This window comes from Sparus aurata, chromosome 20, assembly GCF_900880675.1.
Source record: "Sparus aurata chromosome 20, fSpaAur1.1, whole genome shotgun sequence".
NCBI lineage: Eukaryota > Metazoa > Chordata > Actinopteri > Spariformes > Sparidae > Sparus > Sparus aurata.
This window is the reverse complement of record NC_044206.1, coordinates 24,442,611-24,514,427: the sequence shown is the minus strand read 5'-3', so window position 1 is coordinate 24,514,427 and position 71,817 is coordinate 24,442,611. Positions and strand designations below refer to the sequence as shown.

Genomic DNA, 71,817 nt, shown 5'->3' with positions numbered 1-71,817 from the left:
CTAAATAAGTAAGAACATGTAGTCTGATGCTTCCTTTACCTCCTGTCCCGCCAAAATGAATAAGTGAAGGAAAACATCTGATAAAATAATGGATTAGTCCAGTCAGTCATCGTGTGCAAAGGTCTAAATTGAGAATATACATATGGGGAACATTTTTGAAAGGTTGGGATTGCAGATTGGAAACCGCAGAAACAGAAAACGTATTCCGTTTTCAGCTCTGCAATGGAGTAAATCTACAAAAAAGGAGCCCAAAAATCACTCATCAGCTCTTCGTGGAAGAAGAATGTTTATAACCCAAAGGTTGAAAGATTGGAGATTGGAGAAAAACCTGAACAGATTTCCCCCAAAACAACTGAAAAAGGAAAAAGAGACATTAAGGTTTCTCTCTGTCTTTAAAAGAACATTTACCGCAGCTGCAGTTTTTATACGCGGGACATTAAAGTGCTTCTTCGGGTCTTTAAAATGCTCTCTGGGATGTTATTCTGAAACAGTAGAATGCACATGACACCGCCATTCTTCATAACTTATCTTTTTAAATAGTACTGGAAGGCTAGAACTGAGGATGACAGGACTGCCTGCAGGCCGTACTTCATCTTTTGTCATGCACCACAATAATGGCGTCTTGATGGTCCTTGGGGGGGTTGGAAACTACTCCTCATCAAACACTGAAGGGGCCCCGAAAGACATAAAATGAGCCATTTCCTTGAATGACTTAAGGTGTGAGGTTTGCACCTTTTTGATATCTGAGCACCCGCTGACATGCTTTATGCAGAGGTTGAATGTCTGCGAGTGTGGAGGCACATCAAAAGCATTCCCCTTCAAGCCGTCGCACTGTGGCGATTGTCTTATTGCCCCGCATGTGGTCACCAGGAAGGGCTAATCCATCTGAATGAGCTGATCTCTCCATGTAGGGCGGTACAAAAAATCTTCCTCCCTCCGTGTCTCCGGCCCCGGCTTAGAGACAGGAAGCTAGCTCGGTAGCCTGATGTTGCCATAGTGAAATACAAAACTGTGTTCAGCGGGGAGGAACATATGAGTTGATGAGTTGTCTCGAGTGGTCAGTCACACATTCAGAAGCCTCTTTGTGCAATCGGCCACCTCACAAAGCAAGAAGCAATAAAAGGGAGTTTAGCTAATTATAGATCATTCTGCTTTAATCTAACCACCATGAGTCAGCTCAGAGGGACTTCCATGGCATTTGTTTGCTCTGCGCAATAATCTTATAATTTGGCATCCAGTTGCTGTTTGAATAGCTTTCGTAACAGAGAGCCCATGCCATGCGTCACATACGAGGGTGTGAACTCCAACGCAAATTGCTTTTAGAAGCAAACTTGCAAATAAGCTTTTCAGAGCCCCCATTGTTAATGCATTTGCTGTTTGTCTGGCCTTCTTTTGTGCCGTCCTGTTTTTTTGTTGTGGAGACACCGCATCCCCCCCCCCCCCCATTAGCAACAGCAGAAGTACTGCAGGAAAACCTGAATGAAGTTGTTGAATATAGACGATTAAACCTTGGCAGTGGATGGAGTTCAGCTCTCTTCGGGGATGATCTCTCTTTTGAAAGAGGAGCGAACAAAAAAACCCACAGCAGCAGCAGCCTTTTATCATCCATCAAACCCCCCCTCTGTTCGCTCCAGCGCTACAGTTGCCTTTCCAATTGAATGGGTTCTTGTCAGAGATGCAAATGTTTTCATGGGTGACGTTGGCTTTGGAATATTGTTTAGTGAAGCCTCCATTCATCCACGGTGGCGATGCGCGCACAGACCCTGGAGCGTGGGCTCCGGCTCCGGTTTGAAAACACTGAGAATGATGGGATCGCTGTCTGGCTGAAACAATCGAGACCCTTGTTAATGTCAGCGACACATGGAGCGAGTGGACTGGAGGTAGCGCACAAGTGGGTGTTTTGAAACCGCTTCTCCAACCCGGTTGTGATTTAAAGATCATGTTTCAAGGCTGGAGTCGCTGGTGATGTACAGATAGTTTGGTCCTAACGTGCTAAAAATGAGCTTTATCATCAGCATATTGAGTCAAAGATAATCAGTGCGAGTACAAGATCAACGTGACCCGCGCTCGATCGAGAGGCCACCCGGCTCTCCTCATGAAAGAGCCTTTTTAATCTGGGACTTTTTCAATCACCAGAGCCGACTGAAAAGTTGCCCATTGATGTGTTTTCAGTGACGGAACAAAATATTCCGTCGAGGGTGCTCGAACGACTCCTCCAAGGCCGAAGAGATAAAGTCTAAAAAATTGAGAGGAAAAGCACAAAGAGCCAGTGGTGGAAGCATTTTATCTGCCGGCGATTGGAGGGTTGGAACAGAGTGCAGCAGGATGACTTTGTGAGCTTCGCTGTAAGTCGATCCGTGCTGAAGAAATGCTGTTCCACTTCACTCTTTTTTTCTTTTTTTCCCCCCCTCCCTTCATTCTTTTATTCCTGCCAGCTTGAACTGCTCGCGCCCCCAGTATCCTGTGTCTTGCTGGTTATGTAACAGTCAGAGGCCTAAATGGGAACTAAAGCGCAGCGGTGACAGCGGACCCTGCAGCCACTTGAAGAAAAAAAAAAACTGAATGCGACAGCAGCCGATTAGAGGTTTTTAGAAAGAGCATCAAAGTGTATCAGAAGAACTGTGCCGACGCATTTTTGAATGGGAATTTCTTTTTTTGCCGCGGTCAGCTTCACCAGGGGTTTATCATCACTGGGTGTTTTAAAGTAAGGTGAAGGTGAACTTTGTACCCGAAAGCTTTTCGTCATCGTTACATAACCTCCTCACAGACTTTGCGAGTGAAGAACCTCTCGAGTGAGGATTCAATTTGAGGCTCTGGCAGGAAAAAAAGTTTCCGTACTCGATGCAGATCAGGACCGAGTGAGTTATGAGATAGTGGGCGATGAGGAATGAATAGACACGGCTCTTTAGAGAAGTGTTTTAAAGTGCTATTTCACATTTCCATCTGAATAGAATGGTGTCTGTTAAATTAATTGCATGTTTCCACATTGCCCGCCAAGGTGCATAGCTTGGCTTAGTTTACATAAGTGCTGATGGGTCTTTAACGATCTCCATTCTTCTTCTCTGCAGGCTGAGATGAAACCAGAGCTGGAGGACCAGAATGGCCGCACACTTTAAACACCTGGAATTACACTTTCTTTGACAGCATTTCCAAAGAACTCTGGAAGAAACGCTCCTGAACTCCTACAGAACCTCGTTAAATTCCTTTTCTGTGGATTATAAATAAGAGACTGCCAACATGCCTATTCTCAAGCAGCTGGTGAACAACTCCAACCAGTCGAAGCGGCGGTCTCGGGCCGACCTGACCGCGGAGATGATCAGCGCTCCGTTGGGGGACTTCCGCCACACCATGCACGTCGGCAGGGGAGGAGACGCGTTTGGGGACACTTCTTTTCTCAGCACCCGATCAGGGGAACCTCCCAGGGAGCCGGAGACCAAGCAGGGCTCCCCGGGCCCCAAACCAGGGCTGCTGTCCCGCACCTTCAGAAGCAGCAAGCGCTCTCAGTCAGTAAACCGGGGGGACAAGTACGAGTACAACATGATGGCGCCTTCCGGGGGCTCATCCAACTACGTGAAAAACGCCATATCCCTGCCTTACCTTAACGATGAGGACACCAACAGAGGACACAAGCTGCCAAAGAGCGTCTCCTCAAGTCCGATGAAAAGGCTGGCAGAGATCGAAAGCAGGCCGGTAAACGGAGCAGCAGCAGCAGCGATGGCGACGCTGGACGCGGAGTTTGACGAGCGCAATTTCGGTGAACTTACAGATTTGCCTCCGTCTATGCCAAAGGGGGGCGGAATGAAGCACGCCGAGTCGATGATGTCCTTCCACATCGACTTGGGGCCCTCCATGCTCGGGGATATCTTGAGCGTGATGGAAAAGAAAGGCTGGGAGGAGGACGACCTCGGCTACGAAGAGGGCAAGGGCAGCGAGGGACACGCGTCGCCCTCCCTCATCCCCCACATAGACGACGAGGCGGAGGAGCAGGCCCCCGCGAGGCCACCTCGCAGCATGTACCAGCAGAAGGCCGCGGTGGACCCGTACACCCCGGAGCTACACGCCAGGAACAACCACCACAACATGGATAGCTGCTCTGTGTCCAGCTCCGGCTCAGCCATGGAGGAGAAGCCTCAGTACCACCTCCACGACGGCGACACGGACAGCGCCAAGTACAGTTCGCCACGAGGGGAGGACGACAGAGATTTCACCTTTATGGATGACGACGATGACGACGAGATTCGAGTGTAAACCGGAGTCATTGCTCTGAACAGTCTCGAGGAACACTAACGGAGAGGACCGAGGCGTTGGGACGGCTATCGCGAGCTGGGAATGGCGAAGGAGGGAGCTCGCAGCAGGGCCACATCTGATTTAAGCTTCTCGTAGATCACTCTAATCTCTGTACACTTTGTTCAACATCATAAATAAAAACCAATTAAGCCTTATTCACTGTGCTGTAGCGAGGAGATGTGAGCTGAGTACAAACAGCTCACAAAGCGGGACTCTAGGAAGGTTTGGGTTCTTAAACGTTGCACAATTTCTTTTTTTTTTTTGCAACGTCAAACTCTGATCTCGTTATCATCGGGAAATTCTCAAATTTGAAATACTAGTTCCCATGTCACGACCTCGTCCTGCTCAGAGGTGCGTTAGCAAAAGAAGGAAGAGCAACCAAGCCGTTTGTAATGAGCACTGCACTCGTTTTTCTTTTTCTTTTTATTTTGTGGAAGAATTAAAGTGTGACCATGAGGTTGGAGAACGGTAGCTCAGCTGTCAATCACATGAATATCACATTTGGAGTGCGACGGGGGAGGATGTGTGAGGTCACGGACGTGGAGTGGATGTGCACTACAGATTCCGAACAAGGAAGAGGGAAGAAAACAGAAAAAAAAAAACAGAAGTGAAATTCAGATTTCTTTGTAATCTCTGAGTAATCTTCTGCCAACGACAATGTTTTTTGGCATCGACACTAAATAGAGAACGTAGTTATTACTTGTGTTCACGTTTGACTTCGAGGGGTGATTTATGCTTACTTTTATTTCATGTACATAGAGTATCTGGAGGGTCTGGCGCCTGGTTTGGTAGCTCATTACATTAGCATCATTTTTGCTGCAGTCTCTCTTTGGCGAGGTCTGGATTCTTGAAATTGGCAGACAGCTGTGGTATTTATTCAGTCATTTTCATAAGGGATGGATCTTTCTTAATGTGCACTGTTTGGTCTTAAAAGTTTTGGTTTTTGAAAAGACTTCTGCACGGTACTACAGAGCGAGCGAGCGAGCTACGTTGCGTAGAAGTTTTTTTGCCACACGGCACTTAATTATCGGACTCGCGTTGACGTCGAGTCGTCTAAGTCACATCGCTCCTGCTATCGCCGTCGTGGTGAGGCTGTATCGGTTGACAATGAGCTATGTTTTGAGAAAATGTGAAGAGGCCTTTTGTACGTGTTCTGTGTCTTTTTTTTTTTTTTTAAAAACAAGGGAGAAGTGGTGATGATGGCTAATTATGTGTCCTTGCTGTGTCGTCACGTCATTCCACATCATCGCTGAGGTTTGCAGGATAAGCAGGTCAGCAGAGAGACTTTTAAGTTTGAAAAGGGAGCCGCTGCAGTGAAAAAAAAAAAAAAATGATTATATGAAATTAATAGCTGTGGCGCTTTCCCCAACACACGCCTCGTCTCTCCTGACACGTGTTCCAGCTCGTCTCTGAGGGAAGAGAAAGGCTGTACGAACATGTACAAAGTGTTATCAGAGCGCAGCTACTTAATAAGACGGGCATCGGGGATGTCTCGGGGCGGCGAGAGCGGCGGATAGTTTCCTGAACCGGCCCCGCAAGTGATAACACTCACCTCTTCCTCACAACCCCCAAATCACACAGTAGGAACAGATGTTTAAATCAAGCAATCATCTGGCCCTTTCCCAGTCTACTCATTAAGTGTGCTGGATTTACTGGCCCCCAACCAGCTGGAACTGCTCCAGGAGCAGCAGGGTCAGGGTCAGACAGGTGCGGCTCGATCTCTTTGGGTTTTTTTTGCGTGTTTTGTCGGCTTGGCTCGGTAGGCGACTCCTCCAGGTTCCCTTTCAGTTATGAATAAAGCAGAAAGAGCGCTCCTCTCTCTCTCTGGTATCCGTGATTAATGTCCGATTGTTTTTTTTTTTTAATTTTTTGTTCGTGTTAGAAAACTAATTGCCACGTTTGACGGACAGGAGATCTAGAGTTTCCTGTTGTGGCGTTGATGCAGGGGTGTGTACATAGAATCAGGATGCTGTGCCATTCTGCCTTGGGGTTATTTTAATGTTTTTGGAACCATGTGAACGGGCTGCGAGAAGCTCCGGATCTGGAGGGAAACTGCCAAGTACGTTCTAACCATATTATGGGGTAATATTAGCAGGATGTTGTTTATTTTCTACCTAATGTATAGATGATGCAGTATGATTTGAGTCAGACTTCTATCATATTTTGATGTTAACGGGCCAAATTTGACTTTCTTTTTTTTTTTTTACTTTGATTGATGGGTTGTGAAATCTCTGGTTTGTGGATTGTTGTTGGGGGGGAAGCTGCAATCTCTCACATTCATCACCGCAAAATAGACACACAAAAAAAAAAAAAAAAAAAAAGAACAAAAACACTCCTTCCTGCTGTTGTTTTTCATCAAGTAATGTAAATATAATTTGTGCCATCGATGATTAAAGTAAACAATCTGTGTTATCAGCAGCGTGACGACGTGTTCATGGCGTGAGAACCAGGAGAATGTCGGGGGGGGGGGGAGGGGCTTAAACACGAAGCTGCACATCTGTGGCCACGTTTGTATTTTGCTAATACACATTTAAAAGAAACCTTCCACCAATCTGGCAACCCCAGACTGTTTAGAGGGTAATTAGAGAATGATGGAAAAGTATACTAAATTACGCTTTCTGGTAATTGTCTTAACTTCTCTGGCGTTTTGTTGTGTTTTCTCTGCGGGAAACTCCAAAGTAGGCCAGAATAAAAAAAAAAACCTTTATAAAAGGAATTTGCAAAATACTCTCCGCCTCAGGTCTGCTTCAAAGTGTTTTCTCCCTGACAGAAGAGATGTTGCGGGTGGCAAAAAAACGACAAGGACTGCGAAAAAGAAAAAGAATAAGCGACTGGCTCAAAGTTCAGCTGTAGAATGTTTTCTCTCTCTCACTTTTTTTTCTATTCAGTGGCTGTAGTGTTAATGCCAAGTATGTACTGTTTTCCTTTTCCTATTCCTCATCCTGGTTTTACAGTATATTAATATATTTACCTTCCTCACTTTCCCTTTCTTTGAAATAACAGCTATATTTTTCAATAAAAAGAGAAAGCTGGTAATCTTTAACGACGCCTCGGCTGCTTCTTTTGTTTTTAATCTCTTGATGAATCCGTCGCCGCGGGAGGCTGGCGGATTTTTCAGGCTTCTTCCAATGAGTTCACTTCCAAAATAGGCAGAAAACGCCTCACTGAAATCTGACCTTCAAGTAGACCCAAGAATTTCTACCGAGGGAGCCGCTGAAAGAGATCCGGACCCCATCCACAGTTGAACAAACACCCACTTTGGAGCGGATTATTGGAGATATGAAAGATAAAACCTCGTCGAGCAGATTCCACATCACGGGCAAGATGAGTCTTGTTAGCTAATTAGCACCCTGCGGCCTGACGCTGATCTTAAAAACACTTACCTCGTGATTTCGTGACATGCATAGCTTTAACCGTACATTCAGGAGGAGAACAGTCCATTAGCTGTTCAGATGGAATACATCACAGCTTTTTTCATCTTTCTTGGGGTTTTTTTTTTTTCAAGCCTAAATCCAGTTCCTCCAGCTCGAGGCCATCTGGATGTGTGATGACAAACAGCATTATCGCCATTATTCCCACACTTGACGCCCGCGAGAGAGTCGTCCGCTGGTACCGAGCCAACGCTGCGACCCAAACGTGTCTCATGCCAGCTGTGTGTGTGTGTGTGTGTGTGTGTGTGTGTGTGTGTGTGTGTGTGTGTGTTTTGGACGGTGCTACGACGACAGCATGCCATCAGAAAACGGATACTTAAGTTAATCCTCCGTTTCCATGTTTGTTTGGATCATCTGATCATTATTCAGCTCATCTTATTGAATTCACGCCCGAGGAAACGTTATACCTACAAAGCTCTACATAATATGATGTCGAGTTCTGAGATAAAAACATAAAACAAAAGCAGGATGGGCGGTTAAAGGTCGACTCCGCCAATGTCGCACACTTAAATGTGTCTTTACGTTTGGCGGAGGACGACTGCGTTTGTTAAAAATAAAAAAGTAGTTTAAAACCTTTTGTGGCTCCAGAGAAAGCTGCATGTAATCTGGTAAGTGTCACTCAGTGGCTGAGATGCATTGTGGGTAATGTAGGCAGCAGATGCTGTTGTCTTGTAATCCACAAAGCTTCGTAGCATTCTCCTGAACACCTGAAGTAGATGGAGGCGTAACTGAACTTTTCCTCGAGTACTGAACCATTCTGAGGTAACTGCGCTTTGATTTTTCAAATCATTTCCGACTGGTTTTCCTTCACTGTCTTTATTCGACAGCTTTACATATTAAGATGTGACATTCACACATCAGGTCAGATCGTCTGATAAAACCTGATGCACAGCCGGCTGCAGATTAAATCTCCGACAGCTTTCTGACACCAACTCGAGCCGCTCTCCTCCACAATGAAAAGCACATTCTTCTAGTGAGACTTCTGTGCTTGTGGAAACAGAACTCTTTTTTAATATTATTATTATTCATATGATGAGTGGTAGAAGATTTGAATACTTCTTGAATACTCCCAACTCTCTCTGCCAAAGCACAACCGGTCCAGCTGACCTTGGGGCTCCATGAAAACTGGCAGAAGGTCTCGCAGAGTTATTAAAGCTGGAGTATTAAAATGAATGGATTTCTACTTCTGCTTTTTTTTTTTTTGCAAATGACTCCAAAGCTTTTTTTTTTTTTCTTGCACAACCCAGAAAGATGACCTCAACTGCTTGAGAAAACAAAAAGAAGTTGTGGAAAACTCTTATTCATGAGTGTGCTGCCATCGCCATCTAGTGGCGCTTTTATGTAAATGTTGTTGACCCGACATGATGAAACACTGTCCACAGATTTGTCATCCTCATATGAAATCATTTATAAACAGTGGCATGCACAGACTTTCTGAAGGGCAGGGGCGAAAAGAGGGGCACTTTAGCACGCATTTTGTCTCCCAAGAGGGCACATTAGTGCGTGTTTTGGCTCCCAAGAGGGCACTTTAGCCCATGTTTTGGCTCCCAAGAGGGCAGTTTATCATGTTTAAACCAGCCAAGGGGGCAGTTTAGTGTGTTTTGCCAACCAAGAGGGCACTTTGGCACGCTTTGACTCCCAAGAAGGCACTTTAGCGCACGTTTTGGCTACCAGGAGGGCACTTTAGCGTGCATTTTTGAACAATTGGGCCACGAGGGGGAGCGACTGCCCCCTGTCCCCTGCCTCACCCGTACACATCACTGTTAATAAACCTATAAATAATATGCTCTGATTCAAATCAGGAGCTTACCCTGTCAATTAAAGGATAAGTTCGTCATTTTTTGTTATTATTTACTCTCTTTACCATCATGTCAACAGAAGGTGAGGTGAGGCTTAGTGGTCCACAAAACATTTTTGGAGCTTCTCCCAAACACCTGAAGTAGATGAGGTCTAGTTTTTTTAAAAAAAGGAAAGTAAAGTCATAAAATGGCTCCATACAGCTCATCTGGTGTAATCCAGGTCTCAAGAAGCCCCTGAGGTCCAGCACTGATTTGAAAAGACGCTAACAGAAGCCTCTTTAAAGCTGAAACTCACCGTAGCTGCTGAGCTAAACGCTTTAGCGCCCGTCTCATCTGAAGTTGGTGCAGCAGCTCAAACACAGGTCGAGGGAGGCAATAACATCTTTTTAAGTTCATCAGTTTGGGATCTTTTGGACCTCAGCAGCTCTGAATCACACCAGAAATGGAAGGATTTCATGTTTGTTGTTGTAACACTGTAAAACTCGTCACCAGCTTCTCCAGTTGTTCAAGAAACGTTTTGTGGACGACAAAACATCACCTGACTCTCCATCAACGTCAGCAGGTGAATTTTCATTTTTGGGTGAACTTATCCTTTAACCTCACACAACAGGGGCTTTTATGTTTATGTGCCATAACTATCATCTAATATTACATTGTGACAACAAGCGCCTGGTCAGTTTTCGCTCCCCTGACGTCCACACTGCAACACTTACCATATTTATGAAAGGATTCAGGCGCACCTTTCTTTCAGACTCTACCTTCATCACCTGCATCATCATCATCATCGTTCTGTGCTGCTGTCAGGGGAAAAAGGGATATTCTGCAAATACAGGAAGCTGGAGCTGATCCCTCCGACAGCTCTGCAGGACAAATATTCATGGGTTTTCAGTCCTCGTTCTTCTGTAATGTAAAAATGAAACAGGGAACATTAAAACAACCTTTCCTCTGAATGTTGTGTGCCACCTTAGATTGTTACATACATATAACTTCAATGTATGTGAATTTGGTCAGACTGCTCCAATTATATTTGTTCCTTTTCATAATCCAGTGTTTCCTTCTTTATGTATGCCGGAATCCTCCATAACTGAAGCCACCAAATGTTTCTCTAATCACCAATAACACTCATATCCTACATCCTTACGGGCTGTCATTAACACAATACGGCAGAAGGCACACACAAAAGGTATTTTGCACGCACGGCTAAGAGGATTTTCTCAAATTGTGCTTCTGGTGATGTGTCCTCTTTTGTTTCAGCGTGGAGGAAGAAGACAAACAGCAGATCAGAGCGGTGACTCACCACGTGGGGACGGCCTGCCAGATGAATTATTCCTGCAGGAAAATTAATGTCTGTGAATATTTACACCCGCTGTTAGATTGTTCTCCGTCTGCTGTACATTATAATGTCTGCTGGGCCGGCGAGATCATACGGCTGCATTTATAAAGTCTCTCAAATCCGCCTTAAAATCCTGTTTTACAGCTCTTATTCTGAAGCTTATGTTATGAATAACAGTGTTGTGAATATTATCTGTAAATCTTATAAATTTGGAGTTCGTTAATGTTAAATGGTTTGTTTTGATTAACACGACAGTGAATACACAATACAAGCATTTTATTTTCATTTGGCTTATATATTTAAATCTTAAAGATGATTGTTTGACATTGGAACTACATTTATTATTCAGTTTTGAAAGTGAGAATCAACATTATCATCAGCTTTTCATACCTCATGATGTAAACATTTGTTTATACTGTATGTTACACATACTTTCATTGTGGTTTGGTATGTTAGTTTAGTTCTATTTGTTGTATTGCTTCATTCTTTCAAATCTCTGCTGACTGTTATTTCCCCCACGTGGATAAATAAAGATCTATATCTGTGAAATATTAGAAAACCAAGTCGTTTAGACGTGTATACCCAAAATATAATGTATCTATTGAAATTTGTATTTAAATGGCTATTTATTAATTATTTGATGTCTGTGCATTTAAACCTTCTCTCATTTCAAAAACAAAGAAAGCAGATTTTGACATTGTTCACTTCTGACCAGCAGATGGAGCCAGTGGTTTCTGTCAGACCGACTTCTCTTTGTTTACAATAAGTAAGACTCTGATGGCACGAAAGAAGAATAACTTGTAACACGTTTCAGTCTGACGTCTCCACACAGTGTTGACTTTCCAGGCTGTTTCCCATCAACCTGGATTACTGTGATGAAGCAGATTACAGTGTGAGTCACAACATCTCTGTGTCAGCTGTAACACCCTTGTTATATTCATTAACTTTACCTGACCTGGAAAGTCAAAGGAGAAGCAAATTCCATATTTTATCAGCTATTTACAGTGTAATGATTGTTGTCCGAGTGAGAATTAGAAATCTTTTTACTGCTGAGAGAAACATGATTTCTCTCAGGTTCACTCATGAAAGATAAGTGGTAATACTGTTGGTTTAACACTGTTAAAAAAAAAAAAGTTTCTCTCCTGAAAAAAAGTTTTAACTTTGTTTCACAGAAGTAAAAAAAAAAAAAAAAAAAAGTTTTCGCTTTCACAAGTGGAAAAACATAATTTCTCTTGGTTTCGCACATGGAAAAGAAGTTATAACACATTAAAAAGAATAATACGTTTTTCTCCTGAAAAAAAGGTTTTTTTTGTTTCACATGTCCAAAACATATTATCCCTTGGTTTCACTGTTGAAAAAAAGGTTTTATCGCGGTTTCACACATAACAAACTTTTTCTGCTGAACAAAGATTTTTTTTTCTGGAAAAAAAAAAATTTTCTCCTTAAAATAAAGTTGTTTTGGGTTGGGGGTTTCACATGTGGAAATACAAACGTTCTGTTGGTCTTGTTCATGGAAAATAAGTTTTCACTCATAAAAAAAAAAAAAAAGTTTTTCTGCCGAAAAAAAGTTTTTTTGTTTTCACACATGGAAAAACTTACCTTCACTTGGTTTCAATTCGATTTCACACAGGACAAAGAAAACAAGTTTTGAAAAAGAGTTTTCAGCTCGGTTCCACATACAAATTCTTTTCACCTGAAAAAAAATCAAAAATATTTTTTATGGAAAACCATAATTTCTCTTGGTGTCACACATAGAAAATAAGTTTTAACTCAGTTTCACACACGGAACCTGAATAAAAGGAGAAAAAAACATTTTTTTTCTGTGAATTTTTTTAAAAATAAACCTGAAAAAAGAATGACCTGAAAACAGTTTTTCTCCTAAAAAGAAAATTAATGAAAAAACCTTGAACACGTGGACAAACATACTTTCTTTTTGTTTCACTGTTGAAGAAGAGGTTTCAACTCGGTTTCTCAAGTTTCTCTCCTAAAAATAAGTTTTTCTGCTGAAAAAAAAGTTTCTTCCTGCTGAGAAAAGGGTTTTTTGTGTCACACATGGAAAAACATACTTTGTCTTGGTTTCACTCGTGGAAGAGAAAAAAAAGTTTTCTCCTGAAAAAAAGTTTTTACTTGGTTTCAGAGAAGGTAAAAAAATATTTTTTTTATTGGTTTCACTCGTGTAAAAACATTATTTCTCTTTGTCTCACTGTTGAAAAATACATTTTTTTATATTCAAAACTGATGAGGCATCAAACAAAAATACTTTTAAATGCCTTTTTCATGAAAAGATGAATGATAAAGTCTTCATGTTTACATCAGACCTTTTTGACTGTTGGCAAACACAGATTTTAACCTCTGGCTCCGCTGGCCAGTCATTTTGTCGGATTACAGTGTCCGTCTTTCTGGAGCGCTAACAGCGAGTCCTTTAATGTAACATCACTTAAATGCACCTTTGAACAAACAGTGAAAATCTCTCTCTGGCTGATCAGCAATCATTTCTCCCTTTGTTTAGTCTGAGCAGGCGTGTCATTCCTTTTAATCCACCATTTCATCCCTGACAGAGTCGGACTCACAGGCTCGCAGTAAAGCAGGATTGTGTACATTGTGTAACTCATGTGCACACGAGGCAGTAAAGAAGAAAAAAATACACAGAATAAACAAGCTGGAATTACTGGACTTGGACCTGGTCGGTTATTTTTGGCCCATGTTGTGTATCCGTGATACGATAATGAGCATTTTTTTCAGATTATTCTATATGTGCTCATGATGGCGCGCTGGCATGCGGAGGGGTGTGATTGCAGCGCGGGCTGAGAAAAACAAACCGAGGTTCAAGTATAGACCATCAGCGAGGGGGCTGAAGCCGACCCGCGCGCCTCAAACACTTAAATATTTAGTTTAGTCGAGCTGAGCCGGACGATTAATCTTCTCAAATGAGAGGGTGGTCAAACAAAGCGAGCCGGGCGCTTAAAGAAGCCGACTGCTTAATGTGAGCGAGTGAAGGTACAGTCAGTGATGTTCCGCTGAGGAGAGCGCAGCGACAGAAAATGAGTATTTGATACAGAAACAGTTCTGTTTATAACCTCTGCTGACATATTCTCATTTTGAAAGCTGTTTGAAATTCCCCACCGAGGTCTGGACCCTCATAAATTATAATTAATGAGTCTGGCAGGTGTTTTTTTTTTACTTTCCTTTCTCAGGCAATCCTAGGCTTTTTCTTTTTTTTTTTTAGCTTAGCAAAGCACATTCAAGTGAAGGGCTAACAGCGGAGGGCGCTGGAATAACAGAAGTTTGGGAAACGGCCCCCTCGTGCAGCTTTGAGTGCTTTGACGGTGACTTTTCTTTTCGCTGGGAACCCTCAAATAAACGGGAAAAGCACGATGGGAGTTTGTGCAGGTGGCATAATAAATTGTTGACCTCCTGTTTTTACTTTCTACTTCTTAAGAAGACGCTGAGCCTGAGCTAACAGCTTCAAAGTTGAGTTGCTTCGTAGTTCAAAAACAGATTTTGCAGCTGCAGAAAAAAACATGAATTAAAGGAGCACATCTTTTCGACCACATCACAGCACTGAGACGGCCCTCGTTAAGGTCTTCAACGACATTCATTCAAACACAGACAGCGGAAAAATCTCAGTCTTAGTATTACTGGATCTCAGTGCTGCGTTTGACACAGTCGACCATAATATACTACTGGACCGACTGGAAAACTGGGTTGGACTCTCTGGTACAACACTAAAGTGGTTTAAATCTTATCTAAATGAGAGAGGTTACTTTGTGTCTATTGGTGACTACACATCTGAACGGATGAAAATGACAAGCGGAGTACCCCAGGGCTCCACTCTGGGGTCTCTACTATTCAACATTTACATGCTCCCTCTAGCTCAAATAATGGAAAACAATGAAATTTGCTACCATAGTTATGCAGATGACACACAAATTTACATAACCATATCACCAGGGGACTATAATCCCATACATACCCTGAGTAGATGCATTGAACAAATCAATGATTGGATGTGTCAGAGTTTTCTTCAGTTAAACAAAGATAAGACTGAAATAATTGTTTTTGGATCCAAGGAAGAACGACTTAAAGTCTCTGCTCAGCTTCAGTCTGTAATGTTGAAAACTACAGACCAAGTCAGAAACCTTGGTGTGACTGTGGACTCAGACATGAATTTCAGCAGCCATATTAAGACAGTTACAAAGTCAGCCTACTATCACCTTAAGAATATATCCAGGATAAGAGGGCTTATGTCTCGGCAGGATTTGGAGAAACTTGTTCACGCATTTATCTTCAGCAGACTCGACTACTGTAATGGTGTCCTTACAGGACTCCCTCAAAACTCCATCAGACAGCTGCAGCTGATTCAGAACGCTGCTGCTCGAGTCCTAACAAGAACCAAAAAAGTAGATCACATCACTCCAGTTCTTAGATCTTTACACTGGCTTCCTGTCTATCAAAGAATAGATTTCAAAGTCCTGTTGTTGGTTTATAAAGCATTGAATGGTTTCGGGCCAAAATACATTTCTGATCTGCTGCCGCGTTATGAACCATCCAGACCTCTGAGATTGCCAGGTACCGGTCTGCTTTCAGTCCCCAGAGTCAGAAGTAAACATGGAGAAGCAGCTTTCAGTTACTATGCGCCACATATTTGGAACAAACTCCCTGAAAATTGCAGGTCTGCTCCAACACTCACCTCTTTTAAATCAAGACTTAAAACATTTCTTTTTGCCACTGCTTTTAACTGAAGCAATTCAAGTCTTTGAACTGCATTATTACTCTGAGTTTTTTTTTTTTTTTATAATGCAATTTTTAATGTCTTTTAAATGAAATGTTTGTCTTTTAATGTAATTTGTGTGTGCCTGTAAAGCACTTTGAGTTGCCTTGTGTCTGAATTGTGCTATACAAATAAACTTGCCTTGCCTTGCCTATTGAATGAACACGCTGTTCTCAAAGGAAAATAAGGTCCCAGAATACGGTTTGAAACTAGAAAGGTGGCAGGGTCCGCCACATATACACAAATACAACTGTGTGAAATTGTGTCGTGCTTAAAGGTCAGTTTGTTTATTCAGTTTATTCAGTGATGAAAACTAAGAAATTGTGTTTATTTAGTTTGTTTAGGCAGAAAAAAAGATCTTTTTCTTCTGATTAACATTTCTTCCACAAAACTACGTAGTGCTCCTTTAAGAAGTGACTAAATGATGCAACTAAACTTGTCGTTAATGATGTAATATGCAGCGTTTCCACTGTCAAATGTATAAAAACAAATAGAGATGTGCTTTATGTTCTGTTGAATTCTGCACTGACATTACGTCACACATTTTCGATGATGCTAAACCGAGAGAAATCTGGGATTTACTCGAAGAAGTGAGAAAGGCAGTCTGATATAAACTGTATTTGTACTGCAGACTTAAAGAATATTATAATTGATCTTATATATGGTAAATTCACAGAATATCACAAACATTTTTAAGCCACCATGCATCTCAAAAGTGTGATTAGAGTAGTTGTTTGTGAGAATCGGATCTTCTTAAACAAACGATGCGCCGTACCAATCGCGTCGTGCCACCGTGTTTTTTCCACGCCAACTCTGGTTAAGTGAAAATAAGAGCAGGAAGTCGTGCCCATAATTCCCGCGAGGTACCACGGGGGCCACACGGAGTTCTCACTCAAAACTTGTCACGTATAAAGTGCGACGTAATCCAAGTTTTTAATGATACGCCGCTCACATGTTTGAAATCTAAACAACATGAACTTTCATTCACACATGGAAAAAAAGGATCAAAAAGATGTGTTCCAGTGCATTAGTGTGAGGAAACTATTGAACTTCCTGTTTCTGACTTTTAATGTGATTGATGAAAAAGTCAGCGGACACATTCGATGACAGCTGCTGAGCGCTCAGAGGAAGTGTAGCGTGGCCTTGTGGATGCTGGTCGGCTGGTGGAATGCATGGAGCAATCCTGGATGTGATTATAATAATGGCACTTGGTAATGTGGCGAACGCTGGTATGTTGGATATAATGGCCTGGCTTGAAACCCGCATTTGAGACAACATTACAGTGCAAAAGCCTTTTTTTGTGTTGAAGCGAGCGGCGGTATTCCGGAAAGGAAATATTACTCCTCGTCCTGAAAGGGTCGTGCTCAGTTCTAAGTGTTTTGTTTGTCAGGGAGATATCAGATATATCAGGTGATAAGACGGCGGGTGTTGGAACAGAATGTGAGGTTGTAAAGCCCTGACATGCCGAAGCTCCGCATCACCACTCTGACATTACACATCCTGTCTGTTACTATGAAAAACACACACAACTCCTGTCGGTTTCCTCCCGGTGTTTTCCTGCTGTCAGCGGCGACGTCCGGGCCGACACCCTTCTCTTCCCCTCCTCTGGGATTTAACCTCTCACAGGGCAGAGAGGGGTCAGCTTCCTTCCCCGTGAGGAAGACGGGAGGGGAGGGGTGGCGCATGGCTGGCTCCATCGTTGCCCCTGGAGGAGGTGACGGAGAGGAGACCCGCGGTATTTACAGAAAACACGGGCGTGCCCCGCAACATTCCCTCGCTCTGAATGAGAAGAGGCCGGGGTGGGGTCGAGAGGGATTTCACAACGACGCGCGGAGGAGGAAATGGACTGGACGGATACTCCACCACTCCATCATCTGCACCTCCCTTTTCCCTCGAGTGTTTACCTTCTTCCAGATGTGCACGTGTTTGTGCATGTGTGCGCGGTCGAGGAGGTGTTCCCGCGGTTCTGACATCCTCCACGATGGCGTCACACCACCTGACTCGTTCATTTACGCCAGCTCACGACTTCTGATTTTGAAACCATTTTCCCGTTCGTCTGCGCTGATGAGATGGTTGTCTTTAAACGTGAGTCATCGTCTGCAAAACCACGGATGAGATGTGAAGGTGAAACGGCCTCCGGTCTGTTTTAAAAGGGCTGAAAGCGATACGGCAGACAGACCGTCGCCGGATAAAGATTGAGGTGAAAGAGGTCGAGCGCTCTGTGCAGTAAATCAAATTGCTATGATAATCGCCCAGAAAGGCCACGATTTCCATATCGCTGTCGTTACACTGAGACGGTAAGAGAAGAGACGTATTGGAGTTCCTGAGCCTCCCTGGATAAGCTCACACATCTGCGACCTGCCTCTGCATCCTGGACCTCTGCCTGAGAACTTGGTCCTCGCTTGCTACTCATCGGGATTTCCTGCAGGATGCTCTGCTGAATCACTGGGTTCACTCTGAAACTCTTTCCATCTGCAGGGTGGACCGTCATCACCCTGTAAGTGGAGGACGACGCCTGAATTTACTGCTGCCTTCACTACGACGTGGCTTTAGATATGAAATGCTGACAGGAAAGCTGCAAGTCAACGGAAAGAAAATTCATCGACCGCTTTTTGGACGAATCTATTGATCGTTTCAGTTATTTTTCCAGCATAAATGTTGAAAGTTTTCTGTGTCTAGCTTCTTATTTGTAAGAGATTTTTGGCTTTTCTTTGTTATTTATGATGTAAATTAAAGAGTTCTTCCCGTAAGTTTTTGTGATTTTACAATGCAAAACAATCCTGCTGCTTCTGGCCTAAAGTCCACTATCCATTTTCAGTTTCAGACCTACAAGGGGAAAAACTTTGGTCACCCCTGGACTTAATAATAAGCTGATTTATCGATTAAAGGGATATTCCGGTGTAAGTTTAATCCATGTTAACACACCGTGAAACCCAGTAGTTTGCAGAGCGCTCCATCAGCTTCCGGGTCGGGGAAGTCCCGACGCGACGATTACCGAATGCGGTTAGAAATGCTCAATTCCGTTCTTTTCCCTGTCCGCTCTATAATAACTGTTATAAACTGGCAGGTAAGACACATATGAACTTTGATTGCTTTTCCATGGAGTCATAATCATACATTTTCATCCATGAGCCGCGGAACTCTACTGCACTCGGTAATCGACTCGTCGGGACTTCCCGTCAACAGGAAGCTGCTGCAGAAGAGTGGTAAATTTAGTCAGCTTTTCAGTAGAAATCCAGCTAAGCTAGCGGAGGTTAGATGCCCCGGACTATGTGCTGAGACCCTATTTGTACTGTTGCTGAAGTTTGGTGCTGTTCTGAGCATTATTTGTGGCTTTTTGGTGGCGGTTTATATTTGGATCCATTTACTGCAGTGTATTGTTGTCGTGCGGTCGTTTCTGAGGTTGATAAAACTCCGTAAATTAGCGGTCTGCTAACTTGATCTCTCGAGAGGGAGTCTAACACAGTTTCACGGTGTGTTAGACCATGGATTAAACTTACACCGCAATATCCCTTTAATGAAGATAATCCTCAGTTGCAGCTGTGGTCGATGCTAAATTAAACGACTTGAAGCCGCCCGTCTTTTGCATTTTATTTTATTAGTGTGCTAAACATTTGTGACTGTTCACAGGCCAGAATCTGAACCCCTAACATTTACTCAGTAAACCAAGCTGGCCCCATGTTGACTGACAGCGGTCACAGCCACTGGCAGATTAATGAGCCATTAAGCCGGCCATTCACAAACCTCCAGCTGGCCTCCTCGCTCACGCATCGCCAGGAAGACCGCTGGCTTTTTTGGATGGTTTTCCCGAGTGATGGAAAAAAAGGGCAGTGTCGAAACCGTGGAGAAGCAGTTTGAAATGTTTTGGAGACTGAAAAGTTGGAAAGTTACCAGAGCAAGTGTGGATCGCGTGTCTGGAAGGAGCGTTGTTTCCTGATATTGACGTAAATGTTGGACTCTGTTTCCATCCTCAGTCTGACAATCGTCTTTCTTTTCAACACAATCGCCAGATCAATTGTTTGCAACGAATGTTTCTAAAAACCAAAACCAGAAACTGAAACTTTACATTTCTTTTTGATGAACCTTTACATCTTCACATCCTTTTCCTCTCCCACTTGGTTAGGGCGAGGAAAAGATCATGTTCTGGTTTGAAATACCTGTTTTGGTCTCTACGTACACGGCTGCTGATGTCCTGAGGTCCAGTCAAAAAACACGTCCAATAGATTATCGGCTAATTGTCCGTTCCTCCATGTGCTCATTGGATCATAACCACTCAGATTCAATGGTCTGGACCCTGACAGCAGTCACTGGTCCGGCCCTGCAAGGATCAAAGTCCTAATTAAGTTTTTCAGGATTTCAGCCCCGACTTTCCAATCGCCAAAGTTTTTAGGAGATTGGTTACAAATACAGATCAGAGGCAAATCTGTGCACCTTTCTGTGATCAATTATCGCCATGTGTGAGCTTTCTGGAGCACCGATGACTCCAGCTGCGTGTTCAGCAGTCTAGATATCGTGTCGTGTCTGGGACGGGCCAGCGAGCCGTGAACGGGCTGCAGCTTGATGCTCCTGCTCGTGCTGAACCACAACACAAGCATAATCATTGCTGTCAGCACATTCTGATCCACTCTCTCAACCAAATCCTTTTCATTTTCGTCTTTTAAGCGAACCGACAACAACAAATCGTGTCATGTCTTGCGTGTGTGACCCTTCGATGTATGAAACCCTGTCGCTGTTTGACTTGGACCCCACGTGTAGCATTGCGCACCACAATGACTGCAAGACTCCTCGTTACAATGCAGAAAGTCGTGTGGTGTGGCCAACGCAGCAACAGTCGTGCTGTCTGACCAAAATCCTTCAAAGAATCCTCCAACTCTGGTACAAAAGCTGTTAAAACCACAGATGGAGTAAGAGTGTGGCGATCAACCTCAATCCTTCCTCGTTTCCAGGAACCCTTTTCGTCACGCATTCAAGTGGCGGAGACGTTTGCACGAGGACCACACACAGTGGAACCCCCACACCTCCACTTTAGGTAAAAGGGTTTATTTACACGGGCAATGCATGTAACCTCCAAACTCCAAAACGCCAAAACCAAATACATCTGAAAACAATTTCTCTTATGCGCCGATCGTGAGTCTCTTTCTGTATAAACACTGTCAGAATCCTCTCACGGCAAACCAGCCGCAGCTACAGTAAAACTAATGGCAGACGTTTAAATTCCCTCCTTGCTTCTAAAAAAGAAATGTCTGACTTTATCGCAGAACTGTCAGAGCGTTACAGAAAACACTCCGACACCCCGGCTCGTCTTTCACCACACGGACGCAGTGACACCGTCTCAACTCACAAATGAGTAATGTGTGTTGGACGGGGTTTTGAGCTCGTACTCGACAAACCTGAGCGAGGTGTCGCTCTGACGAAACTCGACTCAGACGCTTTAAATCCACGCTGAACATTCCTGACGGCGCTGCAGAAGGTCGAAAGGCCGCTGACGCCTCGGCACGGAGACAGAGCAGAGACGAGTGACGTGAAACCTGTTTAAAGGTTGGAAACGAGAACAAGACGCCATATTCTTACATTTTTTGATAGAGAGTTAGCCAAGTGGTTGCTGTAATTCCTTCTGTCCATACAGGAGGAATAATGGTGTTATACTAGCTTCAGCTGATCTTTGGGATGCATGTCTTTGACTTCTTCTTCTTGTAGTTGCATTATAAAGACTTCACTTCACAGGACAGGAGAAGAGACAGCAGTAAATACGTGAGTGAGTGAAAAAATCTGAACCTGTCGCTGAAATGAAGTCATCGCAGCTGAGGTGCAGATGTGACCGATGACTACATAAAGCCCGACTGAACGACGTGTTTGCATGCGATGCATATCTGCATGAATCCACGGACGGCTTTTCGCCGCCTGTGAATGCACGAGCATAAATTAACGCCGACGCTTTACTGTAGCGGCGACCTGTCTGATATCTTGTTGACTGGTCGCCCTGACACGAGTGCATGATGGATGCAGATAGACGCGGGGGCCGTCCTCTCCGTATTATCTGAGCGGTGAAAACCACCACAGTGAATTCGGGACATGTGGAGAGGGGTGTATTTATAAATGGCGAGCCCACCCAGCCCGGGATGCTTCAGATGCTTTGGGTGTTACCAGAACTGGCACCAATAAAGGCCAGCGAGCATTCCTGGAGCTATCAACATCGAGCGCAACAGCGACGGCTTCGACGGCATTCTTTAAACATCAGCAGCAGAATACGTTGAGTCTCACCAGTTATATTCAGAAATCAGTTTTTATTCACACCAGCAGCTGTGACGGTGAGTTTTAAGTGGAGACGCTCACTTGTTGTTGATATTTAGAGGGCATGGGTGTGTCCGCCATGCTGCCTGATATTGGTGTATGTCAGGTCACAAGGGCAGCAGCCTCCTCCTCTTTAGCATGTCCAGAAAATAGCTTCCCTCCCTCCCTCCCTCCCTCGCTTCATCTCTCTCTTGTTCACTCTCCCTCTCTCATTTCAGACACACATTAGGCAGATTTGGCTGCAGTCCCCGCTTTCCATTCCCTCCACCCGCGGCTTCACATAAAAACATCCACTGCAGTTAATGTTACTGTCACAACACGTCATCAAAAAACAATACGCTTCTGCAGGACAACAGCTCCAAGGCTTTATGATCTGAAACCACAGGGAGAACCCGAAGTGGCACGCTGTCATTGTCTGAGCACCGGTCCGTCTGCGAGGGTTTTTAAAGGCCAAAATCTCCATTTCATTTTAATCGGATCACGCTTTCAGATGTCGGACTTCATAAGTCACCCACCTCATAATGATCAAACGTCTGCTGACTTGACAAAACCTGCAGCGTACGAGGCTCTCGACGAAGAAATGTGACTTATGAATGTATTTACATGGGGAAATTCTACTCCACGTGTTAAAGGAAAGGCAAGTCACACATGAAAGTGTTCAATTCACGTGTGATGATGTCAGTTTTCCTACGTGGTATTTCTCATTCTCATTTCTCACATGTGAAACATCCAACAGCTTGACGATATTTCATTTCTATCGCTAGTGAAAATATCCAGTTAAAATGTGAAAATATGAAAAACTTATGTTGTGAATACACTCGTGCTCTACTTTTAAACTCGGCTTCAAAGGACAAGTTCTCCCCAAAAGTAAAGTCGATGAAGTTTTGTCGTCCACAAAACAGATCTGGAGCTTCACAACAAAACACTGATGCAACAGTCTCCTACACTACTGAAGCAGACGGGGACGAGATGAGGACATGAATCTAAAGTAATGCATCTTTTATAGAATAGCTATAACTCTTCTGACAGAGATTATAAGATTAGGGACCTAAAATCAGTTTGGGGAAAAATAAATCCTTTCTCCTTCATCTCGCAGGAACCGCTGCCTTTCATCTTAATCACAGTCAGGAGCAGGACGCGAGCTTTTTTGTTCGTGTTTTCAGCAGATAAATCACCTCCTTTCCTATTAGAGAACAGAGACGTTTTAATTGCATACATCACAGTCTCTTGTCATCATGCGTCTTCTTGCTCGGGACTTTCTAAAACAATGTTTGCCTTTGTGGGAAAGTAGCTCTCCCTGTCGGGGGTGAGCTGCCTGGCCGGCCTGTCTGCTCCTCATTACTGTTCTAATGATAGACCAGGTAACTCAAGCTCCTCTGTGCAAACCTCCGTGTTTGTCTTTACATATTTTGGCGTCCTCCTCTCTTTCCCTGTGTTGCTTTCCTCCTTCTATATACTTCCTACTGACATCCTTTCCTGGCTCCTTTAACTCCTAATATAACGTCTGGAGCCGGGACAACAAAAGCAGCCTGTTACGCTTTTTCAGCCACAGTTTGTCCCGGCGTGAGAGCTGCCCCAGAGTTGGCCTGCCGACATCACCTACAGCGTCTGAAATAGTCCAAAAGCTACGAGGGGGCAGCAGACAAAGGCAGCAGTGTTCTCCTCATCCCCACATACGACACACAGGGGGCAACAGAGAGCGCCTTTCACAGGATGCACTGCACCGACAGCGACTTGAGCCATCTCATCTTCAAATTTAAGATCCTCTCATGCACAGTTCTGCGTCACATTCTTTCCCTTTCTAATTCCACTTCTCACTTCTTTCCCCTTTCTAGTTTTTGCCAGATCATCGCCCCTCTCCAGCCGGCCAGATGCCCCTCCACCACTTTCCTCCCGAGAGAAGAGCATTTCCCCCCCCCAAAAAAACCTCCTCCCTCATCCTAGAGAAGAGCATTCCCCCCCCAAAAAAACCTCCTCCCTCATCCTAAAGAAGAGCATTTTACCCCCCCAAAAAACCTCCTCCCTCATCCTAGAGAAGAGCATTTCCCCCAAAAAAAACCTCCTCCCTCATCCTAGAGAAGAGCATTTCCCCCCCCAAAAAACCTCCTCCCTCATCCTAGAGAAGAGCATTCCCCCCCCTAAAAAAACCTCCTCCCTCATCCTAGAGAGGAGCATTTCCCCCCAAAAAAACCTCCTCCCTCATCCTAGAGAAGAGCATTTCCCCCCCAAAAAAACCTCCTCCCTTATCCTAGAGAAGAGCATCCCCCCCCAAAAAAAACCTCCTCCCTCATCCTAGAGAAGAGCATTTTTTCCCCCCCCAAAAAACCTCCTCCCTCATCCTAGAGAAGAGCATCCCCCCCCAAAAAACCTCCTCCCTCATCCTAGAGAAGAGCATCCCCACCCCCAAAAAAACCCTCCTCCCTCATCCTAGAGAAGAGCATTCCCCCCCCCCAAAAAAACCTCCTCCCTCATCCTAGAGAAGAGCATCCCCACCCCCCAAAAAAACCCTCCTCCCTCATCCTAGAGAAGAGCATCCCCCCCCCAAAAAAACCTCCTCCCTCATCCTAGAGAAGAGCATTCCCCCCCCCAAAAACCTCCTCCCTCATCCTAGAGAAGAGCATTCCCCCCCCCAAAAAAACCTCCTCCCTCATCCTAGAGAAGAGCATTTTTTCCCCCCCCAAAAAACCTCCTCCCTCATCCTAGAGAAGAGCATTCCCCCCCCCAAAAAACCTCCTCCCTCATCCTAGAGAAAGAGCATCCCACCCCCCAAAAAAAACCCTCCTCCCTCATCCTAGAGAAGAGCATTTTTCCCCCCCCCAAAAAACCTCCTCCCTCATCCTAGAGAAGAGCATTCCCCCCCCCAAAAAACCTCCTCCCTCATCCTAGAGAAGAGCATCCCCCCCCCCCAAAAAAACCCTCCTCCCTCATCCTAGAGAAGAGCATTCCCCCCCAAAAAACCTCCTCTCTCATCCTAGAGAAGAGCTTTTTTACCCCCCAAAAAAACCTCCTCCCTCATCCTAGAGAAGAGCATCCCCCCCCAAAAAAAACCTCCTCCCTCATCCTAGAGAAGAGCATCCCCCCCAATATAAAACCTCCTCCCTCATCCTAGAGAATAGCATCCCCCCCAAAAAAAACCTCCTCCCTCATCCTAGAGAAGAGCATCCCCCCCAATATAAAACCTCCTCCCTCATCCTAGAGAAGAGCATCCCCCCCAATATAAAACCTCCTCCCTCATCCTAGAGAATAGCATCCCCCCCAAAAAAAACCTCCTCCCTCATCCTAGAGAAGAGCATCCCCCCCAATATAAAACCTCCTCCCTCATCCTAGAGAAGAGCATTCCCCCCCCAATAAAAACCCTCCTCCCTCATCCTAGAGAAGAGCATTTTTACCCCCAAAAAAACCTCCTCCCTCCCCTGATGCTCATCGTGGTCACTCCCACAGCATCCTCGTCTGCAGGCAGGGAGGAGTGAATCTGCGTTACATCATAGCTGCTTCATGGAACTCTGATGACCGCTGAAATGACTGTGCATCCAGCAGGCTAACACAGCAACAGCCACAGTAGGACGGTGGTATGATACCAATTTGCAAAGGTGGGAGAGTGTCGGGGTGGGCTCATCGTTTTCTCTGCTCAGCACTGGCAGATAGAAGCGTGATGTGTGTGTGTGTGTGTGTGTGTGTGTGTGTTGGATCGGCGAGGCAGTTAAACTGTGCATGTGACACATAGCTGCTCTTTGTCCGCCTCAGCAGACAGGGGGCACTGGGCTGCCACGCCGGACAGGATGCCAGGATAGCAGCGGGGCTAATAAACTACACCGAATAAACAGTCCGGCAGTAGCACCTCCCTCATGCAGGCAAAACACTTACGCAACCGTCCTCCGTCTGCAGAACCTTCTAAGGACAAAAGAAGACAATGTGATTTATTCCCTGTGCAGTCGCTGCGATTACAATTACGTTCATGCACAGATCCGGTTCACGCCAGGACGCAGCGACACTGTCTGGTTGTTAGCAGTCAATAAGGAGCTTTGTGTCGTTCACATTCTTGGACCTAATGGATGATGTATACACAGAAGATACTACAGAGATCCATATGTGCACGCTGCAGGCATCAGCAAAGAAAATCCTTGTTCGCCTGTGCATACATGCAGGTTCTACACATTGTATATGTTGTTTTCCATGCATATAAGATTTAACTACACATCTGATAGTGTCCAGTATCTAATAGTAAAAGAAAAACCTTCCTATGTTTGTTCCGAGACACTTTTCCATGACCTCAATGGAAAACATCTTGAGGTCCGAAGGGGAATTCACAAAGACTAAAGTTCGGTCTATCGTATACTTAAAGAGATTTAATAAAAAAGGGGAGCATCGAAGCATCCTTAGCATTTAGAGAGTCTGACTTGCTCTTATCACAGCTACCACCTGCACGCTTTTGGGTCACTTCTTAAAGTTATGCTGCATTTCAGACAGCATGAAAAATATCCAACCTCATTCTGGAAACACTTAAAATGCAGTGACAGTCCACGTTGGAATTAGGACTAGGATTAGAATTAGGAAAGAGCAGTTTGTCTGACGGAGGGGTGGGATGTATTGATAGGCTACATTATTTCTATAAGGCCAGTGAATTAAATGTTGTTTGTTGGCAGCCAGGTTAGGGTGAGGATAACTATTTCCAGACATCTGACATCTATGTTTCTGCTGTATATCTGCGTCTGATCGTGAACCCGGTCCAATCCAAGCAGCTGCCTCACCTCTGTCTGGATCCAACGCTTCGTACGAAATGTGAAAAAGCTGCGTGACTCTGTGCAAAATATTCATCTGGAAATGTTTGTCTCTTTTGGTGCATCACTTGGCCGTATATCTATCCAAACAGACAGATGAGTCCATGGAACTGACAGAGGTGTGGCCGCTCACTGAGTGATACCTCATGTTACTTTCACCATACTGAGTCTAACACTGCAGGCATCACCGCCGACGTGCCTGACGGTCGGTCGTCTGCAGCTGTCCGGGGGGGGGGGAGAGAGTGCGAAGAGGTTTTCCAACGTGAGGAGGGTTGAAATCCAGTCCTGAGTGCAGCTGTGCCCTGCTGTCCTCAGCAGCCAGGATCAACTATGTGGGCACGTGATGATCGTGCTGGGTAAACGAGAGGCGAGAGAGAGAAAGAGAGAGGGAGAGGATTGAGGCGGTAACACATCGAAGGTCTCCCTCCGCTTCCCACTCTGGTCGGGAGCAACGTGCAGTGTGGTCGGAGGCCTTGGGTGGTCGCCCCGAACCCTGCGTGGAAAAGAGCTGTGTTAAACAACTGAGAGTTCACCGCAGCGGCTTGTGTTACACACAGACCCAGAGCGGCAGAGTTGGCAGCACTCGCGCAGAGGATTGGAGACAGAAGAAGCTGAAATAGTGACAAGTGTTTACTAGAGCTAAATATGTTTGGATACTGCAGATTCTTGACATTTCAGCTCTGGAGCGAGGCCAGTGAATTCATTTTTGTGTTTGTGAGACTCCCTCACAATTAATCCTCCAAACAGACAAAAAACTGAAGCTAAGAGAAAATCTGAAAGGTGAAGGACTCCAGGCAGAAATATTAATTTGTAATCACAAGTGGAAAAAGGTTGAAATACAAATATTTCTCCCGCAAAATCAGCAGTTTTGTTTATCGTCCACGTTCAGTTTGAGGGTCAGCCCTGATTTGCCTCTCGACTCCGACCTCTGGACAGGTCTGATCTTTCCTCTGACCTCACGTTTTTTCGACCTTGGCTCCTCCCATTGAGGTCAATGTGCATTCCCAGCTGCTGCGGCCTGTCCTGTCCACACACAAGATGAGGGCGTATAGCTGCTGCAGATCCACCAGAGCCCTGCGAGGGTGAAGTGGCACGCTCACGTGGACCGTACACCCGACACGACCAGCACAGAGCATGCACATATGTTAAAACATCATCATAATCACAGTTAGAGTGGACTGTAACGAGGGCCAATGTGATGTTTGGCGTTGGGGATTTGACAGAGGCTGGAGAAGCTGCTTCATTCTTACAGCTCAGCTCGCTCTGTTAGTGGCCAAATTGGGAACCATGTGGCCATAATTGTCACATGCCTGCTCCTCTTAAATCTTTGCATTCTTCACTGAATGGATGTCATATCAGTGACCCACAGTTTGGTTCTGACGAACACGTCCTACATCCCGGAGCACAAGAAAAATGAGAAGGCAACATTTTGTACCGACAAATTCGAGCAGAGTTCCCACTGCGTCCATCTACGAGGCGGCGAAGCTGCCAGGAAAGATAAATGAATTTCTCTCAAAGTCTGCTAAACACGTTGACAATAGCCCCATTCTACTTCAGTCCAAATTTGGGAAAAGGAGAACAATTTGAAAGCTTGTGAGGAGCTGTCAACCAGATGCCTTTGGCATTTCAGATGGAGAAGGAGGGCGCAGGGGTTGGAAAATGCCGCCGAACAAAAAAGCCATGGTTTCAAATGCCTTTCTCCGCCTTGTAGCGGTAAATCTGAATCTTCCTTGGCCTTTTGTTTGGCCAGAATGAGCGATTAGGGAAGAATTCAGACAGGGTGTGTGCGCGGATGAGACAGAATTCAGTTATATTTTATGCAAAAATGTGTTTTGCGGTCAAGTGCGCGCTGTATATTTACACAGCCCAATGGACAATGGCCCTGTGATCCACTCAAACTGAAACCAAAATCCAGTCATACTCACACTTGTCACAGAGGTCACTTTGAGGATAACCTTTTAAGAATACTGCCGTAGGAAAAAAAAAAGGGACTAAGTCTTATTAGAATGTGCTAAATGGCAGCAGGGTTACATTGCAGCAGGGTGTGTCCTCTCCGAAGGCCTTACATGAGAACATGCCACTGAATCCATCTGATAGCTCACTCGATGCACCCTGACCTTTGGCAGCGCGCAAAGAGAATGCACGACGAGGGAATGCTGTAACCGCAGCTGTGTATATGTTGAATGTATGCGTACGGCATACCTCTCTATCCAGGACAATTGCCTCCGATATCACGTCAAACTAAGTCCAGAGCATTTTCTTTCTTATCAAATCAAAGGTTAGAGGGGCATTAAGGATGTAAGGACAATGAAAAGAGGCGACCTAAATGTGCCATGAGCTCTGTTGTGGCGCCCTCAGCTCCCACAGTTTGCTGCCAGTGTCTCCAAGAGTCACTGTTGAAGCAACATGTAATAAAAAAAAAAACCCAGTTTCACAGCTCTCAAATAAAGACATCAGCAAAAAACTTTAGTAGAACATTCATGCCAAAGAAGGGGGGGAGCTGTTCTGCCTCCAGTTTTAAATCGTGGCAGGCTTCTCGTCTTGGAGACAACGGTGTGTTTGGAGGGCTGTTAATCGTGTGGCAGACACGGCTACAGTCACCGAGTCCATCTGGATCCAGCAAGCCCCGGTCCCGGTTCCAAGCCTTGTTCCCATGCTGCCAAGTTCCAGCTGTGCACAGTCTCTCATCAACACTGACAGACACCTCTTTGTGCGAGAGGACATAGACTGCTAACGGCTATAAAAGAAGGGCGCTGAGAGAACTGCAGTGAATGGAACTTTTAACAAGTGATTAAAGGGAGTGATGAGGGGGAGGGAGGGAGGGAGGGGAGGCTGCAGCGCGTGAGGAAAAAATAAAGGGAAATAAAGATATCAAGGCACGGAGTCGAACTTCCTCATTTCCTTCCTGTCTTTATTTGTCTTTTTGTTCGCACATCAGCTGGCCACATGTCGAACACGCCTCATTTCGCACCCTCTGCTCCAAAGTGGCACCGGCGTGAGGAATGCAAGGTCCCGTCCTCATGATTAAAGCCCTGACCATTACATGCATGATTATGAGTCACCATGCAACCATCCGAGGTTTTCTATCATTCATGTTCAGTTCCTGTCTTGCCTAGATGACAAGCACAAGCTGTTTTTTCCCTAATTTGGGGTGGAGGTCTGTGTGTGAGACAGAGAGAGAGAGAGAGAGAGAGAGTACGCCCTGGGTGAATAATTCAACTCCTGACTCAGCACGGAAACATTAGACCTCGCTCCCCTTTATAAGTGTTCGTCCAGAAATAGCTAGAATTACAAGCGCAGAGCTGGTTGTAACCTCAGAGCGCTTTGTTAACACAGTTTATAGATACTTGGACTGGTTTTAAAAACCTCAGGTAAGTGTGAAACAACTTGTAACAGGGTATCAGAATGAGGTTTTTCCAGAGCGGTTAGGAGACAAAACAGAGAAATCTAACACGGAGAGTGCCGGCACACCAATGGAGGTGTTAATAGGAAACAGTCATTGTGCTGTCCTGCAGATACACCACAGCCAGCGGGGTTAATTTGTGTCAGTAGCATCCGCAGAGCCTGATGACTCACACCTTCAACACATGAAGAGATCCAGAGAAACACTGCAGGTAAACAGGGTAACATTTTAAACTAACAGACATCACCATGAAACTTCCCCGTTGTACTTTTTGTGTTGCAAACTTTCTGAATTTTTATGTTTAAATGTGCAAATGAGGCATTTTGTCATTAGAAATACACTCGTTTGCATATGTTTCCATTACATTTTACAACGGAAAATCTAAATATCGGATAAAGCCAGTCTATAGATCCATAAATCTAAATATTCTGTCACCAGCCATAAAAAAATAAACTGTTATTTAAATCAGGCTTCAAATTTATATGCACAGATTCCAATATGAAATCCATGAAAGTATACAGGTGCTACTGAAGTGGAGATTTCAGCGTATTAGAAAAAAGTCATTTTGGAAAAAAAACAGCGTTTAAAGATGTGTTAAAACTGTTTGTTATTACGAGCCAACTAGGTGACTTGAAACTAGCCATTGAGACCAAAAACTCATTAGGAAACTGTTTACTGAGGTCATAAATCAAGAGAGAAGTAGGGTCATTTTCTCATAAGCTTATATACAATGGAACTTCTCTTTGAAACCAGATGAGTTGCCCACCGCTGGCCGTTAGAAAGAATGCAGGTTGGCTTCACTTTTCACACCTGGAGGGCCCGTCCATACTCTCTACAGTGTGTCTGCAGGATTGGTTCTGTGGATGAGATGAGGTGAGGGAACTAATATTCTCTGTGTCACCAAAACTGATTACACCAACAACACAGAACCACATGCATCTCTGATGTGATTGTGGTGTTTGGTGGCAGTATGACAGATCCACAGATTCTGGTCGGTGTTTCCTCTCCAGGCCCGTCCTGTTGTGCCCTGGCCTGCCCTCTCCTCCGCTCTGCTGCGCGCCACAGAGTGGCTCCAGTGGAATGTGATGACCACGGACTGGACAAAGCCCTGCATTCATGGCCCCTCGTCCCACTCTGGAGGTTTGCGACTGGGAGCCTTGATCACAGAGTGGGGGGTGGCCAGAGTCCATCCACCCCTCGCCTGTCCTGTCAGACACGCGTTGCCCTCCCCTGCACCGCCACACGAGTGCCAGCACCTGCATCAGCCGTACACTCCACCATCTGCTGCATTTCATTTCAGTTTCTTTATCAGTTCAATACATGTTGAAGATAATGTAGACGCCACAGTTAAAACCCAGAATGCCTCCTGTTATTCTAACTGCAAAAACGCGTCTGCTTGGCTGATTTGATAAATGGAAAACATTTGGTATGATTTTATAGGAAGAGCGATCATAACCATCATAATCATGTGTGCAATTTCAAAACGAAACAGGTAGCAAAAAATAGATCTCAAAGCAGCTAACCATCCATTACGCTTAATGGCGACATGAGAGATTTCAAACAAGGGCTTGAGGGGAGGCTGGATGCTGGTGCTTTAAAGTGGAGTGCAGAATTAAGGAACGCTACATCAGTTTGTTTATGTGCACGGAAATGTCAGCTGCAGCGCTGGTTCAGATAATCACTCGAGACCAGATAACATAAAAAGAAGCAGTCCACATACATCATCTTGCTGCCTGCCTGGCTGTCTGTGTGTGTCTCTACTTCCTCTGTCTGCTACAGTATCCATTCGCCTCCTTTGTGTAGGTAATATAATAGAGTAGTCGATGCCGCAGAGGCTTTTCCTCCAAACATATCAAAATGCAAACACTGTAGTTACCATGCAACCCCACACAAACATGCACGAGGCATGAGAGCATGCTAATGGCTTCTTATTGCTATGCAACATAAATATTCCTGATGGACATTACTAACACATGTGCACACTGACATATACAGTATATACAGTACATAGACATATAAATATGCATCTGCTTAAAGGGTATGACTGATCAAGAGTCTGCTTACAAGCCTGATTCCACCAAAGAGTCCCTCATTAACTTGAACATGGTGACTGTATTGATTTGGGGTGATGCCACACACACCTTGCTTCCATCCCAAGGCCAGATTATAATGTTGGCATTTTACGTTCATATCACATTTTCATGACGTGTATGTAAGCTGACTAGGACATGGAGGTGATTGTGGTCAGATGGCTGCCAAAATTAGAGACCACTTCTCAAAACTGTTTTAAAGTGAAACTCCTGCCAAGAAGCAACCGAGGCTTTATTTGTGAATGTATATGAGTGAAACCTTCGTGTAAAAGCATATTTACGATGCAAGATTTACCGTAGTTTCGATTTCGGGCAAGGTAATATTCAATGGAGTGCAGGGGCACTTTAGCGCTAGCATCAAATCTCTATTTTTAGAACAGTAAGAAGGCTTGACACAACATGAAACTTTGCTCGTAGTATCACCAGGGTCTCTGCATGAATACCAGCATTGAGAACATTGTTTCTGTACACAGAGTTTACTAAAAAGAAGGTTTTTGGACAACTCACGTTAGCAGTAGCATCTCCTGCGTGCTGCCATCATGGCAGACAAAAAGTGTCGATCCCTGAGTGCAACCTAAAAGGCAGGAAAGTAATGGTGGACCTCCCACCTGTTGTGCTCCTATGGTGAGTAGTTCAAAAACGTTCTTTTTAGTAAACTCTGCGTACACAGACAATGTTCTCAATGCTCGTGTTCATGTGTAGAGACCCTGGTGATACTTCGAGCAAAGTTTCATGTTGTGTCGAGCCTTCTTACTGTTTTAAAAATAGCATTTCGATGCTAGCGCTAAAGTGCCCCTGCACCCCGTTGAAAATTAGCTTGCCCAAAAACGAAATACGGTAAATCTTAAAAGTGCCTCTTTTGTCATAAATAAAGGTTTGACTTATTCAATCGCAAATAAAGCCTTGGTTGCTTTTTGGCGAGAGTTTCACTTTAATGAGGGATGGCAGTGTTTTAACATTCGTAAGCATGAAACCCCTTTGGATATTTTCAACAAGACATCGGAACATTTACTTTGTCTTTGTGGTGAAAGGACCAGGTGAGCCACTGTACAATCTCTTCCCAACCAAATTCTAGTGGTTTCTGTGGCTAAACCTTATCGGATCGCAAGTACAGAACTGCCAGAACATAAAGTTTAAAATTGAGCTGAAAGAAACAGAAAGTTACAACTAAAAGACACCAAACCTGCAGCTGAAAACAGCCCAACATATTCATTATTAGAGGTGTGACGCTACACAGAAGTCACGGCTCGGTAGGAATACAGTACATCAGGACAGATGTGACAAAAGATCCCAGATGCAGAAAGCTAGATGTCTTTGCATTTATTTTCAATTGATTGTAGTGCAGTTTGAGTTTGTTCCTCCTAGTTGAGACATTTTGAAAATCTGCATTGAAAAAGATAATAAAACTAAGGAAAGGTTAGCAGATGAATGGTCTATGTTTAAAGACAATTAAAGCAAAATAAAAGGATTACAGGTTATAAAGAGGTTATGTGTGGCTGAACAATAACTGCTGGTTACCATCACATTCAATTTGAATCATCATCGGAAACTTGGAAAATGTGAGCAGCTCCGATCATTTACGCAGCAAATTGAATTGGAGCTATTTTGGAAGCTAGAGAATGCGGCATGACTGACAAACAGAAAGCATTTCTTTTTTTCGAAAGTTAAGTGGCAATAAGTACAGAGAGAGAGGGAATCCCAGTTTTGTCTCGACAGTTGTTGCATTTCTGCTCAACACGGATCAGATTGTATCATCTTGTGTGGTCAGGTTAAGTTAGCACCATGCATATTTGGTAAAAGGGGGGGACTAACTCCAAATAGGTCAAGAATAGGGGAGCATAATGAGGAGAGGTGTATCTCGGCCATGAGGGTAAACAGTCAGACCACACACCGGCCCCGTGTTAAACGACCCGGTGAGCCCAGGAGGCTCCTGTGATTTTCCCATCTGGATGTGCCATTATCTCAGCAGGGGATCTCTAATACTGTCATCAGATTTAATGGTTGATTTCCTCTCCTGTGTTTCTCTCCAGGTGTGGCCACCCTCCTCACAGGCGGCTCCATCCACAATTCATGAGAGGAAACCGATGCCATTACAGTGGCCTGTATATGTGAGGGAGAGAGGGAGAACGCTGCGAGTCTGTTGTACCCTCTGAACCGTGGAGTTAGACGACCGCAGCTCAGTGGGACAACCGATAGTAAACTTTTTAAAAAGAGGAAGCTGTGGTGTGACCAGAGCGCTCGATCATGCAGGAAGTTTGCCTGGTTGACATAGAAAAAGGGCGGGTTGTGGATGGGCGGGGGGGTTGAAGAAGTGAAAACACGAGGGGCCGGAAAGGGAACAGACGAGGAACTTGTTTTCACTGAGTGTGAGTGTTTAGACAACACTTGTGACCTCCTCCTCTGGCTTATTCTTACCTGATAAGATGAAGGTCAACGGTGAAAAGTGAAGGATGTGTCACGGCCTTAGGAAGTGTGTGTGTGTGTGTGTGTGCGCTATAGAGATGACAGAGCTGTTGACATGTGAGTGAAGGCCACGAGGCCACATGCTCATTCATCAGTAAGAAAATACAGATGCTGGTTCCTTTGTCATCAATTGCTGTAGATGTTGATGTTGCATGAGAACATTGGGGAAGTGTTTGTTTGGGTGAGAGGTTGCATTTCCTCCATAATTTGGACGAGGAGTTTCTCTGTTTGGTTGGAGTCTGATGTTGGCTGGTAGCAAACCGCTCATGGTATATTTGGTAATGTCTGATCTGTGGTTTTGGAGACACAATATATAAATCAAGCATGTCATGAACATTTCTGAGCCAGAGATAAGTCCATTCCAAGTGTAATCCCACCAGTTGGTTAATGGACTAACATTCTGACGCCTCAAGTTGACATTACGTCTGTCACCATCTTGTGTTTTTGGAGCCAGAAGGGACCAGTCTTGGATTGGAGGGTGGAGGTGGGTTGTGGTGAATCTAGAGTCTGTTGGGACCAAAGGAAAAGATGTCCAGAGGATCCCTGCAACCAGTGTTCAAAACCTGAACAACCTTAACATCATCAGATAAAGTCAGTGATCATCGAAGTATAAAACGCTGAGTTTGAGCCAGCAGTGGTGCCCAGTTTAAAGTGCCTTTATGGAAGGTTAAGGTGGGTTTTATAATTACGATTGCAAAATGTGCCAATATAAGTGGACATGGGGGGCTCCTTTTCCCAAACTTATCTGAGGGGGTCCAAACATTTGCCTAGTTTGCCTCTATTTTCAGTATCAGTCCTCTGGAGGTGTTGACGAATATGAGTGAAAGTTACCAAGAACCCAACGACACGCTTTAAGGGGGGTACACACATAGCGATAATCGGGCTGATTTTGCTCCGATTTTACCCGTTTCTGACCACGAAAGATTATCTTCTGTTTTATAAGATTATCCTGTGGTCTGTAGGGTGTTAAGAGTCCATTTGTCCTGATAATTTGCTCGGAAACAGGTCGCGGCCGACAATCGTAAATGTTAAACTTGTTCAATATTTACGATGAAAAATCTTCGTGTGTGTGGGGAAAGCCGACGACTCCTGAGTCACTACTCCATGAAATGTGACGTGAAACGCAACGTAGCCAACCAGCTGACTGAGGAACACGGAAGCGGACGTAAATAAAAACAGCGGTGAGATCTAACGTTTCCTATGGGGGTGTTTGAATTAGCCATTTTAATGTTTTTAATGGGACAGCAATAGTCCGAGGACCACCATCATTCCCTCTTCCATGTCTTTCATGTTTTCAAACGTTTATTTACTATTTATTATATACAGTCTATGCTCTTTTCTGTTTATGAAGAGCCCGGTGACGCTGGGGTTGTTGCCATTGGTTACTGGAGATCACGTTTGATCATGCAATATTTCTGGCTCGGAGGACTAGATGCTAGATCGGCCGTGAGACAGATAATCTAACGATACGATCAAAGCTGATTTTTTTAATCTTCATGTGTGGGGGCTCTACAGATAACAAATCTCTTAAGATTTATAAAATCTTTATGTGTGTACCCCCCTTTACTGGTGACTTGACAATCACAAGGTAGCCACATCTTAATGATACCCTGCCTTATTTTTCTGTTTTGTTTAAGTGGGAAACACAACTATCAACACAGGACCATCAACTCATTGAGAAAGTGTTAACTGAGGTAACAAATCAAGTGAGCAGTAGGCTCATTTTCTCATAAGCTTACATAGAATTGAATTTCTTTTTTAAACCCGGTGGAGTCGCCCCCTGCTGGCCACTAGAAAGGAAGCTGTTTGATTTGCCACTTATGCATTGGCTTCATATTTTATACAATCAATAATCCATTCTCACTTACTGACTGATGAAATCTAAGCCACTGTGTGCGGTCACCAGAGAGCACTGACAGGAGGTTTAGTGCTTCACTAATTTTGTCTCTTCTTTCAAACATGTCTCATCTAAGAAAAAATGAGAAACCCAAAGGGCCGATCACCTCAGCCAAACCACACCACATAAATTATAGAAATTATGATTTTTTTCTCTTCCTCCTCGGGTTACGTTTAATCCCCAAACTGTACGGCTCAACTGCTAAGTGAAAGGTTGCTGCATATTTCAGGCCAACATTGAATTAAAAAGCTCTTATTTATCGACTTCTCATTCCTGTGAGCATTACAGCCTTCGGTTCAGTGTCACTGAGCTCTAAGTGGAGTGGACAGCACGCTTGCTCCCTCAGACATTTCCACTATGCAGTAATTCACAACATACTCTCATGGGCCACAAGGCAAGAGTATATATAGGCTCTTCTAACATTTCCCTCACGTTCTGGGGCCGGTTGAGAGATTTACTAGGCAGCACTTCTCCAGTGGACACTGGCAGCTCTGTGCAGGAGATGAATTTCATATGAGGGCTGGCTTTTCATGCTTTTCGGGGGCGTATTTATAGTGTCTGAGATCAGGGCGGCGGAGGCATGCGGGATGGCCTTCTTCAACCTAGCCATGTTAAGTGATGCTCAGGCTGCAGGGGTGGAGCAATCACATGTCATTCCATTCTAAATCCAAACCTCCATGTTTATGACAATAGTAGCCCGACCACGAGACGCAGAAATAGTGTGCAGCGCGGCCTCTTTGAAGCCGCCCTGCCCTTTTTAAATACTAGACATAGACAAGGTTTCAGGGGAAGAAAACCTGCAAGCCAATCACAGAGCCATCGTCAGTGAGCTTCGCAGCATGTATTGTGGCGACTGGGTTGCATGAAGACTAACACCACTGAATGGCATTTAATGGTGTAAAAACAGAAGGTGTATGTTATGAATTCTGAATGTGTAAACCTGCAAAACTTTAGCTTGCATTAGAATAAATCTGGATTGGAGAATAGTTAATTTTCCCGCCACCGGCTCTGGTAGCAACACTTCTAGAAAGGTGTTTTTTTAAAGGCTAGTATCGCAAAAACAGTGGTCCTTTGTATGTTGTTATGTAAGTGGATAGGAAGCTGGACTCACTGCACTTCACTGGTGTGACATCTGATAAAAGGAGGGAATGATAAGCAGGTTGTAAAGCTCTGCTCGCCTGTCATAATGACAGCACTCCAAAACATTGATAAGACATGATGACAACACAGTGTAATGAACAGTATATAACAACAATATAAACTGTAGGCTGAATGCACACATATGTGGACTATATTTCGCTTGGTCATTATTCTGTGAGACAGACAGACCAGCTGAGTAACTCCTGGCTACAGCTCTGCTCGTCTCTGTAGTGGAAACCAGGCTATCATCTGTCCGGCCCTTCCCCTTTCAGAACAGATTAGTGTAAATGATCCTCATTTCCAATGGTCGGTAACACAACACAGATTATTATTCCGTGCTACAGGGGTTTGTGTGGACTCTTCCTGCGGCATGAATCATTGAACAGGTGACTGTAATCCATACAGACAGCTAGCTTCTCAGGGTGAGGGTGAGCTATCTGATGCTGCCTGGAGACCAACTGAACTCCTCTGCTCAGAAGACAAAGCTCAGATTTCTCACCTTCGAACGAGGCATTTGCAGGAAGATGATTTGTCTAAAATGTCAAATTAATTACACATTTTATTCTGTCGCGTTGGCAAAGGTTTGATCTGCAAACAGCAGAAAGATATTGCCGTGGTAAGTAGAAGACAATAATCAGGGTCATGGTGGTCATATCAACAAATTCACTGGATTTGTAATGTGTGTCGAAATAGATGTGAGAAAGTAGAGTTGGTCTACTTGAAGTTGCAGAGAGCCAATAAGTATAACTCCGACTAAACAGAGAATCAAAGAACTAAGAATAATTACAAACATGAAAATGTTTCTTACACTGTGGCAACATTTTCCTCCTGTATATTTACGAGTACAAAGTAAAAGCACCTGCTCAACATTAATCTGAAAACCCCAGGCAGGGTGTTTCAGTAACCAACGGCAACTGCTTCTGTGTCAACAGAAATCTTGGACAGGCCCGCTCCTGCAGCCCCAGGACTGGACTGTGCACCACCATTGGCTGGCTGAATGAATGACTCTCAAACTTGTCCATCTATTATGCATGTCAGTTTACCTTTAGGACGTTCTTGAGCTCATTTCCCAGGTAAGCACAGCTGAGAGGGAGCCTGTCAGCATCCAGACTCCGACTATCCAAAGAAAAGCTCTGTTATCCCCAGGTAAGACATTTCTATTTCACTTTATTTTTGTTTCTTTAACCTATTGAATAAAAAGAGCCACTTACAAGTTCATACTTTATTGAAGGATACTGAAATAACCCACGTTTAATGAGATTTTATGCTGGATTTAATATCTGATCCATTCATCTTTATGTCTTGGATCAGTAAAAGATATCTGCCTTCATGTCAAAACAATTTATAAGCCTAAAAATCAAAGCTGATATGTTGATACGGAGACTGTTTTGAATTCTATCCACTTGATTCAGAAAACCAGAGGCAGCCTGAGGGGAGCCAGACATGGATCTGATTGGATCCACTCTGACAGCCACGTATGCTCGGCCAAAGACCAGCCACTTCCTCCCTGCCATCTCGACTATGGCATCCAGTTATCGCAACACCCAGCCTGCCTTGGCCATGAATCCCAGTGCCAACCTGTGGAGGACCAACAACTATTACAAGAGCACAGCCCCCCCCTCTATACAGAGAGAGAATTTTGATCTGGTCCGTGCCAAGACCATGTTCTACCCCTCCAACAGGACGGCGCTGAGCACCCGCTACACACCAGACGACTGGTACAAGTCCAACCAAAGCAACTACAGGGAGTCTGAGTCATCGCGGAACAGCGCAGAGAGGCTGCGGAGAGAAACCATCAGGCTGATGCAGGACAGAGAGCAGGTGACGCGTCGAACCCAGGAAAATACCAGCAAGAACATTGGCGAGCGGCTCAACGACATTGTCTTCTGGAAGTCTGAGCTGAGCCATGAGATTGACAACATGGTGACAGAGATAGCTGCACTCAGCGAGGTCAAGAGGAGGCTGGAGAGAGCCTTGGCAGAGACTGCGGGGCCCCTTCAGGTCAGGCTGGAAGGAATATGCTGAAATGAGTGCATGTGTGTATGTGTACATGTTGTTGTTGCTTACTGAGGACCTTTTCTTGCATAAAAACAGAACATGTCAGGACCGGCAGTCATTGTGGGGACCAAAAACTAGTAAAATGTGGCAAAATATTATTTCTGAGGTCCTGGTTAAAGTATGAAGTGGGGTTAAACTGTATATTTGAATGGAAGTCAACGTAAAGTCCGTACAAGAACAGCTGCACAAGCTTGTGTGTGTGTGTGTGTGTGTGTGTGGATGTGTGTGTATTGCCTTGAATTTTTCATCACTCCAGGGAAATATCTGAATTTTGAGTTCTGTTATTGAAAAATGTTGGAGGGAATATTTAACATCCCTACAAGGACAAATTTAATTTGCCTTCAAATCTGAGCATCCTCATCAGGCCCCTCTGTTCAGCGCACTCATATAATCATTCATGCATATCGTCACTTTATCTGCGGCGAAACAGTTTTCAACTCGGGCTCCCGCTTCAGTTGTAGCAACTGCATCTGTCTGTTAATTAGGTCGTCTCAGTGCCTTGTTAAAAAAACGCCACTGGTCGGTTGTGTCACCCCGAGTGAGTCACCTTGATCGAGCCGGAGATCTGATGACACGCACAGCTTGTTAGGTTGAGATCATGTGGCAACAGGTTTTTCTTTCTCCGAGACTTCTCCAGGTAACTGAAACTGGAGAATGCAGCTGATACATTGCATTGTATATGCAAACAGGGACATATCATAGCTGCTATAACGAGTTCCTCACCTGTAAGAATGAAGAACATGATGGAAATTAAACTTGCTCGATATTTTCTTGCCCCACTACAAATTGTTTTATTTATTAGTGCTTATTAAATAACACCGTATAGATGAGAAGGAAGCAAGATGGCTCATTCCTCCGATACTTCCATCATCCATCCTGGAAAAAATTTAATGTTTGATTCTTTTGGCTAGATTTATTAGCCAGATATTGTATTTTACTTTCCCCAGACAATCAGATATTCCTTATGTTAAGGTGAGGGATGTTCGGTTTGTTGCCATCTGCAGCCACACCACTAGATGCCACTAAATCCCACACTTTTGGAGTTATTTTTTGTTAAGCTCTTTATACAATCATCTAAACATGTTTCAGTCATGATCGCTTTGTCAATAGGTGTCTCAAGAGTGTTTGTACCACAGAGAGAAGCGGATGTCCATCGATCTGGTACATGATGTCGTAGAGAAAGGCCTCATTAAGGTAACGTTAAAGCGGCATTAAGACTTCTGATACCAACATGGGAAAATAATAAGAATAAAATAATCATTTTATTAACGTGCACTGCAATCAGGAAGTGGAAGTCATCAAGTCATGTCAGGAGAGGATGAGGCGGCTTGTGGAGAGAGCCATCGCTCAGCTGGCGTGAGTCTGGAGAATCAATTAATTGAATATTACTAAATGCAGGATTCTATTTAACGATTATCTCCGAAACACTATGAGGTGTGACGTGTATTTTGTGTGTTGCTTTGTTTCTTAAGGTCAAACCGAGCCGCCCAGCATGAATTGGAGAGAGACATGAGTGACAAAGTGACAGCTCAGAGGATCGATGACAGGTGTCACCACCTGAGGAACACATCCGACGGTATCGGCTACTACAGAGGCATTGAAAGGCTGGACCCCTCGTGAGTATACAGTTTAATGTGATCAATTATTAACTGCTCCTTTCATCGCATCAGACTACTGCTCACGCATTTGCTTAAGCCGACTGAGAGCACTGGACTAAATTGTCAATCACAGAAAAGTCTTTCAAAGTTGGTCTGATTATCTGCTGAAGGGAATAAAACACGAGCTTGCAGATTCATCGTGATAGTCTTTGCAAAATGTCACGTAAATTTGTTTAAAGCAGTTAAAATACTAAAGTCTGGAGCAAAGTAATGGATCAAACCAGAGACTTGATATTGTCATTTGCAAGGACAGTGGATGTAACCTCCAAAAATTAAGTTATTTTCTCCCCCCGTCAGACTCTCTCTGCCGGACTCGTGGTCCAAGTTCACGGACGACAACATCCTGCTCTCTCAGAGCGAGCGTGCCGCCTCCCACAAGCTCAGGGACGAGATCGAGATCCTGCTGAACACCACGTCCAACGACATGTGGAACCAGTTCAACAATGTCAACATAGCCTTCACAAACCGCATATCAGAGACCGCTGATGCTAAAAACAGCCTGCAAACACACCTGGCGAAGGTATTCACCTTTTTATAACACACAATAAAGCCTCGCTGAAGTTTCTGTGAGACGAACTCTCCGGGTGAATCTGGGTGATGTGATGAAACAGAATCTATTTTCGTCCGTGGGTTTTGAATTTTTCTTGATTTATTTATCTTTTAGGAGTCCTGCCTTGATCAGATGTTATTGCATTACGTGGAAAAAGTAAAACAGCCTGGGTTATGAAAAAAAAAAGAAGTGGGTTAGAGGAGGCAAGTCACATGGCTCCATGTCAGAGAACAAGACAAAATCCATTCACTCGCTGCCTTCAATGGGTAACTAAATTTGCCACCTAATAGGAGGAGATCATGTGTTGCTGAACCATTTTCTCCACACGATCCAAACAGTATATGTGCTATATTCAGCACCCTCTGCAGAAAACATGGCCTGCAGGGACATTTTCATCTTGTTTGTAGATTGTGTAGATGTGTATTATTAAACACAGATGCCTCTCTTATTGCTAATATATTCTATACTGGATCCCGTTGTTGTCGGGTTAATTGCTGGAGGGTCACACTCTGAATTCACATCAGCTGTTGGCTCCATATGAACACTGACAGCAACTGTGATGTGAGACACACAGTTCCTCATAAAGCTCAGCCACTATCAGTTGTAAGGAGAAGTGCTTCACTGGAATTAGATTACATGAAATGGGTCTGGACAGAGCGGGCCACTGTGCAGCACCGTGCTCAGCTGATTCAAAGCTTGCAGTGTGCAGCTTTTTACTTGATCTCCTCAAGCAATGAGACTTCCCCTCGTCTGAATCGGTCCTCTTTCAGCCTTTAAGCCACCATCTACTGTGATGGCCAGTTATTTTCACGAATGAGACGCTCAACCATGATGTGACAATTAATTGTTTGTCTGTGTCTGTTGTCGCCCAGACTCTGCAGGAGATCTTCCAGACAGAGATGCTGATTGAGACTCTGAAAAGGGCCCTCAGGGATAAAGAGTGTCCACTGAAAGTGGCCCAAACAAGGCTGGAGGAGAGGACTCGCAGGCCCAACGTGGAGCTCTGCAGGGACAACCCACACCACAGGTACTGTAGCCTAGAGTCAAATATTTCGCATTTGTTTTTAAAGGTTGGTGGAACTTCCATTTTGCTAGCTCGCAAGTAAGCTGCGTCTGTCCTCGTTCTAGACTCGTGAGTGAGGTGAGAGAGATTGAGGACACCATCCAGAAGCTTCAGGAGAGGCTGGCGGAGGCTGAGAACACCCTGCAGAACCTGGTCAAGACCAAAGTCACCCTGGAGCACGACCTGTCCGTCAAGGCCAACTCGCTCTTCCTGGAGCAGGAAAAGTGCATGAGCATGCGCAAGAGCTTTCCCAGCATGCCCCGCCTGGTGGGCTACACTTAAATCACGTGAGACTTTAAAAATTGGAGCTTGAAGGACCAATATAGTCTACTGTCTGTTGATAGTGTTTGACAGACTGTTTTGAAGGTATTGAAGTGGTTTTAAAGGAAGTCTGGGTGATTTGAATTGAAGCAAAATTACAAAATAAGGGTAACTGCATCGATTTTACACAAGTGTGTTTACAGGTACTACAACATTCTACTTTATCAAGAGAAAGTAGAATTAAGCCTTTTGGGGCTTCGGATGTAAATCTGATAAATTGCTTCCAGTGATGTCAGTCAGTGGTTAAGTTGCATTGTGGGTAATGTAGGCGCACATTTTAATGTGAAAAATTGGTGGAGTTACCCTTTAACTTTACAGGCACTGATGTCAGAATCTAACTATCATCAATGGATTGTCTTGATATTGTGTATTCATAGTGTTGAATCTGGGATGTAACAAAAAGAAAACAAAATAAAATGTTGAAGTCGCTGAAGAATCAGCTGGCATGGTGATTAATCAGGAACGGCGCTGCTCAATGTGGCGTTCAACAGGGCAGGCAGTACGCCACCTCGCTGTGTGATTTTGGATAGCATGCCACGGTTCCGTAAAAGTAAAAGAAGAGTGATGTACGTGATGGACAACTGCTTTCTAGACAATAACAACTGTCAATCAGGGCCAGCAGGCGCTAGGCTAAAGTCAGTGTAAGCCCACTTTGGAATGTGCCAATGAACACTTTGTTAGCCTGAGGCCTTCAGCTCTCTTAGCCTGGGGATAAACTGCAGTGTGAAAAACGCTATCAAATGTCTTAATGTTGTAAAAAAAAAGGGGAGAAATAGCCAAAAAGAACATAACCAACTCTGAATAAACAACCACTTAATATGATCTGTGACAGGACCCACAGAAACGACTTCCTTTCCATTTCTAAACTTTGATTTCTAAAGTAAACATTTCTTTAAACACGACGGTGAAGTGTGACTATTCATCCAAAGCAGGTTTCTGTTTTTTGTTCTTCACACTACGGTTGACTGGCGACAGGCCATGCACGGCCCAGTGGAGCACAAACAGTCGTCCTCGCAGCACATGTGACGGTTAAAACCAAACAAATGTTCTGGATTTGCTTGTGCAACACGGCCGTCTTGAAACAAAGACAAACGTACACGTCTGTGAAGGCTCACTCAGATCTGTCAGCTCTTTCTGACCTGAATGTCACCTCAGGGGAGCGCCGACGTGTGAGAGACTGTGATATGAATTCTTGACTCCAAGCTCCACCCGTTAGTCATATTAGTTTGGTGCACACAGGTATGGATTGTGAAGGTCTTCTGCGTCTTTACCATCCTTCTGTAATGAGTCATCAGCTCACCCTCAGGAGGAGCTCGGCAAACAACTTATAAGTTACTTATAAATCCTCCCATCCATCTCATACTGTAGGACTCCAGCTCAGCCGGAGGGTTTCTAAAGAGTTAACCTGAGCACGTTTAAAGATGTGGTGAGCATCCGTTTAATTTCATTTTGTTTTTTCAGTCAACACCATTCAGAGCCTGAACCAACTTGGACACACATAAACACTGTCACACGCCTCAGTTCAGCCCTTCTACTACTGCACTTCCTGCGTAACCTTTGGTTGGCTTTCCTGAGGAATGTACACGTTGCTCCAAAAACCAATTCTTTTTTTTAGATTATTGACGACTTGACGGTAGTCGCCACGCCTGCCAATCATTACACTGATTGCCCTCATACTCTTCAAGGAGAAATCACTCAAAAAGCAAAACGTTTTATTGTCTAATCTTTAAAAACAGTAGCTTAAATTTTGTTCAATGTGCTTATTCTTTGATTCTTTCCTTTTTCTGTTCATGTCTTTTCTATTTTACAGCACCAGTGGGAAAACAGTAAGAGTTAGACAAAGAAACAGACTTCCAGAGTAAACAGAGGAGAAATTCAACCTGTAAAGTTATGAAATCTGCTGCAGTGTTACAGTAAAAACATGAAAACGTCTCTCTACAAATTAGTTTTTACTAGATTCCTGCCGGGTGGGAGGGAGTGACCATAGAGATAAACCCCTCCGAGTGGGGTGTGTGTAACTTGCACTTTGATTTAGGTGCGACGTTTTACAACCGTACTGTAGGTCACAGCGAGCTGAAGAGCTCTCGCTGCTGTGCAAACAGCATTGTGTTTGACTTGAACCCTCAGGAGCGAGTCGACGGCAGGAGGTCCCTGCCATGGTTTCCTGTATGTGCTGCACTGCAAAACACAAGTGACATTTAAGTGAGATGAAACGTCTTAAATCTTGTCTGGCAAGAAATTTCTTGTAGTCGCACAAGAATTGTTATCAGGATTACTAATTTAAGGCACTATTTGCTATTTTGCATTGGCGTATTGTGCTTAGAATAAGTAAATTCCAGGGTATATAGCCTTATTTCTAGAAGACTGCAATAACATTGGATGCTAAATGGCACTCGACAGTGGAAAAGCAATCTCGGCTCACAACAAGAGGGTTGAGGTCTTGAACCTGCCGCTTGCTGCTGTCCTGTTTGTAATTCATGTGGCAACCTCTCCGAGGCGTACTAACAAAGTAGATTTAAACACACATCGTACATAATGAGAAAAAATCTCTTCTTTGTATCAAGACACGTCCAAATGTTTTAAGTCAGGCTTTGTTAGCTTCAAAGCTACAAAATGTGACATCCTGGAGTAACCATCATCTATCTTTCTTCAACGTCGTGCTCTAAGATACTTTTACTTATTTTAAATAACTTGGGAAGTGTAGTCGTCCTGTTCTGCTGGCAGATAATCATTCCCCCTCCCTTTTATTTATTTTGTTCTTGTTTTGACGAGCTGACTTTTTGCAGTGTGTGTATGTGTGCAAGGCCCTTCATAGTTCCACTCTTGTGCCCGGGCAAATTCCTGAGCCCGAGCATTGCAGAGAAAAGGCCCCCTGTTGTCCGGCGTACATCAAAAGACTCCGCTGCTCTCATCACCTTGTAATTAAACACACTGACAGACAGCAAAGAGCCGAAGGTTTCTCTACCGCCGTATCTTTCCCCTCGTCCAGCTCCCACTTTCACGGCTCAGAGAGACACGAAGAGTCGGTTCAGCTAAATGGAATGAGCCCCTCGTTTCTCCGTCTCGAGGTTACGCTTCTCTTCTCTTTCTGGATGCGACACAAATAGGCTTTCCTATTTGACCTCCTCTGCCACCCCCGCATATGGGGAATGTACTCTGGAATTCTCCCAGCAGTCCAAACATATTGGCAGGTTATTTTTAACAGTCGTTCTTGTTATAGATGCCCCGAGCCCCATGTTATTTTGTGTTTTTTACATACCACCATGCCGTACTAAAGAGCTGATCGCAGATCACTTGAGACCGTCGTCAGTTAAAGAGGCTTTTTTGCCTTCTGCTGTAATTACAGACTCGGACTGAGCGTGCATCATTGAAGAGGAAAAGTGACGGACGTGATAGAGTGTACTTGTTCTATTCAATGTATTACCACTAAATATTAAATTACGGATACTTTGATAATACTTTAAGTGTATCTTAAAGAGGATATTTGCAGATTTTCAACCAGATTTGTATCAATAACAAGTTGCACATTAACAAAACCGTCTATCTTGGCTGCACCCAGTCCCATGTCCAAACCCTAACCCTAATAATTTAATAATGAAACATAACTTCCTGTTGCCATCCTTTGAAAACAAATTAAGTTCAGAGATTCACAGAACTCAGATCCGACTCTCAGTGCTGATTGAATATGACTCAAGATTCTGGCGATGCTCAGCCTGTTTACCTCTGCAAATGTTTTAACAAACACATTTTAGTGAACTGTTTAGCTGAAATACCACAAAGTTGTGACCGGGACACCAACTCATTCTCCAGCTCCAGTGCAGCCCAGTGCATTCTGGTCTGTGTAGGCTTTCTACCATTTCAGTTTTGTTCTGGTCATCTAGCACCACTTTTAAAACTTTTTGCATCTTTCTACTTCATAGACAGCTTAATTTTATGAGATCTCTCCAGTGGTGAAATACTTCTTTAATGGGCAAACTGATTGATTACATTATTGTTGATTTATTACAGCTGTGTCTACAAGGAGGCAGCCCACCACAGCAGGCACACAGCCTGAGATACACAACACATGCTACAGTAGTAAAAGGACCCATTTACAGATCCAGTTGGACCAGAGGAACAATATTATCCTACAGAAATTGTAGTTCTGGTGAAGCGACGGATGTAAGTCAAATATTCGCTTGACTTTTAGCTCTGTTTTGGTCTCCACCAACCACTGAGAATAATCTGCTGGACTTGGTACTGCAGATGTTTGTTTGGGCCACTAGCGGACGGTTAAGATGGCAGAAAATGGCTTTTTGGTGCTGCTTGTTGAGAGAAGTTGATTTCAACCACATGGGCACATTAAATGTCCACTTACACCCAAAACAATGGGAAAAAACAGGCTAAAAAGCTGCGTAGAGTGGCTGAATGCAGAAATACCCAATGCATGGATGATTTATCTCTCAGGCCCTTGACATGGTTGCCTTGGTAACCAATACTATTAAACTCGATCTTACTTGATGGATCCCGTAATCCATCCAAGACATGGAGTACACCAAATACTACTGTATGTTTATGTAGAACTGCATCAACATTACATAATAAATTAAAAATATCCATTTTTTTCTTATGTGAACTGAGCAGGAATGTTTCATGTTGCAGTGAACACAGACAGGTGGATTATACTGTTTCTGTATGTAAGTAAAATGAATCATAGCTGTTGGGAAAACATCCAAATTACCTAAAAAAATTGCTTTTACTGTAACATCTAGTTTAAATCCCTGTAGCTCAGCGACATGGAACATTTCATCTCTTCAGACTGAAGTCTCAACATTCATGGGAACCAGCTCTTTCCTGCAGCCTCTGGACCCGCGCCAAAAACTCTAGAGTTTTCTCTCAAGAGGCCGTTTGGCTGCTCCGTCGTTGGGCTGTGAGAGTTTGTCAATTACTGTAAGCGCTGATAAAACAACAAGACGAAGAAGAAGAAACTGAGCGGGAATCCGTTGAGTAATCGGCCCTCGTAACTGTTGGGGAGGCGGAGAGAGGAAGCTGGAGACGGGCTGATAAGTCGCGTCGTATTCTGTGTGGTTTCCATACAAACTGCCAACCTCATGCACTGTGACCGTCGGCTGATCCGTCCTCACAGGAGAAATCTTTGCCTCCCTTAAACTTTTTAGTCTATAGATTATATTGGTCCACCATCAGGGACGAGGTAGATAAACCCAACAGCTAACCGGAGTTGAAAAGGTCAACCACAGAACTGTCACATACAGCACAATGTGTAGAAAACAGAGGTCTTGTGGGTCGTTTTGGTAGATTGAGGGGAATTCTTGGGGCGATCCATAAGATTGATCTGTGACACCACTCCACAGAAAGAGGAGTGGGAGGATGAGGCTGGACGCAGAGGTCGGGAAACAGTCCTGCTCCATCATAATGGAGTGAGGACGACGCTCAAATTCACACTTATTAGTTATTTTAACTTCTTTATCTGGATCCAAGGAGACGAGCTCATCGCATATGGAAACTAAAAAGGACTTGGTTCAACACGCAGTTGAATAAACAGGAAATGTGTCAGAATTTCCTAACTTTTCATTGACGGTGACCTAATGCTTATACTCGAGGGCTGCCATTTATAAAGCTGATGACACAGCACTACCTGTGACTCAGGAGCGTATGACTTTTAGACGTGCTGGATGACACGGGCCTTTTAGATGATTTCCACATGAGGTCATTTTTAAAATCCACATGTGAAAACAGTCCAGTCACTTGAGTAAAATGTCCAGTCGGCATGTGGCGTTATTCTATTTCTACATGTTACATTTCTTTGGTTTAGTTTCCGAGTTAAACAGCGTCACTTTTCCACTGGCTGCATTGATATCGTGTCATTTTGAGCTTTCTGTTTGAACCCTGACCCACAAACGAGGCTGTCTGTACTCTACATCGCTGTGTATTCAGTGTATTTGAAGGATCGTGGCTCGGTTGTTGTCATCGCTCTCGCTCTCTCTCTCTGTGTGGGCTGATTAAAGAGTGGTGAAAAGATAAGGGGGGTTTTGAGTGGCTTAAAAACGTGTCACCACACAAACAAACAGGCTGTATTCACCTCTCATCTCTGTTTCAGCGCGTCTCCCTCCCCCATTAGCTAGAATTAGAAGAATTACCTATCTGAATAAACATAGCACGGGCAAGCTCTATGGAGGCCGCCATGTCTTTCCGGTTTTAAAAAAACTATGGACTGCCGAGAGGGACACAAAGCACTACGTGGTACTACGTAGTAAGGCTAAACGCGTTTTAGCTCAGAGCTAGCTTGACTGCGGAACTGAGGGGGAGCTCAGCGAAAGCGCTCGTCACTAACAATAACAATAACTAACTACATCTTTACCTACCAATCAGTAGAAATACTCGACGCTGTTGGGAAAGAGTCCATATTTTGAAAATGAGTTTCTTGTCCGTCAGGGCCACCGTAGTTTCTGGAACGTCTCCAACGTCTTCAGAACGGGAGGGGTGAGCAAAGGAGTGTTGCAAAGTAGAACCTCACAGCTAGATGGCGCTAAATACTTGATATTTACACACTGTCCCTTTAAGAACTCTGATGTAGAGAAGGGAGAGTAAACGTTTGTTGCATTTTGTCTGTACGATCACACGACGACAGCATTTTGGAGGACTGTGAACGCAAACTTTTGAATTTGTGTAAACTTTTAGCGTTACTGTATTAACTGGCAATACACAGTACAGCACCACCTACTGGCCCGGCGTGCATACTGCAGCGTTTTCAAACATTTTTGCAGCATCCGTTTGCACGATGTTGTCGTAAGAATGCGGATGAAGCAGAAAGCATGAAAAAAACGTTAACATTTTAATCTTAATCTTAGTGAGCTGGCTTTTTCTTCATTTACTCTTAAAAAGGTACAAAACTATCATGAATAAAGTACATAAACTCTCCTGTTTGTGCATGCAAACACTGTTTATGTGAGTTTGTTTGAATCTGCCAAGCCAGGACTGTAAACCATTAGGTAGACCGAGGCCAGAGGAGAGGGGCAGTCCGAGTGCGACCCGGATGCAGTAGGAGGGGAGCTATTAAACAACTGTAACACAGCGGGCCGACAGACAGCTGGACTTCACATGCTGATGACAGGACGCGAGGACTGGCCTACGTTTGACCGACAACAGCGAAAGGCCTTCCCTCAGACAGACCCGTACGGAGCGTCAGCTGGATCCACGGTCTCAAAGTCTAGCTGAAAAATCTGCTGAGTGTGAGTACGAGCTGTTTATTCATCACGGTTAATGGATTGTAGTTTGAGCCAAGATAAGGAGGGATAATGCAATCAAGAGAAAGAAAAGCAATCTGGCGTATTGTTTCAGAATCAACAAGAAGGGAATGTAATTGGGTCGAAGCCCAAGGTCCCATCTTTGGGAATGTCTCTTTGCTACAACATTATCTTGAATGCCAATTCATTTCACAGATCTCATATGAATTCACGTCTGACAGCCACATCTGTTTTTACACTCCTCACTGTGTTGCTGTGTGGATGGAGTTACTGTAACCCGACCGCCCTCCATATTTGTGTCCTCTGGCCGAGGTCCTATCTACGTTCTCGGTATGCACTCTCGCCGTCTGCCGCGCTAACGTGAAGATAAGTTCGTGCCACTTTAACGACGGACGTGAAACGTTAGACGCCGCTCCAGATGCAACATAATTCAGCATCTCGGGTCGGAGTGTTTGTTATGTGGCTCTCTCTCTCCCCCCGGAGAGTTTGGCTGCGGCCCCGGCTTCGCAAACACAGTAAACTTAACACTCCCGTGTCCACTCAGCCCACTGATTGTCAGTGTTTTACAAACATTGACATATAAGGGATGGGAACAGGGAGCGCCTGCACAGCTACGCCACGGTTTTAACAAGAGCTCTCCTCTACAAGTCGCCGTAAACCTTTCGCTGTTGACCATTTCACAGCTCGCATGATCGCGCCCGATGACTCGGTAAACACTCAGAGTGACCCCAGATTGAACACACGACAGATATCAGCGGCGACATGCAGAACAATCATATCTGACAAAGAGCTGCTTCTGTGCAGCTCAGGCGAGGAATGTCACATACTTTGATTGCAGCGCTCTGACTCACAGCAGCACTTGAAGGCTGCGATCTGGTCTTGTCAATGTCCTCTGCTTCTGGCGTGCGCGCCAGCAGAAAGGCCTCCGTTTTCACGCCAGTGTGAGGAACACATGCAGAGGCATCCAGGAAGTGTGAGCTAAGTGCTGAAGAACAGAGAGTGGATGTTGACAGGGGTTATCTGAGGTCGGGTGGCTCCTCTGCTCCTCGGCCAGCCGGCTAATGCGGAGAAGAGAGCGGCCGTTTGATGATGTGCCGTCCGCTGAGGAAGTGCAGGAGGGTGGGACATGTTTGGATGTTTAGACAGGGAGGGAGATGCGTTTGATGGCTTACAAACATGTAAAGTGATATCAGAAACACATGAAGATCAAGCTGTATTTGGGCGTAACGGCATAATTAAGACCCTGACGCTAAAGAAGTAACTAATCCAACAATCTGCTTCGGGTGAATTATTACAGACGTTGGTTAATGTTGCATCTCGTAACTCTTGAGTAGAGATAAGGAAGTCAACTCATACTCTGTAATATTTACAGTTTTGTCCACTCCCCACACTCCTGGAATTCCATTTAATGCAACACCCATATTTATTAGACTTCCGTCGACATACACATGAACAACAGCGGCTGCAGTTCAGGGTGGAACGCCATCTCACTCCCGCTGGAAACGACTCATGTCAAACAGAGGAGAGCCCCAGATGCTATCTCTCTCTCTCCCCCTGCGCTGGGCTAACCCATCCACACTTTCACACACACTGTGAGTCACAGGGCTCAGGACCTGAACAGCAGCGGGGGGAAAAGACCCGCACAAAGCTTCATCACAGCACTGTTGATGTTTCTGCTTTCCATGGTAACAAGAAGCTCAGATGGCGAGGAAGTTTATCATTCTGGAAAAAGTCCAAAATATCGTACCGTCACTGTGCCGTGAACACAAACGCAATCAAACCTGTGAAAGTCCTGACGAAGATATTTTATTTTTTACAGTCTATGACATTGACAAGCCAAAAATATCAGTCGAATCTGGTATGAAATCTTCTGCCAGTTGTGTCAAATATTCACTTAAAGTTTGCTTTTTGTACTAAGAATATTCTAGCCGTAATTTAGAAATATGCTCAAATACCACTTGAAGTACTTCTGACGGTGTTTTTGGTACTTTAAAGTTTAACTTAATGAATCTGTTTTTAAGTACATCGTAAATATTCTTTGATTTAACCTCAAAAAGTAAAAGTTTACTTAAAATATTATTTCATCACGGGGGATGTGTTCTTATTTATTGATATCTGTTCGATCTATCTAAAAAGATCTTTAAAAGTGTCTGTGGGATATTCTCAGATCGTGTACTTTAGTAAAAGCATCAGTACCACATTGTAGAAATACTCTGTTCCAAGTATGGATTCATATTTTTCCTTCAGTAAAAGTTTAAACAAACAAACATAATATCATCAAAATCTAATTAAAGTACCAAAAGTAGAAATACTCGATATGCAAAATGGGATAATTCAGAATTATCATTATATTATTGTTGTATATTTATTGATGCATTCATGTTTTAATCACTGTGAAGATGAAGCTGGTAAAGATGGTTTAATAATCTGCTGGGTAGTTCAATAAAGTTTTATTTTGAACCTGAAATATGACATCATGATATTTGTTCATTATATTTTGTATTATTAGAATTAATATTTAAAGTAACTTGTAACTAAATTTGTTAAATGTGGAGGAGTAACGAGTTATAGTTGAGTAAAAGTATAAAGTGGCAGAAAATGGAGATACTCAAGTGAAGTAAAAGTACCTCAAACTGATACTGATCTGCGAATTCCACATTAACCGATCAGACATCATTAATAAACGTAATTCCAGAGTATATTATAAATTGTAAACACAGTAATATAATCTGTAAAGTGTGTCTGAGAAAGGGAACAAACAAAACCCTCGACAGCAGATCGCTGCTCTTAGTTACCACGGCAGCCAAACAATGACCCGCTCACTACACATACTATGGTGAGTTAGTAACTAAGGCAACCCATGCGCGATTACGCACGGAGCATCTATATTGGGAACCCTGGCTGCGGACCAGGAGGGTCACTCCATGACGCAGCGACGCACGCAGGGCGTTGTTCTTCCATAATGAGACACTTTATAACAGCACGTCAGCTCTGGCATCAATCTAGTCTGAGAGCGACTTGTAGGACTGAGGGACTAACCGCTGCTGCTGCTGCTGCTGCTGGACTCGTTTGGGAAAACTTGCTTTTGCGTCTTGCGAGTCTGAACCTCCTGGTCTTTTTCTTTTTTTGTGGGAATACAAGCTGCCAGCTCTCAGTAAGTTGGACTTTGGTCTCTTTCTAAACTTCCTCATGTTCAGCTGCGCGAAGGGAACGCACGCTTTTCTCTGGGATACCCGCTGCTCCAGTGCGCGCACAGACTGAGGACTGAGCTGTGATCGCAAAAGAAAAGCCTGTTCTTCAGTATTTCAGTCGCTTAGAAATCAGTTTATACGCTTAAATGTACGTTTCTGCGTTCTTTTAAGTGGTTGTTATATAGTTTTGGGAATAATCGCTAGAAATAAACGCTCTTCACTTCAGTTGCGGGGATGAACTCGGACATTTAAAGCCATTAAAAGACAGATTACAACACAATAACAACAACGCTTGTTTAATTGAGTCTAGTTGGAGTAAATAATAACAACAGATGTTGAGATCATCTCAAAAGTTCAATCCTGTCGCCAAAACCAGCTGTTTAATGTCAACAGAAGGCGCCTGGAGACAGTTTCCTCACGCGTAAAACACCAAGAATGACTTTTTTTTTTTATTTTAAATGTGATGTTATTTCTGTATAATCGTGGACAGAGACAGGTCCAGATGAAGTTTCTCTGAAGCCTCTGATCTGCTGCAGCGACACACCCATGTCCCACCAAGCTGACATCCACACACACACACACACACACACACACACACACACACACACACACACACTCTGACAGACACTCTCTCCTCTTCTCTTTACTGTCCAGATCGTCTGTAAAGATGCTGCTCCTACTACTGGGAATCATCCTCCTGCACGTCGCTGCTCTGGTTCTCCTGTTTGTGTCCACAATAGTCAGCGTGAGTAAAAACTGCCTTGTTGTTTCTTCTGTACATATCCGTAAAGATTTAGTTCTCAGAGTCATCTTGTACCTGCAGGAGGAAATGTTTGTCTCCATGATTTAACAGTTGTGTCTTTGGAATATTGCCTTCTCTCTTCACTTTACTGACCCGAGCTTTGTGTTGTTGACTTCAGGTCTGGACGTCAAGTGAAACTAGCACCTCAGACCTCTGGATAAACTGCACTTCTGCCAATGGAGGATACCACTGTGACCCGGCGTCAACTGGAGGTCAGACACCTGCCTATGCTTTGAACTATTCCCCCTTAAAGTCCACCTTAACCACCTGTTCACTGTGTAGCTGCAGTACGGTGGCTGATAGGGGACATTTCTATCATTGCTGTGAAGCTGTGACACATTCTCCGGATGTTTCTTCGCTGATAAATCACTTCTCAGGTTTTCTGTGGACGAGATTATCTCACAGAAAAAAAAGCTGGTTAGCATTGAAGGCATCCGCACTGATATTAAAGGAGGGCCGAACTTTGGAGAAATGACTTGCAGGAATTCCAACATTTACCACCTGATGATGATGATGATGATGATGATGATGATGATGGTGGTGGTGGTGTGGGTGTGTCACGGCTCCTCCGGGACTCTGGTGCCATCTAGGGCAGAGAATGTGGCAGTGCTGTTCTGAAGTGCGAGCTGATAGGCTGCCGCCGTATAAATAGTCGTGGTGTGATGTCCATATTCAGGGCTCACGTCGGGGGAGCCCGTGGCGACAGGGGCTGTGGTCGATCGGGGTGGGGCTGCAGGGAGTATTTAAAGTTTTCGGTGTATGTGTGTGACAGAGTGTTTGAAAGCAGTTAGAGACCTTGGACTACCTCCTAGCTGATGGAGGGTCACGCCCAGCGTCAGATCAGAGCGTCCAGTGTTAGTTTGCAGGGATCACTGGGACAATTTAAGCAGCGGCAGCTGCAGCAGTCGGAGATTTATTTAGACACCTCCACATGTTTGAATCCGATCCCTCAGGAGTAGATAGATATTTATGAGAAGATTTGAGCAACAAGTTCATGTGAGAGCGCTGTATGTTTTGCTGGCTGCAGCCGGGTGATGTCATTTGTCTAGAATGAGCGGTGCAACAGCAGCAGCAGCAGCAGCAGCAGCGCCTGCGTGCCCTGCCAGGTAGTCCGATGGCGCAGCCGGTTTGTTTGACTTGCTTTCATAAGCGCACTGACGCACAGTGTTTGTTTAAGAGGGCGCGTGTGCCCGGCTCTGTGCTCTGTGCTCTGGCTCCAGGAGATGGAAGATAGTGGTCTGCTCTCACATGGCGGGGGCCAAAGCCTGCGTTCAAAAGGGCCCTTTTTGGAAGATTTGCTGAGCAGTCAAGTTCTTTGTGCAGTGAATCATAATCGCGTTCGTCGCGGGTTATTTTTAGAGCATTTTCTTTAAAACTTCTGAGCTTCCCCTCCTCTCGTGGTCGCCTCGGTTACAAAAGATACTCGCTGCGAATCATTTCGATGACGCTCGAGTGAGATGTCATGGTCATCACATGCTGAGGTTGAGTTAAACATCACAGCGAGGGAGAAGTGACCTCACAGATTTGACTCCCTCTAAAATTAGCCTCTTTGAGGAGGAATATCCTCTGAGCCGACGCTGGCCTGCAGTACATAAACATGGAGAAGTAAATACTACAGCGGTTTCTCAGTTTTGTTGTGCACCACCCCTCGGTACAGTGGAGGGTGTAGGGGCCTCAGAATAGAAAGCAGCAAACACCAACTTCCTGTTTGGACTCACAGTGGAATCCTTGTTCATCTGCATTGTAACACCACAATCATTAACCACAGCGCTCACGCAGACTGACACTCGCTTATTAGCGACGTTCTCGGCGCCTCACGCTCGGAAACGCCCCGCGTCACTGTTTCCTACAAGTGGTTGGTGAAGGAAGGAAGGACGGCAAGGTGTGTGTTTATCAGAGCAGTGATGGATTGTCGGTATTTATAGATGAGCGCTATTCATAAGACAGGGATGGGAGGTTTCACCCGCTTCTCACAGTGCCATCACACGTGTCTGGCAACGGCGTCATTACAGTGGAATCTAATTGTTGCTCTGGTGCCGTTTTGCGCCGGATGGAGATTTGCAGCGTGTCGGGTTTCCTCCCATATCTCATCCCCCCCTCCGAGTCGATGATCATCAGGATGTACTGTAGGGTTGTTATTGTCTGTAACCTGATGCCAGGCGGCTGAACCCTCCGCAATCACACAAGATTCGAATCCATAACAGAGATATCGCTGCGTCTCTCCTGGAACGCTGCTCTCACTCTTTGTAAATCTTCCTCCTCAGAATAAGGAGTCTATAAAGTGGTTTTCTGTAGCCTAAAGCGTTAAAAATTTGTGGTGAGTCGAAGTCATAAGATTACACAAAGTAAGTTGTCTTATTACTTAATCATCCTTTTTGTAGTTTGAGCGCTGATAAATTATGCATCGCCCCCTTTCGTCCGTGTTGTAAGTGCCCCCCTCCGCCCGCCATCAAACCACAACATAATGCAGGTGGATCAATAAACCGCAGATGCCCGAGAACGCCGAAGGAAACGCGTCAGAGATTTGAATGTCTGTGGCGGCGCTGCACACAAATGGAGCCATAATAAAACTTTTTATAGACTTGTCTGGAATATCTGATGAGCCTCGGAGAGGACAAAGGTGAATGGGTCGACTTGTGCAACGGCTGCAAATTAGTGCTGTAATAAATTGCATTTACACCGCTATTATGACATGAACATGCACGAGAGACACACTGCAGAAGACAAACGCAAAGAATACAAAAAGAAGTTGTTTTATTGACATGCATCATCTGTTAACACTCAGCATGTGGACATTTGACCTATGCGATGGAATCGTGGATAACAGGTGTTGCAATATGCAGGTTTTTGATGTTGCTCGCCATAAAACTGAAAAAAAGAAGACAATACAGTAGCGAGCTAGCTAGCTAACACAGTGTGTGGCTACTGTGGATCAAACAAGGAAAATCTTGATACAACGTCAAAGCTGCTCAGTCACGCAAGAAGCCTAAAACTTTATGGGTGTAGAATCCTCGCTAACTTCCAGTTTAGCCCCTTGCTAACTTGAATTGGGATCAAATAATTTAACGGTGCCTTCCAGATGTAATCATATGTATGGATGGGGTTTCGACGCTAACATAGATGATTCTTCTGTTTTACAGCCACTCCTGTAACAAGTCTTTTTCGGCCCGATGCATCAAATTATGTTGTAATTCCACAATCTGGCCACTATGTGAAATTGTTTTTAAAGCATGTTGCTCGTCCTTGAGCGGGTGACAAACAAGAGTGAGATTCTCCAACCGCAACAGCAAAAACTTAGCTATCCAGAGATATTATATCCAATATCCAATATCCAAAGATATTGCGATAAAATCGTCGGAATGAATTATTTGGGCCATGATAAACATGTAGTGAATACCTGATATTTGATATATAGGCCACGTGTTCTCTGGCTAATGAGGTGAATCCTCAGATAGCCGTTAGAAACCCTCAGATTGATTGTTGATTGATTGAGAGAAGCTAGCACAACGACTTAGGAACCACCAAAAAAACCTGGCTGGGCGATATATTGATATTATATCGTTATCGTGATACGAGACTGAATATGAGCTTAGATTTGGGACACTGTTATGTAGTGACATGGCAGCGTTGTCTTTTCTTTGTTTCAAAAGCTAGATTGCAGGAAAGTGACGTCATTTTCTGAACATACTAGACTGTTCTGCTTGCTCTAAGACTTTTGAGGAGATTTCAAAATATCGAGATATATATCGTGTATCGCGATACAGCCTAAAAATATTGCAATAATACTTGACGACCATATTGCCCGGGCCTGGTTGGATAGATACAGAGATATAGAGATAGAGGGAAGGAGCTCTTAGGAAACCTGAGAGGCCACAGCGAGGCAGCACAGATAACTCCCAGACAAGAAATAAACCCTGCTTGGCAATCCAGGGATTCCTGGCATGGTGGCACAAATGAAGCGAGCCAAACAAACACCGCCTCAGATAGGCAGCGCAGATAAAACGGTCTTCCATGTCGATACAGGTGTCTAATGGGTTAATGGATCCTAGCAGCCCGGCCTTGGAGGACTAGGAGTAACGATCGATGTGGTACATTTAGTCGTAGGTCCTGCTGTGTGTGTGTGTGTTTAGGGGGCTTTTAGGAATAAGATACCCAGGTTCCTTGTTATGGATCCATTACACATTCCCAGAAGTAAACATAGCCAGGAGCTAGCTCATTACCATCTCTCTGAGAGGATGCTCAGAATCAGCAGACCAGTCAAAGCTCACTCCGGCATTTGTTTGTTCTCCACTCACCCTTCACACACTCATTAAAGCCAACGTTGTGCACAAATGATGCTTTGGATGATGATGATGATCGGTTATTGACACTCTCCTCCTCCTTCCTCCTCCTTCCTCCCCTCTGCAGAGTGGATTCAGGCGGTCCAGGCTCTCATGATCCTGTCCATCATCTTCAGCTGCCTGTCCCTCCTCCTCTTCTTCATCCAGCTCTTCACTTTGCAGAAGGGCGGACGCTTCTTCCTCACCGGAACCTTCCAGATCCTCGCCAGTGAGTTCAGCCCGCCTCACGTACACTTCCTCACAAGTTCATCGACAACATAACAGAGATCAGATGGACATTTTACTGGATTAGACTCGGCTGGTATCATAAAAAAACAACTATATAATCCAAATAGTGTAAATAGATGAAGTATACAATATTTATTTACCATTTATAAACAAAAATTGCAATTATACAGTTAAGATTTGCTTAGTCAACGGTTCATAAAGCATTTCATTGTTCAATAACAATTAAATAAATGTCAGTGAACCATGAATTTACCATTTATTACTGATGGTTATTAGAAAGTGTTTCTATCAGATATGTCTATCGTCTTTCTTTGATTAAACTAGTCACATAAATACTTAATTTAAAGGTAATTACTTATAAACAAAGTGGAGCAAAAAAATTAAAAGTGCGATGTTCAATAAATGACAGTGAGATAAGACAGAGAAGGGAAGCAAAACTCCACGTCTGACAAGTCAGGAATGTGGTAATCAGCATTTTTTTGCATGACAAACTATCGCTGCATAATCGATCACATGATTAATCTTCTGTGATTCGCTCAATTAGGACAGAAACAGTTGAGCAGTCTGAAAATACGCCGCCTGCACAGAGCCAGGTAGAGAGACGATCCAGCAGCAGATGCTCACGCTGCGTCGGCTGTGGGAGAGAATTAAATTAAGAGTCTGAGCCAGTTACTAATGGTTTAATGCTCCACTTGTCTATTGTACTTCATGCCCTTTTAGTCAGAGCGGCTCCACTGCCAGTCCATTGTGCCTCGCTCTTGGCAGCCCTTTCCAACATCCCAGGTTTGCTCTCCATACCGTGCCAGCGCATTTGCCTGGCACCCAGGTGCCCACTCAGCCAAACACACTGACACCGGGCCGGCTGCCAGCTGCACAAGTTGAAATGTCAGGAAGGCTGGCAGTGCGGGGGTCTGACAAACAAATCATGCCATGTCAGACCTTGGAGGTGGGCAGAGCAGGGAAAGGACTGCAAAGGCTGGAGGTGGAGGTGGAGTTCGATAAACAGGAAACACTGTGATGTAATGTGGAGGGATGCCTTCTGGGAAACACTGACCTGCCCGCCTCCGCTGGGCAGACAGGGTTCATCCCAGGACACAAGACGGAGAGCACAACACTGCAGAGAAATATGATCTGATAATTGACCAAGCGTCGTTCTCTTCCTCCCTGCAGGTTTGTTCGTGATGAGCGGAGCCATCATCTATACGGTGATGAGTCCGGACTGGGTGCCGGAGGTGAGCGCCTTCGGCTACTCCTACATCCTGGCGTGGGTCGCCTTCCCGCTGGCGCTGATCAGCGGACTCATCTACGTCATCTTGAGGAAGCGAGAATGAGCCGTCACTCCATCCCAGTGTTCCCAGTAACCCCCCCCCCCGCCCCACTGCAAGCGTCACCAGTCCCCCTCTGAAGCGTCGGCTCTGACGCCTGAGTAACAATGGAGCCATCAGGCCAATTACATCACAGAGATTGGGGGGGTGTAATACCAAAAAAATCTACATGCAAACCAACACAAAAACAACCAATACTGTCTCAGTTAAAAGATGTATATAGTATCTATGGTTTAAAACCTATTTATAACACTTTTTACATATATGTACATAGTTTTTGTGTTGCTCTGTCGACGGATACTCGTCCGAGCTTTGTTTCAGCTGATTAAGTGCCTCGTGTTTGTTTGTAATGATGAAATAATTAGATGCTACTTTGTCGTGTTTCTTCGTCGCCTTTTTTTGTTTGTTTTGTTTTTGTTAAATTGCCAAATAATGAGTAAAAAAAATAAAGTTTCTTGGAGTATATTAACCAAAGTGCATGTATAGAAATAGAAAGGTTAGAAGATTACTATTTTTTTTTCATCTTTTTTTTTTTTTTTTTTTTTGATGGGCTTGCTTTACAAAAAAAGAGTGGTAACATCCGTGGACCTAGCGTTAGCATTAGCATTAGCCACGAAGTCACAGATCTGGTCCTTTTTTTTTTTCTATTTGTGAATTTGCAAGTTTCAGTTTGTTTTTATTTTATTTTATTTTATTTTTTTCGGTATTTTTGCTATTTTTCTTATTTTCAACAAAAAGATGGTGCTATGTATTTATCATTCCTATTAATGACAGCAAAAAAATCATTTTACGAACAGAGTTACTTTTCGTTTTTATTGTTTTTCTCGCCATGAGTTAAAGTGAGAATCAGACAGCGGTGCGCCTGTACGTACAGTAACCTGACTGCTTCTTTAGGGAACACAGCCGGTTTCACATTGCAGTGTCCGATTTATTTTTCTTCATCTTCTTCTTCATCAGCTACTGTAAAAAATAATAATAATTGAGTTTTGGGGTGGGTTTATCCATGAAGTCATTCTGGAATGTCAGTATTATGTGAAGACGGTGAAGTTGCTTCATTTCCCCCTCGTTCTGATGTTCGTGTTCGCCTCCGTTGAACCCAAATTGAATACCAAAAGAAACAACAACCGCCACAGCCTGATTACAAAAGTCCAAGCCATAACAGAAAAACACCAACACGACAGGATAAAACATTTAGTATTAACTCTACATGTGAGTGAGAAACAGGACGGAGAGGTTTGCAGTGATGATACAAATGTCTGTTTCACATACTTGAAGTTTGACACGCTGCCCACTGACGCCGACATGTTTTTTTTTTGTGTTTTTTTTTTTTTTCTCTTCAACTGTGTAAAACACTGTTTATATGTTGTGCATAACAGACGTGGATGACAATCTTAGCCAAAAAAAAAACCAACAAAAAACACTTACTCAATAAAAAAACTACTCTCACATTATCTAATACTGTGTATTCCACTGTTGCAAGGGACTGGATTCACGCTAACACTCGATGCATGAGGAGCAAATATTACGGAAATGCAGAATTTCGAGTCATTTTCTAGGCTGCCTGTGGGGAAAAACAAAAACAAAAAACTGCTGGTAAACGGGGATAGACGTTAGACTATAAAATGAAAGAACCATTTGTGGAGGTGAATCCGTTATGATTGACGGTAGCTGCGTGTTCGTCGATCAAAGATGTCAGCAAGTGATATTCGGCGTGTAAATTCCCCGGCCGAGCGAGCTCTACCTTTTGCAGCGCGGTTGCAAACGCTGCGTGCGGCTCGTGTTACACGCACTGGGCGGCACAGGCATTCAAAACATCCAGCTAGTGTTTCAGTGTCAACAGTGTCTCTCTGCCCCCCTCCAGCATCAGAAATAAGAGTGTCTCAAACACTGTGAGCAAAGGGTCTGTCCCGCGCTCGACAACGTCTCCTGTGAGCGACGTCGCGGCGGGATTAAAGTATTTAAACTCAGAGCTCACACTTTAGCCAGTCTGCTGTGGTTCTTTACGCATGACGCTCATGATTTGGGTTCAGTTAGAAGAGATCTCCCTCTAATGACAACTGCCCTCCTTCTTTTTTTCTTCTTTGTGTACAACGACAAAAAACAACAAAATGTCTATGCCATGTTTACACCTTAAAACTTCCAGATGCTCTCTTGATGTTACCAGCTTTGAGTTTAATCATTAAAGGATGTTTCTGACCACCAACACGGAGCTTTTGTCTTTATGTGTGAGTGTTTGAGTCCATTTCTGGAGAGGCGACGGTCACAGTGACGGAGGACTGATTAAAGGCTAATGGTTTGTGATGATATCTGCTCCTTTTTAAAGACAACAGTCCTGATGATAGGCATCTAAATCTCCGGCAGTGAAAGAGTACTCTGAGGAGGAGGATTCTTTGCTGCAGGCCTGAGAGGTCACAGCCTCCCCCTGCCTCCCCCCTCCTGACATACAATCACTGGGTGAAACGGGGACACTGCTTTATGATCTGTGTGTCGATCCGGCCTAGAAATATCTCCGTGTGCGTGATTTGTCTCTCCTGATGTCACACTTTTTTCTTTGTTTTCGGCACATTAATATAACAGAACATAAAATCCATTCTTTGAGGTGACAGGGGCAGTTTGTCATGTCTTATGAAATACCGCCACCTGCTGGTTGCACATAGTAACAACAACAACATCCACACATCCCACCAGGTTAGCAAACACCGCCTCCATGTGGAGCAACATGAGCACTACAGTTCAGTCCACCTTGATATTCTGGAGGCAGTGCGAGGACTCGAGTCTCTCGGGTTCGGCGGATCATTTTCTTCCCTTATTAAAAGCCGTTAAACCTCATTAATTCTATATATGATCATTAAGCCTCGTCCAGAGCTCAGCTTGTTTATGTGGGTGGATGCGCTCTTCCATTAGCATGCACACATGTGACGGAGCAGAGGTGATTTCTCTCACTCGTCTGCTCTCTATTACCCTTCAGTCAATCTAATGAACGCTCCTCCTCCTCCTCCTCCTCCTCCTCCTCCTCCTCTGCAGCCATTACGAAGGATTTTCACATCATTAGAGGAAAAAGGCGGAAGACAAAAGGCCTCCTCGCGTTTGATTAATGATTTGATAAATTCAGACAAAACGTGGTGGCGCAAAATAAAGTATGCAGGGAAATGAGCATGGAAGGAGGTCTGTGGTGGGTCAGACATCTTCAATCCATCACAGATTATTGCAAAACTCTGCTGCACTTACAATTCAAAACACCCAGATCTGGAAGATGAGATGTAGCTTACAGTCTCCACCTGCTGGCCGGTGAGGTCCAGTGGAGCTCCGATGGCTCGGTACTGATCAGGTGAGGAGACAATACGTTCACTTTGTCAGCCAACATGAGCTTCCATAGCTTCACTGAGTTGAGTTGGGACAGATTACTTTGAAATGTAGTTAGTAACTGAATTAAGCTACACGCCAAATGTTGTTATTAGTAACTGAACCCATCAGATTACAAAAATAAAACTGCTAAAAAAGCTACATTTTGCATCTTATTCTAAAATAGGACGCTGCCACAAAGTTCCACAAATATTCTCTGGTGGAAACACAAAATCTCCCACTGTGTTCACCTGAGATGAGCTCGAAGATGACTCACCTGCATTTCATCCTCATCAGTGATCAGACTATTCAGTAACTCCTCGTGCTCTCACATGGATGTCTGCTCGTTCTACACGTTCAGATTTAGGGTTCTGTTATAGTTTTGCAGTGGTTGGCACTGTTGCCTCACAGGAAGAAGGTTCTGAGTTCAGATCTCAGCATGGGCAGAGCCTTTCTGTGTGGAGTGTGCATGGTTTCCTCCAGGTACTGTTCTCCTGACCAAGACACTGGCTGAGATCTGGAGTTGGTCCTCGGGCACAGTAGCTGACCACTGCTCCCTCTGGACGGGTTAAATGCAGAGTACCAGTGTCACCGCGTTATATATTGTATGATATGTGATAAAAATGTCGATTCTTCTTATTAAATGTTTTAATACATACTATTATAATCTCTTACAGTTACTTAGAACTAATATTTCATTAAATTAAAGTTATTTAGTTACCAGCAAAAAGTTGATGATTGCAAATTAGACTGGATTACATCCAAATATATTGTCTTCTATGTAGAACACAACATTTATTCTGTTGCTTTTTGTCTGTTCACCTTGCAGACGTGCTTTCTTTTGGCAACAAACAAACAATACAACAGTTACATTACTTTGATACAGTCATTGAAATAATAACATTACTTATTAGTCAGCTTTAATCTATTACATTTCAAGAAGCAACCTTCCAGAAACTAGATGTGTTTTTATTCATAATTTTCAATTATTTTGTCACCAGTTCTACCAAAATGTTGATCTCACTTCACTGGCTTAAACATCTTATTTATTCAGGACTCATATGCAAAGATGGTGAAATAAATATATAAAAAGTAATTGAGAAAAGCAAAAGCTAAAGAATGAGAGCAGGGTTCCCTCTTGGATCGGGATAACCGACCAGGGCTGTGACCTCAAAATGTACTCCTGTCTCTTATTTCGATTCTCTGCCAGCTCTTCTCTGGAAGCTCTGGACGCGTCTGAACCGACTGAACCTTTTAAATGACTACAATGTGTGGCGGGACAAAGCTGACAGGCAACCAGACATATTCATCACGTCATCCTGAACCAACACCAGTCTGGAAAGATTTGTCCGGTCTCCGTCACGTTAACTACAGCGACGATGACGGAGAAACATTCAGCTGTTTGATAAAACCACCAACCGGGTTTTTAAGCAGTTCAGTGAACAACATAAACTCGTGATTTTTAGACTCTCTGTTTTTTTGCAAACGTGTAAAACAGCAGAAGAAATCAGCGCATTGTGTCTGTCGAGCGTTGACTGATACGCATTATTACCTTAGTGCTTAATAGGTGTCTGGGGGTTCCACACATCATTGCTTCGCCGTCATGGGGTCAAAGACAAGCTTTTAAAACAATCACTTTTCCCATTAATGCCTTAAAAACTCCCCCTGTCTTGTCCTCTCCCATCCAATGTCACCCTCACCTCCTGCAACCCCCCTTTTTTTTTTTTAACCACGAGCCTACTGGGAGATAGTATTTTCTAATTTCTGGAACACAATGAGGGGGATGCAAACAGAAGGTCCACCTTAATCTATCACAGCTCCTTCAAGGGTGCAGGGGGTGCACGGTGACAGGCACAAAATCGCGGAGCCGGTGGGGAGGAGGGCAACAGAAGCAATTAAGGCTCATGAAATGCAAATGGTGCTTTATGTAAGGGGGCTGAGGTTGGGGAGGAGGGCTCGCTCTCTCCTCGTCTTGCTGCCATCTGCTTGCCATCACCACCAGTGGAAGAACCTCTGGGTCTCGGTAATTTGTAGCTTTAATAATTTGCTCCCTCGGTCGGAGGAGGAAGGAGGAGATGGGGCTGAAGGGGCCGAGGACGTGCAGCTGGCGGAGATTAGATTTAGATTAGCTGGTCAGATCACATGGAGCGCTGACCCTCTTACACTTTAGCACGGGCATAAACACACTCGCATGTTCACACGCAAGCATGCGCGCATATGCATCACATGTGCGGGCAAACGCGTACGCTCACGCTCGCTTCCACTCTTGCACAATACTCGCCTGTGCGCCATCAAAGTTGACCCCGGTCCAAGGTGTGCTTCGAGCCAAGTGGGTCCATAAATCCCAGAGGATGTCTAGAGGTTAGTTAGGAACATGATCCCGGGCCGCTGGGGGGCTGAGCCGTAACCTCAAGAGCAGATTCAGGGCCCGACTTTCCCCGGAGCTGTTCGAAGAGGTCAAAGTGGACACAGTGTGTTTTTCTGCCTTTTTTTCCCCCCAATGACACAGTCACGCATTCGTCATGCAGAACAGAAGGACCTTATTGAAGACCGTACGCTCTCCTGATACCAACCCTACCAGCCCATTCCCAAGGTCAAGACCGAGACAAGGTCATCACCACACACACCTGACCCCTGACCCTGTGGGCGTCCATCTTGCTCAGGAAATAAAGCAGAGATTGGCAGCCGATGTAGTCGAGGACTAAATCAACTTCAGCCTCTGCCATACATCAAAATCACTTCCACCGTCGCACACTGACACGGAGGCCCTAATCACTTTATCGGCGATGAAGGACGAGTAGAGGCACAATCAGATGGATTGTGTTGGACTTCTGGCATGCAAATGCGCCTCTCGGTCTTTGAATGCGGCCGGACGATGACTTCAACGTCAGTGAAGGCACCTTTAGCAGCTGGGGAGCATCAGCGAACACATGATAGCCAACAAAACGACTCATGAAACCGAAGTTGTGCTTGTAACACTTATACTGACAGGGAACTGGAGCCACACACGTGTTTGGATTTCTTAAAGGAGACATATCATCCTCATTTTCATTTTATTCAAGCTCATGATCTTATTTTGGGGATTACTAGAATAGGTTTACATGCTTTGGTGCTCAAAAAGCTCATCCGTTTTCTCACATTTCCCAGATCCGCAGCTCCGTCTGACACGCTGTTTTAGCTCCCGTCTCTTTAAGCCCCTCCTCCTTTAATACCCAGTCTGCTCTGATTGGTCAGCTCACACACGCCTGAGCCAGCACGACTCACTGTGTCTCCAGTCGTAGTTTCAGCCTCAAGTTAGCTTCACTTCTAGCATCAATTAAGGCACAAATTATGCAAATATTTGACATGGTGAGGTAGTGTGATGTCACAAAGTCACGGGACGTTTCGGTGTTTTCTGTGGGAGAGAGGAGTTGTGGGCTTTTAAATTTCCAGGATCTTTGACATGCTTGAATCAATACAACACACTGAAGGACTTTGACAGCCAGTCAAACAATATGGATCACATGTTGGCGTAGCATGAATGACGAGAAGTCACGCACGAGCCACATGCCACACACGGCAGTCGAAGCATGTGCCTGCGCCGGACTTTCATTTCAACGCAGCCCGCTCTGACATCGGCGCGATAGGAATCTGTCGGCTCTATATGGAGCAAATAACACCGGCGATGTGCCATCGTAATTATAGCATTTAATACTCACACCACAGACACACAAAGACACACACAAAGGCAAGAATTGGGTGCAAAATTGCAAGCTGGGGAGAGACAAAAAGAGCAGCCAGAAAAGTTTCAAGCCTGGCATTAAGCTGAGCTGAACAAGGCTGCTTTTACTCCCCGCAGACAGACAGACAGACAGACAGACAACTCTCATGAGGTCCAGTAAAGCTTCATACTGGCAGGATGGACGGCAGTAAAAAGCTCTGTGAATGGTGCGGATGAAGCCTCGTAAATTCCCCAGGCAATAACGGGGGGCCTCCTATGAGAATGGAATACTCAGCAGCCAAGTTATTTGGAGCCGCGCTGCATTTTAGACTCTGACAGCCCCATTCATTCGAGGTTATGTAGATACTTTTTTTTACGATCTCTCCATTCCACTCTTCTATAGCACACACACACACACACACACACAAATAAGACTGTAGCAAGTGTTCGCACACACACACATATATATATATGTACACACACGCATGCAGCAGAGATTGAGAGGTATGGGCAATAACGTTAAGCAACCGCAGCGTTGGACTTTACATCTAAGTGCAGCAAGTTCTCTGCCCATCATGGAGGGCAACAGGCAGTAAATCAGCCCGATGGAGCGAGGAGCAGACAGCTATATGAGCCGGAGATAAAAACCCGCCGGGACAGTTCTGGGATGACAAAGAATTAGAAGATCAAATTCGTCTCGCTGTGCATCTCTTCTGCATGGACCGGCACAACGCCACGCACGCCTCTGCTTCTGCAAAGTTCAGCAAAATGCCTCGGCGCCTTCGAACCTACCGAGCCTGGAGACACTACGGACAATGCACCGCCTCGTCATGCAGACACGCAGCAGCCTTTATAGGTCATATCAGCTCTATATTCTGTATTAACTCCTCTGTTAAAGGGATATTCCGTCGTAAATTTAATCCATGGTCTAAATCACAGTGAAACTGTGTTAGACTCCCTCTCGAGAGGTCAAGTTAGCAGACCGCTAATTTACGGATTTTTATCAACCTCAGAAACGACCGCACGACAACAATACACTACAGTAAATGGATCCAAATATAAACCGCCACCAAAAAGCCACAAATAATGCTCAGAACAGCACCAAACTTCAGCAACAGTACAAACAGGGTCTCAGCACATAGTCCGGGGCATCTAACCTCCGCTAGCTTAGCTGGATTTCTATTGTGAAGCTAAAAACAGATTTCAACTCTCCTCCATCAGCTTCCGGGTCGGGGAAGTCCCGACGCGGCGATTACCGAGTGCGGTTAGAAATGCTCAATTCTGTTCTTTTCCCTGTCCGCTCTCGATAATAACTGTTATAAACTGGCAGGTAAGACACATATGAACTTTGATTGCTTTTCCATGGAGTCATAATCATACATTTTCATCCATGAGCCGCGGAACTCTACTGCACTCGGTAATCGACTCGTCGGGACTTCCCGTCAACAGGAAGCTGCTGCAGAAGAGTGGTAAATTTAGTCAGCTTTTCAGTAGAAATCCAGCTAAGCTAGCGGAGGTTAGATGCCCCGGACTATGTGCTGAGACCCTATTTGTACTGTTGCTGAAGTTTGGTGCTGTTCTGAGCATTATTTGTGGCTTTTTGGTGGCGGTTTATATTTGGATCCATTTACTGCAGTGTATTGTTGTCGTGCGGTCGTTTCTGAGGTTGATAAAACTCCGTAAATTAGCGGTCTGCTAACTTGATCTCTCGAGAGGGAGTCTAACACAGTTTCACGGTGATTTAGACAATGGATTAAACTTACACCGGAATATCCCTTTAATATGACTAACATGACCGAATTTGATCATTTATTCGATCAAATCACAAAATAACCTCAGGAATCCATCCTGCGCTTTGCTGCCACTATCTGGACAGTCTGTGTGACAGCATCACATTTTTTCTTCTGCAGTGACAAATCTGTGTCGGCAGCCTGAACAAAGCACGTCCTCCAACTCTGAAAGGACACCCTGAGATGAAGAGCCATGTGATTTATTTACAGCTCTGAGAGTCGTAAATACAACCCCCTAATTATGATATCACTCTGCTTTTGAATAATTGAGCTGATTTAAAAAAAAAAAAAAAAAAAAGCTCTCAAAGAAATACAATCTTTTTGTCCTTAGAAACATAGAGACTCCGACCTGGAGGCTAATGAAACTGTGATTAGTAAACCTAATTAGTCAGCTACTTTCCCCGAGCTTTCGCATGTTCTGAAATCACCATTCACGTACGTGGACTAGAGACAGGGTGATTAGTGGAACAAAGACGAACGCTGTAATCTCCTCTCAATGGAGTGTCTGCCGTGGCCCATCAGGAGATTGCAAACCCCGGCGCTGATAGTAAAAAAGGGGGACTGCCGGGCGCTGGTAAGTGCCCGTGTAGCTGGGAAGACGCTGGAATCCCGGGACAAAGGAGCGAGGGGCCGAGGGGAAGATAAGACAGGACACAGCGGCATGAATATCCACCGCAAAGGCCGCGCTGCATTATGCATGCATGGCAACAGAACAAAGACACAACATACAGTATGCTGTATATGTACACAGGCGTCACATGTTCAAAAAAGAAAAACAACATCTCATTAACATGCAAATCTATAAAGTCGCCTCAATACGTTTCATTATTTTATATTATCCCCATCAAGACAGTGCCGTCTCCAGCTGCAGAGACACAACACAGCCCAGCTCACAGTGAACTGTTCACCTCCCGTAATGAGAACAGCTCAGAAAAATGCTTCTTGGAGAAGAAAGCAAAGAGAATAATCATCTACTGACCGTGCACCATCTGAGTAAGTAGCTAAATAAATAAATAGAATGATAGCTTCACCAGCAGTCCCCTTCATCCTACATACGTTTGATATTTCCTCCTTTTATTTCCCGAGAAATTAACCAAAATGTCGGAAAACTTCCAATTCTGCAATGTTAAAGAAAACGAGAAAGATTCCTGATCTGCACCAAAAGTTATGGGCTCTGTTCTGGGACCACATCCGTCCTGCATCCAAGTTTCGAGGGAAACCAGTTTGGCAGTTTTTGTGCAAACATCTGACAACAAATGTCATGTCAGTAGGTTGAAATGAGACCCGGTTCAAGTTTAAAGATATCTGTTGTTTAAGTTTAATTTTCCCTAAAATAGTCTTATATTGGATCATTTATCACGTAGACATGTTGATGGGCCGCAGTCAGATATATGGCTGCATGTAAGCCTCTGTGTGTGTGTGTGTGTGTGTGTCTGACTGGGTCTGGACCGGCTTGTAGGTTTGTGTAGCCCCCTGTTGGCCTGACCCTCAGAACCTGCATAAAATCCCTCACCCTTGCGGTTGAGCGCTGTAAATCTCTCTCTCACACACACACACACACACACACACACACACACACACACACGAACACCAACGTCTGGATAATGTTCACACTGCCACCACTCACACAAGCTTTTCCGTAGTTCAACACGCAGCACTGGGAATTTTGAGGACACCCCCCCCCCCAACACACACACACACACACACACACACACACACACACACACACCACTCAGCCCCTTTATGCTTTCTTGCTCTCTCCCCCTAACAATCAAAGGCCATATGGCAAACATATTCCTACGGTTCGTTGGCTTTTATGGCTGTTGTTTAAAGAATGGGCCGCGGCTCGGTTGAGGGGTGTTCCGGAGGGGCCAGTTTGAAGGGCGAAATAATATAGTCTGCCCCTCAGTCCATTAGAGAGCCTTTATTTCTATTAGCCCAGTCACTGGGCTCTCTGGGACCATTGCAACAACCCCAGTTAATTAGGAAAGAAAAACATAAGCATATAATGTGTTTTAAAGCAGAGTAGATCTCACGCCGCTGATGAGTTCTTCTGCACCTCCGCCTCTCCGCGTCGCCCCCTTCATGCATCACTCTATCACTTCACCGGAGCTAATTGTGCTTCACCGGGAGATTCAGCAATCTCATCAAATAGATGTCCAAACAAAAAAAAAAAAAGTGATTACATTCTGCTTTAAGAGTCTCAATCATACATGAAAGTGACTTTCTCCGCGGTGCTCGCATAAAGGTAGTTTACTCTGCGTGAGAAAAGTTAATGGCCCACAGTGTTTGGGGGCGAGACAGCGAAGGGGCCACCAACGTTAAAACACACCGGAGGTGTTAACATGAGAATATTTGCGGCGATGTTTTCCTTCTCTGGCTGCGAGCAATAATTCAGCAACATTTAGAGACCTTAACGTGCCGCTAAATGCTTCCCACTGATGCAGAACAGAACCTCTGGTGACGACTCGCAGACTAACGTGTCAACTTTCTCCCACAACGAGCTGCCACAACATCGGGAG

At 44.4% G+C, this 71,817-nt stretch overlaps 3 protein-coding genes across 6 annotated transcripts in view; all 3 read left to right on the top strand.

The window, feature by feature from the left end:
- cdc42ep4b (CDC42 effector protein (Rho GTPase binding) 4b) overlaps positions 1–7,330 on the top strand; it is a 24,028-nt gene extending 16,698 nt beyond the window's left edge. For all 3 annotated transcript variants that reach the window (XM_030399680.1, XM_030399679.1, XM_030399681.1), the window contains exon 2: positions 3,069–7,330. In XM_030399680.1, coding sequence (XP_030255540.1) covers positions 3,238–4,248 — 1,011 coding nt within the window. In that variant the 5' untranslated portion in view covers positions 3,069–3,237 and the 3' untranslated portion in view covers positions 4,249–7,330. The remainder of the gene's footprint in view (positions 1–3,068) is intronic.
- Positions 7,331–37,843: 30,513 nt separating this feature from the next.
- On the top strand, positions 37,844–43,769 carry tekt3 (tektin 3). The gene is made up of 8 exons (XM_030399423.1): positions 37,844–38,829; positions 39,096–39,684; positions 40,852–40,935; positions 41,027–41,097; positions 41,214–41,357; positions 41,697–41,919; positions 42,822–42,976; positions 43,078–43,769. The coding sequence occupies exons 2-8, from the start codon at positions 39,127–39,129 to the stop codon at positions 43,292–43,294; spliced, it is 1,452 nt and encodes a 483-aa protein (XP_030255283.1). The 5' UTR covers positions 37,844–38,829; positions 39,096–39,126; the 3' UTR covers positions 43,295–43,769.
- A 6,632-nt stretch (positions 43,770–50,401) lies between these two features.
- pmp22b (peripheral myelin protein 22b) lies at positions 50,402–62,666 on the top strand. Of its 2 annotated transcripts, none has more exons than XM_030401197.1 (5): positions 50,402–50,562; positions 54,423–54,513; positions 54,689–54,782; positions 58,978–59,118; positions 60,309–62,666. In XM_030401197.1, exons 2-5 carry the CDS (start codon positions 54,436–54,438, stop codon positions 60,467–60,469), a joined length of 474 nt encoding a protein of 157 aa, XP_030257057.1. In that variant the 5' UTR covers positions 50,402–50,562; positions 54,423–54,435; the 3' UTR covers positions 60,470–62,666. The 2 variants fall into 2 exon arrangements, with proteins under 2 accessions (XP_030257057.1, XP_030257056.1); XM_030401196.1 differs by lacking the exon at positions 50,402–50,562 and adding an exon at positions 53,559–53,731.
- The last annotated feature ends 9,151 nt before the right edge of the window (positions 62,667–71,817 follow it).

What these genes read in the sequence shown, in the direction of transcription:
- tekt3 (XM_030399423.1), top strand. Translation starts at nt 39,127, where the DNA reads ATGGATCTGATTGGATCCACTCTGACAGCCACGTATGCTCGGCCAAAG. An exon ending in AGAGCCATCGCTCAGCTGGC is followed by an intron (nt 41,098 to 41,213) that starts GTGAGTCTGGAG and finishes TTGTTTCTTAAG; the next exon opens with GTCAAACCGAGCCGCCCAGC. An exon ending in TGCAAACACACCTGGCGAAG is followed by an intron (nt 41,920 to 42,821) that starts GTATTCACCTTT and finishes GTTGTCGCCCAG; the next exon opens with ACTCTGCAGGAGATCTTCCA.
- pmp22b (XM_030401197.1), top strand. Translation starts at nt 54,436, where the DNA reads ATGCTGCTCCTACTACTGGGAATCATCCTCCTGCACGTCGCTGCTCTG. An exon ending in TGACCCGGCGTCAACTGGAG is followed by an intron (nt 54,783 to 58,977) that starts GTCAGACACCTG and finishes TCCCCTCTGCAG; the next exon opens with AGTGGATTCAGGCGGTCCAG. An exon ending in AACCTTCCAGATCCTCGCCA is followed by an intron (nt 59,119 to 60,308) that starts GTGAGTTCAGCC and finishes TCCTCCCTGCAG; the next exon opens with GTTTGTTCGTGATGAGCGGA.